Here is a 72,089-nt window from a genome sequence, read left to right as displayed (position 1 = left end):
AATTGTGTGTAGTGTTTTGAAAACACGGGCCCTGTTTTGAAAATCATGCTAAGCAATCCAAAAAAACTGTAAAGAGCGCTTTCTGTCAGTAGCTGTTCCAAGGTAAACATATGCATTATGTTTAAGAAACTAGTGTTTTATCACAACGTATTCCGCTATGAATACTTTTAGCCATTATGATCCACCACTGACTTGAGAATACACTGAAAAAGATGCTGGCAAATTTGGTTATATTTTACCAATGTATTACAGATATCTACTGTATCACAGTACACGCAAACTGTCAGTTTGTTTCATGAGCTACATCTTCAACCTTAAAGAACAAGAGACTGCCAGTAAGCAACTCAAAGAAGCAAAATATAAAACATTAAAGTAAATCACATGGCTGTAGCTTATGTCATTGTCGTTGTTTATATACTTTATGGATTTAAAGATGCAATTTGTATAATCCGCGTCGCTAGAGGGTGCCAGATCAAATCAATAACACTGACGTAGATTAATGATGCTCTGAAGCAGCGTGGACTGATGGGATTTGTTGTCTTTAACTCAAACGCTGATGGCCATCAATCAGACGGGAAGGAGAAATCATGTTACACATGAGGTAAAGTAATCAAGTTTTATAAATGTTGTGTTTGATGACATCGTTTTTTTTTTTCATTATGTAAGGTTTCGTGTAATGTTCAAAACGCAATTGTTAGTCATAGATGTTACAGTCAGTTAGCAATCAGCTGGACAAAATATATAACACCGGACTAGTGGTTTTTGGATATTTTACTGCAAATATCTTACAAATTGTACCTTTAAATTACATTAATTTTATAGGATAATGCAGTTGTTGTGCAAAATGCATTAATGGCACAATTAAACATAAAGTATAAATGACAAAGTTGTTTTTTAAAAAATAAATAAAACATGCCATTTCAGATGTAAATATGATAGCAATATGTCATTATTCCGATTGAACAGTATTTGATATAAAAGTTAGTCAACACTTTTATTTTGGAGGTTTTTGCATGAAGGCAGGGCTGTTCAGATTGTTAGAAATGTAAGTGCCATGGAAAAGACTGAAAGCTCTATAATATTTCGTTTGATGTCTGTGTATGCACAAATTTCTGTGAGCTGTGCACACTGTGCCCCCTAAAAAAAATTGGTGCATGACGCCCCTGCCTACACTCACTCTCTCCCTCCCACCTATCATCTGCGGTTTTATCTACGCTCCCTCCCCCTGACCAGTTCTCATCACTGGATGCCAACACTACTACTGACACACTCTGCTTTACCCTAACATCTTGCTTAGACATTCTTGGGCCCTCTCACAACTAGTCCAGCCAGTACTGCACCATACACTCTAAAAACAAATGGTGCTAAATAGCACTAGAGTGGTTCTTGGCTCGTAATCATAGAGGAACCATTTTTAGTGCTATTTAGCACCGTTTGTTTTTAAATAGTGTGGCTATCCAATGTCCTCCGGAAGCTCCGTTTCCAGGCTTAGGGCTGCTAAGAGAAAATTGCACAAATGACTCGTCTCTTCTCTCTTGTCTCCACAGCTAAGACTTTAACAGTGCCTCTAACTCCCGTTTTAAAGCATTCTCTGCCATTTTCTCTCCATCTCCCCCGCCTTCGTCATCTTTAACACATGATAACTTTGCTTCATTCTTTGTTACCCCGATTATTAAGACAAATAGGCCTTAATATGCTACAATTGCTCTCTCCTACAAAAAGGCATAGTTATAAATACATAAAATATTGTCGTTATTTAAAAAATCCTCACAGTGTTTTGTAGAATTTTAGCTATGAAGGCAGCCATTATTTTCAGGCTCGCAGTGCATTCTGGGTCGATGACATGTATTGGTTGCGTTCAGTACAGGGACAGGTAAGCCAATGGTGCTGTAAACTGTAGCTACATCCTAAACGTGAATATAATGCCGCATTGTGCACAGTTTGGTTGCAATTTCCAATCCAAAGGACGTGAGGGGAGTCATGTATGCCTCCACTTCTTTCCAAAGGAGAAAAAAATACAAAAATAGTGGGAAGTTGCTTTCTATATGTATCACTTCTTTATATGGGCACTTCCCCCGGAAAATCCCGCCCACCCGTCAATCAGCGGGAGACGCTATAACTTGCAAACATCTTATCACGCGACACAGCTTTGTTTAATTTCAAAACTCAACAATGGCACGAAAGAAGAAATGTGTTTTTGGATGTAAGGAGAAGAAAGTCAGCCTTATGAAAACAATGGATATAGTTTATTATCCGAGGTAGTTGCGGAGTTTTGCGTGTGTGTTTGATGCGCTGGATTTTCCCAACCGGGTCATGAGTTGCATGCGGTAAGATTTCTGTCTTATGTTAGAAATAGGCGTGTGCATATTATATAAATGACACAAAAATGTAGTGAATCATAAGTTATAAGTGTTGTATAGTGTTGCATGACTCGTACTCGCTCCTCCTACGATAAGTTTTTAAATGTGCAAGGCAATTCAGTGCAACAGTAATTGTTAATAACAATATCGTAATTGTTAGATTTTAAATGTACATGACGTAGATGAGCAGAACAGTGTTGACTTTGTTCAGTGTAAGGGGTGAAAGGGTATTTTTCTGCGTTTAACATAGTGACTGCTTAGGGAAAATAAAGCAAGACGTCGTTAGGACTTATTAAATTATTTATACTGATAGTACGATTGTCTGATCTAGCCTATACTTAGCCTACCCTGGACAGCACACAAAAAGTGAAGCTCTTTACAGCAAACGTTCTCGCTTGGCATTGGCAAGCAGTTGCCGCACAGACACCATCTGTTTTGCCCCACTCTCGCTTCCTCAACTCTCTGATAATCTTCGGCCTATCATCTTCTGCGCTATTCTCATGATTTAGGCCTACAGTGAGCTCGGGTTCAAACTGAAAATGCTGAATGACAGACTTGTTCATCTCGCTAATCACTACTGCTGCAATCCATTGACAGTATGCAACCGTTACACGTCACTACCCAGAATGCATTGAGACGTAAATAACTATGGCGGCCTACGAGTGAACGGATTTTTGTCTTTTTTTAATAAAAACAAAACCATTTTAAATGTTTTGTATCACCCTTTTATAGCTGACGCCCAAAAGGCCAACATGACGCACTAGTGGGGGTTCCTTTTAACAAAACAACGGCAGCCAATTAACCTATGGCTAAGCCACGCCCCCAAACGCGATGAGCCAATGACAGTGCGCATAGCTAATTCAATACACTCGGACATTCTCTGCTTACACGTCCATTGAAATGCATTGCAGTTAGTCAGTTTCGTTTTTATATGTTTTTTCTTGTCATTTTAAGTTTAAAATGGTCAAACGGTGTGCATGGGGTACATGCAACTCCGACATGAGGTATCCCGAGAGGCTGGGCAACGTTGTGTATTTTTTACCCTTTCCCAAGCCACATCTCATCTCACATCTCCGAGATAACGTTAAGTGTCTTCTCTGGATTAAGTTATGCGGTAACGTAGACCACAACAACAACAACTAAATGTGGAAAAATTAAACAAGGATGTCTACATCTGTTCTAAGCTAAGTCAACAACATATCTGAACGTTATCTTTAAAGTAATGCTAGCTAGCCTAACATTAGAAAACGTTAGCTTCTAGCTGCGTTGTACATCATTTCACTAAGCTTCATTTAACGTATCTGTAAATAACCGAGATAACAGATGTTATTTGTTATTTGTAATAGCAATGTTGTGCTGAATGATTCATCTAAATACTGTAGCACCAAACAAACAAAGAGGTTCTCTTGGTAAAGATGGTAAAAAGGCTTGCAACTTAGTCCAACTTTACACTGTGACCTGTAAATTTTTGCCTGGAGCTGAAGCTTGTCATCGACCTTCTCAACAATAAAATTATTAATACAACCCTCCAATGCATAGTAAGGGCCCTTATGGTGACTTCGAGATGATATAGTCTTTCTGTCAATTGCCTCCTGTCAAATGTCTCCTATTGTGACAGCTGCCATAGCGCCTATCACCAAATGTTGATTGTTTGCCCGAGTGAGTGGTAGGGTTGCCACCCATGTCTGATAGAAAACCTGGACATATCGATGACCCGACCAATTGGTTTGCTCACAAGCCCCCCTCCCCCCATAGCCTAATATTTCTATAGGCCTATGAAATTATTGGCAACACTTAACAATTCTTATTTGTTAACATTAGTTAATGTATTAATGTCACAGGTAGGGGTGGACCCAGATGTTAATGAGGTCACGCCCCTTTTTCCCAAAGCCACCCCAATGACCAGACACACAAGGCAAGAATAATGTTAAAATACACTTTATTTAATTTACTTAAAAGAATAAATTAGGGACGGGGAGGAAAGGGGAAAGGCAATTAAAACTAAAAAACTCCTGCTCTGCCTTCCAGGCAGGCTGTGGCCAAGCGAGTGACAGAAGGGGGGGGGGGGACGGGAGTCCAGGGCACTGTAGACCATAGGGGAGGCGTGGAAAACAGGCTCCTGCCTGTCCCCGCTATCCGTGGCGCCCTCCTTTTCTTTCAATTCTTTGTCGTTTGTTCACTCTCCTTTTCTCCTTCTCCACAGGCAGCGGCTGGGACACAAAGACACAGTTACTGTTTACAGCTCTCGGTAAGTACAGGTTTCACACAGTTCGTTCTCTTGGTGCTCACTCTCGTTCTCTTCCTCCACAGGCAGCGGCTGGGACACAAAGACACAGTTACTCTGACTTGGATGGATCTCACCTCTTCGCTGCTCACTCTCGTTCTCCGTCTCTGTCAATACAGCTTGTAAAGGTTAGTGTATAACTGGGCGAGGTGGGGGACTCATGACCATGGACGTCTACGTTGTGTCAGATGGGCAGCAGTTCCTATATGGCGCCGGGGGCGAAACCCTCTCGGCGAGCTCGATGGTCTGCAGAGGGGCGAAACGTCACACCGTCTCACCCGGGTCGAGCGCTGCCCTCTCCTCGCTGCCCGTTGGCCGATCGAACACTGGACAGGGGCGCCTCTTTGTAGAGACCTCGGGGCGGCGAAACTCCTTCACCTCTCTCTCTGCGACAATAAAATCCACACAGGTAAAGTATCAACACTACTGGCCCGAGGTTGTACTCACACAACTGCCAACTTTTCAGTTCTTCACCGCCACTCTCCAAAATCCGCCCAATGTTCAGACGGGAAATCGTTCCAGGGCACCACACCGTCGCTTTAAACCTGAAGCACACTCACAGCATATAATACAGTGGGGCAAAAAAGCACCTAGTCAACCACCAACCGTGCAAGCTCTCCCACCCAAAAAGACGAGAGAGGCCTGCAACCTTCATCACAGGCACACCTCAACCATGAGAGACAAAATGAGGAAAAAAATCCAGAAAATCACATTGTCCGATCCTCCAAGAATCCATTTGCAATTTATGGTGGAAAATAAGTATTTGGTCAATAACAAAAAAGCAAGATTTCTTTCTCTCACAGACCTGTAACTTCTTCTTTAAGAGGATCCTCTGTCCTCCACTTGTTACCTGTATTAATGGCACCTGTTTGAACTTGTTAGCAGTATAAAAGACACCTGTCCACAACCTAAAACAGTCAGAATGCAAACTCAACTATGGCCAAGACCAAAGAGCTGTCAAAGGACACCAGAAACAAAATTGTAGACCTGCACCAGGCTGGGAAGACTGAATCTGCAATAGGTAAGCAGCTTGGTGTGAAGAAATCAACTGTGAGAGCAATTATTAGAAAATGAAAGACATACAAGAACACTGATAATGTCCCTCGATCTGGGGCTCCACGCAAGATCTCATCCCGTAGGGTAAAAATTATCACCAGAATGGTGAGCAAAAATCCCAGAACCACATGGGGGAACCTAGTGAATGACCTGCAGAGAGCTGGGACCAAAGTAACAAAGGCTACCATCAGTAACACACTATGCAGCCAGGGACTCAATTCCTGCAGTGCCAGATGTGTCTACCTGCTTAAGCCAGTACATGTCCGGACCCGTCTGAAGTTTGCTAGAGAGCATTTGGATGATCCAGAAGAAGATTGGGAGAATGTCATATGGTCAGATGAAACCAAAACATAACTTTTAGGTAGAAACTCAACTTCTTGTGTTTGTAGGAGAAAGATGCTGAGTTGCATCCAAAGAACACCATACCTACCCTCACATACATACATTCGCCCTCCCTCTCCTGGAGGTATCCAGTCAAATCACAAGTCAGTATTCAATTCGTTTCAATAAAAGGTTTTGTTACTCACAACTGTCGCAATTTTCTTCATCCCACAATTCTCCGCTTAGTTCACGTTGCAGACAACCAATACGTTTCCTTCTCCTTTGTTCCTCTCAATGTATGTCGTACTCTGCTCGTTTTTCAACCTATAAGGTTCACAAGATCTTCATCATCATCCACTTTGGTCAAGCACTGTGGTGCAGTGCTCCTTTAACTCTCACAGCTCCGTCCTCTTTTGCCTCTCTTGGCTGCCGTACTCTCTCCTTTCGCTCTAAGCGCTCTATGGATCAACGGCGCCCTCCGGCTCCTCCAAGGACGGAGCGTGTGAATTTCTGCCCTAGGCAACAATGGAGCTCGTGCCCGAAACAACTCTTTTCTCTGTGTGTTGCTACAGCTCTATTTATGTGGCCCGTCCTCATTCCCTCTCCCAATCGGAGCTGCTACATTAATTTGCTGCACCTGTTGCTTGTTTTCTCCTGATTTGGGTTGCTAGGGAGACCGGGAAGTAAAGTGGTGTGTCGTCAAATGCGGCCTGGGCGGAAACCATCTTCGGGCGGAACCAATTTCTGCCGCTTTTGGTTCCGCCCTACAATAGTCACCCTGTGACATTAACTAACATGAACTAACCGTGTGCAGTAAATTGGTACTGTATTTGTTAATCTTTGTTAACGTTAGTTAATAAAAGTACAGCTGTTCATGGTTTATTCACGTTAGTTCACAGTGCATTAACTAATGTTAACAAGATTTAAATAAATGTATTATTAACATTAACAAAGATAAAAAAAATGCTTTATAAGTGTCACGGCTAGGGGCTGGCTGTTAATGGCTAAAGCCACGCCCCTTCTCAACTTCCACCTCGAGGAGGTCCCCAAAGCCAACCCAATGACCAAACAACACGAGAGCAGGTAAGTATTAAAACAAACTTTATTTAAATATTTAAAATAACTTGGGGAATGGGGGAAGGGGCAATTAAAACTAAACTTCCTCTCTGCCTTCCAGGCAGGCCACGGCACAGGGAGGTGGCAAGAAGGGGAAGAGGGCAACGGGGGTTCCAGGGGGTGCTGGGGGCCAAAGGTATAGGGGGGGAAGACGGGAAACACAGGCTCCTGCCAAACTCCGCTATCCGTGGCGCCCTCCTCTTCTTTCCTGGAGGCAAAAGACAAAATAGTGTGACTTAGGGGTTTAACTCTCTCTTCGCCCGTTGTACCTGTATCACGCTAGTCGGATGCTTCACTGCTCACTCTCCTTTCTTCCTCTTCCTACAGGCAGCAACTGGGAACACAAAGACACGTTTAATCTGGACTTGGGTCGTCCTCACCCTGCTGACTACAGCTCTGGGTATGTATGACTGTCCGCAGTTCGTTCTCCTGACGTTCACTCTCGTTCTCTCTTTCTCCACAGGCGGCTTGGACACAACAACACGGTTAGTGCAACTTGGATACTTCTCACCTCTCTGCTGTTTACAGCTCTGGGTATGTATGACTGTCCGCAGTTCGTTCTCCTGGCGTTCACTCTCGTTCTCTCTTTCTCCACAGGCGGCTTGGACACAACAACACGGTTAGTGCAACTTGGATACTTCTCACCTCCCTGCTGTTTACAGCTCTGGGTATGTATGACTGTCCGCAGTTCGTTCTCCTGGCGTTCGCTCTCGTTCTCTCTTTCTCCACAGGCGGCTTGGACACAACAACACGGTTAGTGCAACTTGGATACTTCTCACCTCTCTGCTGTTTACAGCTCTGGGTATGTATGACTGTCCGCAGTTCGTTCTCCTGACGTTCACTCTCGTTCTCTCTTTCTCCACAGGCGGCTTGAACACAACAACACGGTTAGTGCAACTTGGATACTTCTCACCTCTCTGCTGTTTACAGCTCTGGGTATGTATGACTGTCCACAGTTCGTTCTCCTGACGTTCACTCTCGTTCTCTCTTTCTCCACAGGCGGCTTGGACACAACAACACGGTTAGTGCAACTTGGATACTTCTCACCTCTCTGCTGTTTACAGCTCTGGGTATGTATGACTGTCCGCAGTTCGTTCTCCTGACGTTCACTCTCGTTCTCTCTTTCTCCACAGGCGGCTTGAACACAACAACACGGTTAGTGCAACTTGGATACTTCTCACCTCTCTGCTGTTTACAGCTCTGGGTATGTATGACTGTCCGCAGTTCGTTCTACTGACGTTCACTCTCGTTCTCTCTTTCTCCACAGGCGGCTTGGACACAACAACACGGTTAGTGCAACTTGGATACTTCTCACTTCTCTGCTGTTTACAGCTCTGGGTATGTATGACTGTCCGCAGTTCGTTCTCCTGACGTTCACTCTCGTTCTCTCTTTCTCCACAGGCAGCTTGGACACACAACACAGTTAGTGCAACTTGGATACTTCTCACCTCTCTGCCGTTTACAGCTCTGGGTATGTATGGCTTTTCCACAGCTCGCTATACGGTGTTCTGGTCGACAATGCACGGGGGCGGGCGTACGACAGCTGGCCTGCACAGAAGGGCAAACGGCGATGATTTTTCCCAGGGGGCGCCGGGGGCCAAACCCTCTCGGCGAATTCGCTAGTCAGCAGGGGGCGAACTGTCACACCGCCTCACCGGGCCGAGCGCTGCCCTATCCTCAATGCCCGTAGGGCGATCGAATACCGGACAGGGGCGCCCCTTTGTAGAGACCACGGGGCGGCGGAACTCCTTCGCCTCTCACTCTGCCACAAGGGAAAACACACAGGTAAAATAGCAATACACAGGCCCGTAGATGTACTCACACACACACTGCCAGCTTCCAAGTCTTCACCGCCACACTCTGAAAACTGTCGACACACAGACGGGGGCGGCTTCCAAAAGCCCACACCGTCACTTCACACTCAAATCGCACACAGCGTATAATAGATGATGTTACTCACGACCGTCAGCCTCTCCGTCTCTTCCTCAGTAAAAGGGATGATGCGGGGTACGTCTGACAAGACACACAGCACTTGCACAGCAACCCACAGCAAATACACAGCACCACTTCAACGTGAAAGGTTTTCAAATTACATGGACTCACCCACCACACTACAGGTGTACACAAGAGACGCCCGACGTCCTCCACTTCGCTGAGGTCGGATGGGGGCGATGACAATACGGCCGGAGTATTTAGCTCTGCTGCTATGGCTGCTGAGTCCAACTATTCCTGCGGCTCACCTACCGCGCTAAATCAGGGGTAGGGCCGCCCTCCTCTTCCTGGAGGTGTTCGATAATACACAGGCTAGTGGTTGTACTTCATTTAAATCCAGAAGCTAATACTCACAGCGATCCTCTTGGTTAATGTTATGCAAAACTGTTTCGTTTCCTTCTTCCTTGGTTTCTCTAAATGTGTCACATAAACCGATATTTCTTCTACCCACAGGGTTTGCTCTTACTCCGACATCCACTGCGAACTACGAGAGAGAGAGAGAGAGAAAGTACAACCAGCTTCTGATGTGTAACGGACGAGCACAGCTCCGCACCTCAACTCACACACTAAGCACCCAAACTGTGATTTACACTGCTCTTAAATACTCCTCTGTATGCTGTAATCCTCCAATCAACCGGCATTCCTCTTAACCGCGCACAGCTGTGCTTGATTTGGCTGATTACAGCCCTCACGACGCTACCGGATGTCCGGTGTTTTCTCTTCTCGGTCTGGGTGGAAACATCCGGGCGGAACCAAAGTTTCCCGACTTTTGGTTCCGCCCAAAAAGATCGTCACCTTGTGACATCCTCCCCCGCCAATGCATTCTAGTCCCTGGAATGCCTCGGAGTCGTCCACTCACCGTAACGGGCAGGGGGGCGGCCTCGGTTCTCCCGTTGGGAGCGTCTCACGGGTGAATCAGGTTCAGCTGGCTCGTGTGCTAGCTCTGGTTGTCTCGGGGGTTCAGCTGGCTCGGGTGCTAACTCTCGCTGCCTCTGGGCGGCCGGGGGTTCAGCTGGCTCGGGTGCCAACTCTCGCTCTCTCGGGGCAGCCGGGGGCAACGCCAACACGGGTCGGCCTGGTACCACAGCCCATCCTCCCATCCAGGGGGCCGCCGGCACCGGCTCCACAACCCTTTCCTCTGCTGCCTCAGGATAGTTGGGGCAGGGGCGAATCATGTTCCGGTGTACCACTCGCTCAGGGCCGGGCTTTCCTTCCGGCCGGATGGTGTACACTGGCTGTCCCGGTCTCTGCTGCCTACAAATCACATACGGGATGGTCTCCCAGCGGTCACTTAGCTTTCCTTTGCCTTGCCGCCTATTGTCCCTCGCCAAGACCCTCTCTCCTGGTAACAGGGGGGCGTCCCGGGCCGTCCGGTCATACAACCGCTTGTTCCTCTCCCCTGTTGTCTGTATCTTCCTCGATACCTGCTCGTAGGCGAAGTGTAGCCGCTGGTGATGGCGTCCCACCCACTCGGTCACACTCACTTCCTCCTGGCCGGCTGCCACTCTTAAGACCAGGTCCGTGGGCATCCGCACGTGTCTGCCGAACATCAGGTAAGTAGGGGCATACCCCGTCGTACTATGTACACTGTTATTATATGCTTGAAGTAGGTTCGGTAAAGCACTCACCCAGTCGCTCTGCTGCCGTTGATCCAAGGTCCCCAGTAGCCCCAACAGGGTCTGATTGAACCTCTCGCAGCTGCCATTTCCTTGGGGATGGTACGACGTCGTGTGGGTCTTGGTACACCCATACAGCTGGCACAATTCTCGGATCACCTTCGACTCAAAGTTGGCCCCTTGATCCGAGTGCAAGAACTCCGGGCATCCGAATGTCTGGAAGACGTTCCTCCATAGAACAGTCGCGGTGGTATTAGCTGTCTGGTCGAGGGTGGGAACTGCCCATGCGTACTTGGTGAATAGGTCAGTGATCACCAAGATGTTTTGGTAGCGATCTTGTGGCCGGCCCAGTGTCAGGAAGTCCATTGCCATAATGTGGAGGGGGGCTTTGGCATGGATGGGCACCATCGGCGCTCGAGCCTCTCGTCGAGATTTAAACAGCATGCACCTGGGACAAGCCTGGATCAAACTACGTACTGTGGCTTCCAGCCCTGGCCAGTAGAAAAATCTGCGCAGCAGCGACATGGTCCTTTCTTGTCCCTGGTGCCCCAGCTGATCATGGTAGGCTGAGACTAATGCTGTCGTCTGATCAGCGGGCACCACGATCTGGCGCACCTCCTCGCCCAGCTTCGGGTCACTAACCTTTCTGCAAAGCACTCCTTCCTGTAGCTCCAGCTTGTCCCACTGCCCCAGTAGTCTTCTCCCTGTCTCTGTCTGGGCTAGTCGTTCTGGCGACGTTGGCCGTCGGCCCTGCTCCACCCACGTCTTTACCTGACACACATCCTGATCCTGGGCCTGCCTCTCTATCCACCGACGGGGGTCCCACCCCCAGTTCCCAGGCGCGGCCTCCTGTTGACCTCCTGGGGCGTCCACGGCCCCTATCATATAGCCCTCCCTCGGGCTATCCTCTTCTTGGCCCCCCCGGCACCCGGGGTCGTCCACCTCCGGCAGTCTTGAAAGGACGTCGGCGTTTGTGTGCTCTCGCCCAGGTCGATACTGCAGGTGATAATCGAAATTGGCCAGCTGGTCACGTGACGCGATGCGAGAGAAGGCAGCTTAGTAGTGAGCTCCGCTTCACTTTGCTACAATTATCCTGTTAATAATCACGATTCGGTGGAATCAGTATTCGCATTATCATCATAGCAATACTGATATTAAAGAATGTCTAAAACCATGAAATCTTCGGCATGCGGGGATATAAAAAGGCATTTACGCTCCCAAACGCCCGACGCTACACAGCTTCAAGATAGCCGGGAGCTAATGCTAGCTGACTCTGAGACCGAGTCTACAGTTGCGAATCAAGACATTACCAACATTTATACAATTTTGACCAAGATCTCAAGTGATTTGGAGGGAATTGCGGAGATACGCAAAACGACTGCATCGGTGGAGGCTAAATTATCCGCTCTGATTACAAGACTGGATGAGGTTGAAAAACGAGTGGAGTTTCTAGAAGTGGCTGAGAGAGAACTACAGGCCAATCCACCTGCTACCAAAGCCGAGTTGGAATTAATATGGGATAGAATAGAAGACATGGAGAATCAGAACAGACGCAATAATGTTCGTATCGTCGGAATACCGGAAGGAAAAGAAGGCCAGGACATGGTGAGGTTTCTGGAGGATCTTATCCCTCAATTGATTGACTCGCCGAGCCGGCAATTTGGGATTGAACGCGCACAAAGATCTCCGGGACAGCGCCTCAACCTGACGGATAAACCTCGGATAATTCTAGCAAAACTCCTGAGGTCCGCCGACAGGGATTTCGTGTTACGGGCGGCGAGAATTAAAGGCAAGCTTTACTGGGAGAACAATTTTATTATGGTCTTTCCTGACTTCACCAGAGCAACGCAGCAGAAGCGAGAAAGATTTAAGGAATGCAAGAAATTGCTGCACTCGAAGAAGGTGAGCTTCGCATTGCTTTATCCTGCAAAATTACGAATTGAGACCAAGGATGGCCGTAACACTTTTTCTTGTCCACGACAGGCTATGGCATTTATTGAAAAAATGTAATGTCCCTTGATATCCTTTTTTTTCTTTCATTTTTATTATTATTTTTTTCCATTCTCGAAAGGTTTTTTTTCTGCTGTTAAATTTCATCGGCCTTGATTATTTTTGATTTTTTATTCTTTTCCATTTTGAGTAGCGAAATGTCGCGGAACTTCTCTTGAATGAGTCATGGACCATTGGACTATTGTGGGATGGGTTTTTGTTAAAACGTTAATGCGCTATGTTTATATCGAAGCGCAATCTGTTTTTGTTTCTGTGTGGGTTGAATGGGGTCTTGCGGTTACATTATTGCTTGAATATGGTTTAGAGAAGGGGAACTTGGCTACATGTGGTTTTTTTTTTCAATTTAAGAATGCCACTCGTTGACTTAGGTAAATTGTCTTTTTCTACGTGGAATGTTAATGGGTTGGGGCACCCTATTAAAAGAAAGAAGGTGGTGACTTCTCTCAAGCGTAACAAATTGGATATTGTATTTCTTCAAGAGACACATCTTGCTTTGCATGAAGCTGAAAAATTGGGAAGGGCTTTCGGCGGTTATATGTTTTGCAGTGAAGGATCAAGTAATAGTAGGGGAGTTATAATATTAATAAAAAAGCATTTACAATTTAGATATGTTAATCAAATGAAAGACACGTCTGGAAGAGTAATTATGGTTTGGGCCGAAATACAGGGGAAGAATTTATTATTGGCCAATATTTATGCGCCTAATATTGACGACCAAAATTTTTTTATAGAACTAGAAGCGATGTTGCTTTCTGCAAGGAATTATGAGATTGTGCTGGGTGGAGATTTTAACTTGTTAATGGATCCACTTTTAGATCATAATAGCCCAAAAGTGTTTACCACATCAAAAGCGAAATTGTCATTACTTAGGATGTGTCAATCTCTCGGTCTCATAGATATCTGGAGACTTCTGAATCCAGTTGGAAGGGATTATACCTTTTTCTCGCATGCACATAAAATTTTTTCTAGAATTGATTTTTTTCTTTTATCAAAAACACTTATTTCTTCTGTTATTGAATGCAAAATTGGAAATATTTTAATTTCGGACCATGCTTGGGTATTCTTAGACTTGAAGCCTTATATAGAGAGGAAAAAATCATACAGATGGCGTCTTAATACATCTCTTTTACAAAATTCAGAATTTCATTTAATGTTAAAAACAGAAATTAAAGAGTATATAAGAACAAATTGGTTATCAGTATCCTCGGTGGGAGTTGCTTGGGATGCTTTTAAGGCAGTTATTAGGGGACGTATTATTCAATTTGCGGCGTATTTTAAGAAATCAAAAGCACAAGAACTTTTGGGTTTGGAAAATAGCATTAAACGGGTCGAAACAAAAATAAAATGTCAAATGACATCTAGTGGTCTTCGAGAATTAACGCAGCTGAAATATAGATATAACACAATTATTTCGCAAAAGATAGAATTTCTGAGGTTTAGGTCAAGACAGACATATTTTGAGTCAGGAGATAAAGTAGGAAAACTTCTAGCTAATTATATCAAGCATAAGGAGTGTTCTTCTATTATTCCATCTGTTAGGTCTTCTAGGGGAGATATATTGACTTCTGCTACAGATATAAATACTAAATTTAAAGAATTTTATATAGATCTTTATAAGTCATCATCTTCTTCATCCGAGGAAGAAATGAGTAGATTCCTTGAACCGTTAGATCTCCCTAAACTAGCAAATGAGCAGAAGCAATTTCTTGACTCTGATATAACGCTAGAGGAAGTGATTGAGGTGATCAGAGCATTGCCTACAGGAAAAGCTCCCGATCCGGATGGTTTTACCGCAGAATTTTTTAAGGAACATATTAAAGATCTTGCTCCTTTAATGCTAGAAGTTTTTATGGAGGCATTTCAGAGGGAGGAGTTACCACCAACGATGTCACAAGCTTTAATTAGTCTCATACTTAAAAAGGATAAAGACCCAAGTGAATGTAAAAATTACCGTCCAATATCACTGATTCAACTTGATATGAAAATTTTGTCAAAAATTCTGACTAATCGGTTAAATAAAGTTATATCATCACTTATACATGTGGACCAAGTAGGGTTTATTAGCGAACGTAGTTCTTCTGATAATATTCGTCGGTTTATTGACATTATGTGGTCAGTGAGGGAGGAACAGTCCCCAATAGCAGCCATCTCATTAGATGCTGAGAAGGCTTTTGACATGATAGAATGGAGATATTTATTCAAAATTCTAGAAGTCCATGGGTTTGGAAGCACGTTTATAAGATGGCTCAAACTATTGTACAAACAACCAGTAGCAGCGGTACAAACTAATGGATTAATATCAGAGTATTTTTCACTCGGTAGAGGAACACGGCAAGGTTCTCCACTCTCCCCGTTGCTGTTTTGTCTAGCTTTGGAACCTCTAGCTGCTGCAATTAGGAAAAATGAAGACTTTCCTGGCATCGTAGCAGGGGGGCAGATACACAAGCTTATGCTTTATGCAGATGATATTTTATTATTTGTTTCTGATCCTAGTAGGTCCATACCTTGTCTTTTTAGAGTAATTGATTCTTTTTCAAAATTTTCAGGGTATAAGGTGAATTGGTCTAAATCTGAAGCCCTCGCACTGACAGCATTTTGCCCTGCTTCAGCTTTTCATCCTGGCATGTTTCAATGGCCTAAGTTAGGTATTAGATATTTAGGAATTATATTTCCCTCAAATTTAAATGAATTAGTAAGAGTTAATTTTGATCCACTAATGAAGAAAATTTCTTGTGATATGAATAGATGGTCTCGACTCCATATGTCAATGGCTGGAAAAGTCAATGTAATTAAAATGAGTTGCATGCCAAAATTGAACTATCTATTTCAGTCTCTACCAATACAAATACCTCTTAATTACTTTAAACAGTTTGACAGAATGTGTAAGATTTTTATTTGGAATGGTAAGCGCCCTCGGATGCATTTTAACAAGCTGCAGAGACCTGTTGAGAAAGGTGGTTTAGGCCTGCCTAATGTTTTATTTTATTATTATGCTTTCAGTCTTAGACACCTGGCCCATTGGTCACTGCCGCCTGAGCGAGCTCCCCCTTGGTATACAATAGAACAATCTGTCTTCCCTTTGATTTCATTATTGCAGAGTCTGTCCATTAAATTGGATAGCGAGGCAAAAAAACATCCTATTATTTCGCATTTGCATACAGTTTGGATAAGGATTTCCCGTTTGCGTAGTTCTGATCCGTACCTTAATATATGTTCGAGTATATGGTTGAATCCTAAACTGTGTATTAATAAAGTCCCCTTTCTATGGAAGGAATGGATTATGAAAGGAGTGATTATGTTAAGGGACCTCTATGAAAATGATAGTTTGAAGTCATTTGAACATTTACGCCAGCAGTATGGTATATCTAGATCTCAGTTTTTTCGATATTTACAGCTACGGCATTTACTTTGTACTATTTTCGGTTCCAGTACACAGCTTCCTAAGCCAGCAGATATTCATTGTATAGTAATGTCAACATATGGAAAGGGTCATGAAGTATCAACATACTACTCCTGGCTGATTCAAAATCTGGGTGATGGTGCGTTATCAGCTCTTAAGAAAGTATGGGAAAGAGATTTAAATTTAACACTTGATGAGGAGGAGTGGTGTAGAGTTTTAAAAAATGTTAAAACTGCATCTAGGGATGCAAGAATACGTCTCATACAGTTTAAGATACTGCATCGTTTTTATTGGACCCCTTCCAGATTATTTAGGCTTGGGTTAAAAGGCACACCATATTGCTGGAGATGTAAGACCGAGGATGGAGACTTAACTCATGCCCTCTGGACCTGTACAAAAATTCAGGTTTTCTGGAAAAGGGTACATGAATATATTGGCAGGGTTTTGGAGACCCAGGTTTCACTATGTCCTCAGCTGTTTATATTAGGTGTGTGGACAGATAGTGATATAAGAGACAAGCACATAAGAAACTGGGTACAAACCTGTTTAATGATTGGCAGACAAATTATTCTTAGGAGTTGGAAGTCAGAGGAGGCCCCTTCCTTTCAAGAATGGGTAGCAGAACTGGGTAGAGTGGCTGCTCTGGAAAAAATGTCTTACGGACAGATGGGTAATTTACTTTTTTTTTAAAGAAATGGTCTAGATATTTATCTGATTTGGAAAGGGGGCAGTAATTAGTATCATTATTAATATTATTTTATCCTTTATTTGTTTATTTATTTATTTGTTTATTTATTTATTTATTTTTGTTTAGTGGTATTATTGTTGTCTCTTTTTCATTATCATGTAAGTAATTCTTATTATAATGAATTGTATAGCCAAGTTGTGACTTCAAGATCTAGTGGGGACCTCTCCTTGAGTGGGTGGGGATAGGGTTTTGGAAATGTTAATTTGGTACAGATGTGTTATGCTATATTGTGAAAAGTGCCTGAAAATCAATAAAATGTTAATCATAAAAAAAGAAATTGGCCAGCTGGGCTACCCACCGCTGTTCCACAGCCCCCAACTTCGCCGTATGCAAATGTACCAGAGGATTGTTATCCGTAATTACTGTTACCTTGGCACCCCAGAGGTAGTCTTTAAACTTCTCACTCAGGGCCCACTTCAGGGCCAGCAGCTTCAGTTTAAACGAGCTGTAATTTGCATCGTTCCTCTCAACTGGGTGGAGGCTTCGGCTTGCATAAGCGATCACCCGCTCCGTTCCTTCTTGTCGCTGGGCCAATACGGCCCCCAGCCCCAGGTTGCTTGCGTCGGTGTACAAGACAAACGGTTTAGTGAAGTCTGCGTATGCCAAAATGGGTGCCTGTAACAGTTCCTGTTTTAGCCTCTGAAACGCAGCCTCACAAGGGTCGTCCCAGTTGATGGAGGGTGACCCACGTCCCCGGCTTCGCCCTGTACCAACCAGCAACTGGTTGAGAGGTTTAGCAATCTTCGAGAAGTCTTTTATGAATCGTCTGTAATAACCCACGAATCCCAGAAATGATCGTACTTGCCTCACGGTCTTGGGTGCATTCCAGTCACTTACTGCAGAGACTTTTCCGGGATCTACGGACACCCCCGCGGCACTGACCACATGACCCAGGAAATGGACTTCTCGCCTCAGCAGATGGCATTTATCGGGTTGCAGTTTCAGCCCATATTTCTCCATGGCTTGGAAGACCTCTTCGAGGTGCCGAAGGTGGGAGTCAAAATCTGGGGAATACACAATCACATCATCCAAATATACTAAGACTGACTCCATCAACTGACCTCCAAGGCAGCGCTGCATCAGACGCTGGAACGTGGCCGGAGCGTTACAAAGCCCAAAGGGCATCCGTTCCCACTCAAATAGTCCAAACGGGGTCGTCTCTCGATCTGCCTTGGCCACCTGCACCTGCCAATACCCACTGGCCAGATCTAGAGTGGAGTACCATGCGGACCGCGTGAGACTGGCAAGGGAGTCTTCGATCCGCGATAGGGGAAAAGCATCTTTCTTGGTTACCAGGTTGAGCTTACGATAATCCACACAGAACCTCCAAGCCCCTGACTTCTTCTGTACAAGCACGATGGGGGCCGCCCACGGGCTACTGCTCTCCCGGACGATGCCCCGCTCCAACAAGCCCTGCAAGAGTGTGCGTACCTCTGTGTATAGGGTAGGTGGAATCGGCCGATATCTCTCTCTGCTTGGCCCTGCGTCCCCAGTCGGGATGTGATGTTCCACCACTCTGGTGCACCCATAGTCTTCCTCATGACTTGCAAATACATGTTGCCATTTCCGAAGGAGCGCCTGGAGTTTCTGTGTCTGTACCTGTTCTAGATTTTCTCCTTGTAGTGACTCACCCGCCAGATGTTTCGGCACCTCACTCTTCCTGTCGTTTGCAGGGGCATCCATCTGCGTCAGGGCCACCTCGATCACAGAGGGGCACACCTGACGGAAACTGACGTCCCTTTCTTCTCTCACCTGGTGGGGTGCGACCACCGTTAGTCGGGCCAGTCGTTGGTGTCGATGTAAGTGGACTGCGTAAGGATGTTCGTTCCGTACCTTCACGGGGACCCTTCCCCGGCGAACCGCCGCTAGGCCCCGTGCCACTTCTACTTGGGGGCAGTCTGCATGAGGTTCAACCAATACCCACTCCTCCGGGTTGGCTCCTCGAGGGGGCACTCTCACCCACACAATGGCCTCACTTCTAGGAGGAATGGACAAAGCAAATCGACACATCACTCTTCCTACCTCTTCTCGGTCTCTACGGACCTGGGCCATCTGGACTCGACGACAGTCGGCGACTACACGGTCCCATTTGGGCCTCTCGGCAGGTGAGATCCTGGGGCCAGGCTTAGCCTGAAATAACTCTTCCCAGCATTCAGAGAGGACGTTCATGCCCAGTAGGGCTCGATGGGCACCCAAACACCTGTCTTCGACAATGATCACACCTTTTTGGGGGACCAACACCCCATGGACTTCCAAGTCTGTTAGTCGGTAACCGACGTAAGGGATCTCTAGGCCATTTGCACCCCGCAACGTCAGCCAGGGGGCCTCTGCTCCTTGTGTTCCTTGCCTTCCAAATACTTCCTGTGAAAGGCTTTCTGCAAACAACGTTACCTGAGAGCCCGTATCTACCAGGCACTGGACTGTCTTGCCACACACTTTTACCTCCGCTATTGGGCTATGCCCGATCATCTGGTGCCTAGGGTTATCGCTTCTTCTTGGGTCTTCCCGAGGGTTCCCGGCCACACGACCCACTGTGGCCGGTCGATCTAAAAACCCCCTTCCGATGTCCTACGAGGCCCACACTGACGACTGATATGTCCTGGTTCACCACAGCGATTGCAGATGGGCCGCCCCTGGTCATCCCATTCGAAGCGGGGTCGGTTAAAGCGGTTCGGGCGTCCGGATGGCTCTCGGCCTCGCTCTGAGTACGCTCGCTCTCGGGGGGCCGGCCTTGGTTCCTCCCGCGCCCTTCCTTGGCGCAACTCTCCCAGGAGGGCCTTAGACAACTCCGATATCTGTTCCTGGACGTCCTTCAACAGTTCTGCTTTCAGGGCCTGTTTCCAATCCGCCCGCTCAGGTTGTGTGGGTGCAGTTTCGCTCACAGCCGCGCACACTGGGGCCTCACTGACTTCGACCTCATCACCCTCCAAGGCCAGTGCCTCTTTCTTAAGATCTTCGAAGGTGAGCCCGGGGTCCCTCCGAAACTGGACCCTCAGACTCTGCCTTACGGGGCCCTCTTTCATCCCCAGGAGGAACTGGTCGCGTAATAGGTTCTCCCCGTCTCCCAGCCCATGATCACGTCAGGTCTGTAGTCGAGTGAACTGCTCTCGCAGCCTCAGGGCAAACGCTCTAATGGATTGTCGGGGGCCTTGCTTAAAGTTAAAAAACTGGGAGCGGAGGACAGCTACGGGGGTATGGTCACCATATTGTTCGGTGAGAAACTGGAATACGGTCTGGGCGGTGGCTCTAACTGCCTCGGGGGCGGCTTGCACCTCTCGCCGGGCTTCTCCCTCTAGGGAGTTTAGTACAAACTGGAGCCGCTGGGTGGCGCTAAGGCCCTGTAGGTCGGCCAAGTACTCTAATTGGGCCTTCCATTCCGTCAGTCGGACCTCCGACTCTGCTCCTCCATACTTCTGCATCCATGGGCTACCCATGATGATGGACGTGGCACGGGGTGGGGCTGCGGGCCCCGCGTTGTCGGTCATTGGGCGACCCTGGTTACTCAACTCGAGGTGGAACCCTGCCGACTACGCCAAAATCTGTCATGCTAGGGGCTGGCTGTTAATGGCTAAAGCCACGCCCCTTCTCAACTTCCACCTCGAGGAGGTCCCCAAAGCCAACCCAATGACCAGACAACACGAGAGCAGGTAAGTATTAAAACAAACTTTATTTAAATATTTAAAATAACTTGGGGAATGGGGGAAGGGGCAATTAAAACTAAACTTCCTCTCTGCCTTCCAGGCAGGCCACGGCACAGGGAGGTGGCAAGAAGGGGAAGAGGGCAACGGGGGTTCCAGGGGGTGCTGGGGGCCAAAGGTATAGGGGGGGAAGACGGGAAACACAGGCTCCTGCCAAACTCCGCTATCCGTGGCGCCCTCCTCTTCTTTCCTGGAGGCAAAAGACAAAATAGTGTGACTTAGGGGTTTAACTCTCTCTTCGCCCGTTGTACCTGTATTACGCTAGTCGGATGCTTCACTGCTCACTCTCCTTTCTTCCTCTTCCTACAGGCAGCAACTGGGAACACAAAGACACGTTTAATCTGGACTTGGGTCGTCCTCACCCTGCTGACTACAGCTCTGGGTATGTATGACTGTCCGCAGTTCGTTCTCCTGACGTTCACTCTCGTTCTCTCTTTCTCCACAGGCGGCTTGGACACAACAACACGGTTAGTGCAACTTGGATACTTCTCACCTCTCTGCTGTTTACAGCTCTGGGTATGTATGACTGTCCGCAGTTCGTTCTCCTGGCGTTCACTCTCGTTCTCTCTTTCTCCACAGGCGGCTTGGACACAACAACACGGTTAGTGCAACTTGGATACTTCTCACCTCCCTGCTGTTTACAGCTCTGGGTATGTATGACTGTCCGCAGTTCGTTCTCCTGACGTTCGCTCTCGTTCTCTCTTTCTCCACAGGTGGCTTGGACACAACAACACGGTTAGTGCAACTTGGATACTTCTCACCTCTCTGCTGTTTACAGCTCTGGGTATGTATGACTGTCCGCAGTTCGTTCTCCTGACGTTCACTCTCGTTCTCTCTTTCTCCACAGGCGGCTTGAACACAACAACACGGTTAGTGCAACTTGGATACTTCTCACCTCTCTGCTGTTTACAGCTCTGGGTATGTATGACTGTCCGCAGTTCGTTCTACTGACGTTCACTCTCGTTCTCTCTTTCTCCACAGGTGGCTTGGACACAACAACACGGTTAGTGCAATTTGGATACTTCTCACTTCTCTGCTGTTTACAGCTCTGCGTATGTATGACTGTCCGCAGTTCATTCTCCTGACGTTCACTCTCGTTCTCTCTTTCTCCACAGGCAGCTTGGACACACAACACAGTTAGTGCAACTTGGATACTTCTCACCTCTCTGCCGTTTACAGCTCTGGGTATGTATGGCTTTTCCACAGCTCGCTATACGGTGTTCTGGTCGACAATGCACGGGGGCGGGCGTACGACAGCTGGCCTGCACAGAAGGGCAAACGGGGATGATTTTTCCCAGGGGGCGCCGGGGGCCAAACCCTCTCGGCGAATTCGCTAGTCAGCAGGGGGCGAACTGTCACACCGCCTCACCGGGCCGAGCGCTGCCCTATCCTCAATGCCCGTAGGGCGATCGAATACCGGACAGGGGCGCCCCTTTGTAGAGACCACGGGGCGGCGGAACTCCTTCGCCTCTCACTCTGCCACAAGGGAAAACACACAGGTAAAATAGCAATACACAGGCCCGTAGATGTACTCACACACACACTGCCAACTTCCAAGTCTTCACCGCCACACTCTGAAAACTGTCGACACACAGACGGGGGCGGCTTCCAAAAGCCCACACCGTCACTTCACACTCAAATCACACACAGCGTATAATAGATGATGTTACTCACGACCGTCAGCCTCTCCGTCTCTTCCTCAGTAAAAGGGATGATGCGGGATACGTCTGACAAGACACACAGCACTTGCACAGCAACCCACAGCAAATACACAGCACCACTTCAACGTGAAAGGTTTTCAAATTACATGGACTCACCCACCACACTACAGGTGTACACAAGAGACGCCCGACGTCCTCCACTTCGCTGAGGTCGGATGGGGGCGATGACAATACGGCCGGAGTATTTAGCTCTGCTGCTATGGCTGCTGAGTCCAACTATTCCTGCGGCTCACCTACCGCGCTAAATCAGGGGTAGGGCCGCCCTCCTCTTCCTGGAGGTGTTCGATAATACACAGGCTAGTGGTTGTACTTCATTTAAATCCAGAAGCTAATACTCACAGCGATCCTCTTGGTTAATGTTATGCAAAACTGTTTCGTTTCCTTCTTCCTTGGTTTCTCTAAATGTGTCACATAAACCGATATTTCTTCTACCCACAGGGTTTGCTCTTACTCCGACATCCACTGCGAACTACGAGAGAGAGAGAGAGAGAGAGAAAGTACAACCAGCTTCTGATGTGTAACGGACGAGCACAGCTCCGCACCTCAACTCACACACTAAGCACACAAACTGTGATTTACACTGCTCTTAAATACTCCTCTGTATGCTGTAATCCTCCAATCAACCGGCGTTCCTCTTAACCGCGCACAGCTGCGCTTGATTTGGCTGATTACAGCCCTCACGACGCTACCGGATGTCCGGTGTTTCCTCTTCCCGGTCTGGGCGGAAACATCCGGGCGGAACCAAAGTTTCCCGACTTTTGGTTCCGCCCAAAAAGATCGTCACCTTGTGACATAAGTGTCATTCATCATTAGTTCATGTTAACTAATGAACCTTATTGTAAAGTGTTCCCCAATGATTTGTTAATTATAAGTGTAAATCACTTTTACAATTTATATAAGCTGCTTATACTATTTATGTAAACTGTTTTTATTTATATTCCATTGCAACTTTAAACAGGCTTAAATAGCAACTAGCCGGCCTGAAAAATATGCACATGAAATTAAACTTGTTGAACTCACCTCAACATGTATTTTACAATCATTTAACCCCCATGGGCAATGCTGAAGTCACTGTTACAAACAGTACACCGTGCAAGATCAGATGAGTCAGACCTCATCACAACAATTAAAACATTAGCTATTTCTGAATTTTAACAATTGATGCAAAAACCCTGGAAGAAACAAAACAGCATCTTACAGCATATACCAAAAGCCTTGGTATGCTCCCTATACCTATATCTGTCTAGAAACTGATCTTTCAAATATAATGAATGTCTCTCTGCTTTCAGGCACTTTTCTGGAGTCCCTAAAAACTGCAGTTGTCAACGCTCTCTTAAAAAAAGAGCAATGTGGATAAAACCATGCTAAGCAACTACAGACATATTTTAAATCTTCATTTTATAGGCAAGATCATTAAAAAGGGTTGTTATCGATCTGCCAAAAAAAAAAACTCTTCATAGACAATTTTTGATCTTCAATCACTTTTTGGTTTCCGTCAGAGACAGTGCTGTGATGCTCAAGAAAGGGCTTAGAGAAACTTGTTCTTGCTTTCTGTAATGGACTCATAAAAGACCATTAAACAACTGCAGCTCATACAGAACACAGCTGCTGCCAAAATTCTGACCAGAACCAAAAAACCTGGGCACATCACTCCAGTCCTCAGGTCTTTTTTACTGGCTTCCTGTTACATTTACAATAGATTTTAAAGTATTATTACTTGTCTATAAATCCCTCAATGGCTCAAGACCTAAACTGCAGATATGATCATTGTATATAAAAACAAGGTGAGTCAGTATTCATCTATTATGCCACCTGTAGCTGGAATCAGCTTCCAGAAGAGATCTGGGCTGGGTTTCCCGATAACGTTGTCTCTTAGCGCGTTACGAAGACTCTTAAGTTAAACCTTAACTACAGGTTTACCTTTTCTAGGCGTGTTTCCCGAACTGTACCTTAGCGGGATGCTTAAGATATACTTTCTTACGTACGACGTTACCAGGTGCTGTCCATGACGATGGTGCTGAATAGGTTGATATCAATTGCTCGACAATCAATTATTCACTTTATGTAATAGGTTTCGCTGCGTTATGAGAAAGTGGTGTTCTTTATTAAAGAAACATTTCAGAAATAGTTCAAGTTAAATCTATTAGGAATATCTTGTAAAAATATTTCAAATTGCAAACAACTAATTTCAACCTTGTATATTTTATTTTATATCAAACCCATGCAAAACCTGCAACTTAATTTCCAAACGTATCATGCATAAACTGCTCCAATGCATCTGCTATGTCTTCACTTTAAAGGATAATTTATATTAGAGGTTCCCAATAAGTGCGTTGCACAGGGAAATAAAGTGGGTCGTGCAAGTACTTGGCTTGGCTGTGCATTACACTTAAGATATTTAAAAACAAACTGTTGTTGTTTATTAGTTCACGCATTTATTGTGCTTGGATGCATTTCTGGAGCCTGTCTGTCTACCTCAAATATTACATATAAAATATTATATAAATATATAATATGATTGCTTTAGATTTTAGCTTTAATTAGTTTTAATGTGGAAAATTTGTTGAATTTTTTGAATGTATATGAAGAATATGCATTCAGTTGCCTCAAAGTTAGAAAACATAAAAAAACTTTGTAAAGTCGAATTAACATTTAAAATCATGATTAGGGAAATCAACATGGCTTTATGATTTTGAAATAATATATATATATATATATATATACAAAAAAAAGGTGGAATGGATTGAATAGCTGTCTAGGTGGGTCTGAAAATGCTCCCGTGGCATGCGTTTACTTGATTTATTTATATGCAGCTAAAATACTAGCCGGTAGACTAAGAAATCACGGATGAAATGCACATACACGAAATAGTGACACTATTCGCTGTATAGCTGCCATAGTTTCACCCACTTCTCCACCCAAAATCATTTTTGTCTCTTAAGCCTGTATAGTTCACGCAGCTGATGTTCCTTTGGAAAATATAATTTAAGCTAACAACCATCAGTGTAATGTCTAACTTTGAATGTTTATTCTTTAAATATAAGAAATGTCCCTTATTGTAATGCTATTTTTTAATAGATATTTAGACTGCTTTGTACACAAGCTGTTATGAAAGTGATGTCCCCTAGCGGAGTCAAGTGGGATAAGTTATAGCTAAGAGTGCTCCAGACCAACCTTCCGAACAAATGACTTACAGAAGGTATACGTAACTAAGAACGTTTTGGGAAACATGTATTAATGATAAGGTACAGCTTAAGGTACAACTTAAGAATGACGTAAAGCTAAGAAGGTTTTGGGGAACGCAGCCCAGATGTGCTTCAACGGTAGACACTTTTAAATCTAGATTAATACACATCTGTTTAACTCTGCATTTACTGAATGAGCACTGCTCTCACTGACCACACTTTTATTTAAAGGAACAGTATGTAGGATTGTGGCCAAAAGTGGTATTGCAATCACAAAACTTGTGGCTAAAACAGGTACTGCAATCACACAACTGGTGGCCAATACACAAAATGACAGTTGAGGGCTGCAACTCCACTTTTTAAATGACAATATCCTGGCCGGACCACTGTTGTCAGTGATATAAGTATTTGAAATTAAAATGATTTCTTAATGTCTAGTGACATATCAGGGCCATCTTATGATTAATTGATATACATTTCTTACATACTGTTCCTTTAAGTATTTATTTTATTTTATTTTGTCTTATTCTTTTTAAACATTTAAAAATAATAATTGTTTTGTTTTGTTAATTATATTAATTATTTAGAATCTATAGCTCTTTGTGATTTCTTAAGACATTCTCTTTTAAGGATTTTCATTCTGTATTTATCTCTGCTGTTTTTCTCTAACATTTTCTTATATTTCATATATCCAAAATAAACTTGCCTTGCCTAAAAAAATCTAAAAAAGATCTTACCGTTTTCATTTTCCAGTGCTATGTTGTAGAAATAGATCAGCACTGCATTCATAAATAATAATAAAATGAACCACACCAATCTCATGACCAAAGGAGAACCTGAAGTAAAGCATAGTTTATTATCACAAACTGACTTTAAATCAAGATCATCATCTCAAATGTCTACATCAACTAAACACAAATTCTGTTGCTGAAATTACTAAAGAACTGGAAATATTTATCTTTCTATGCATACATATTAAAGAATTATACAGTATATAATTATGCAATGGTTTATTTTGGAATTTAATACAGAGATCATAATTCAACCACTTACAGCCCATCTGATCTCCACAAACAGCATTCCAGTCGTATCTGGTCACTGTTGTTATCACAGGTAAAATTGCAACAATGAAGAAACCTAAGAACAGAATATTTAAGTATTTGCTGGGATTTGACAACAGACTCACAACACATCACACAAATCTCTGAACATCAGTCTCACTGCATTAAATGTTTAATTCATTTTCTCCAGCCTCAAGAAAGACTCGTTTACATTTAATCTATACATTTTATTGCTCCTCATGTTCACTAGGAATCAAACCCACAAACTTACTCTACCAACTGAACTACAGGACTGTTGTCATATAATCATTTCCAAAAAGCAACAAGAGGGTGAATTTCTTGTAATGGATCACAGCCCATTAATCTTGCAAGATTGGGGGTGTAATATTAAAAACATGCACTGATCAGAACAGATTTGTGTAGGTCCTCTTCATACTGCCAAAACAGCACTGATCTGATGCATTGGGGTATGGACTACACAAGACGCTTAAACTCGTGCTGTGGTGCTGTGGTATCTGACATCAAGACAATAGCAGCAGATCATTTACTGTAAATCCTGCAAGTTATGAGGTGGGGCCTCCATGGATCAGATTAACTAAGCGCACTTTAATATAGAGGCTCAGTCGGATTAAACTCTATGGAATCTGGGGGCCAAGGCCAGGGACAGATTAATGCACGGGCATATTGGGTACGTGCCCAGGGCACTGGACCAGCAGGGGGCCCTGGCAAATTTACTGAGTGTACATTCCTCATATACTCATTTTCATTTTATTTAAATAAAATGGCACAGAATACTGTGAAATAACGTGTTTTAATAAATAAATAACAAATACATTTTTAAGATTTTTAAATAAATTATCCTAATGCATTCCATCACTGTTGAGAGCAAGTAAAAAACAACATGTTGTTCAGAGGTTGAAGTAGCTACTCAGACTTTTCTTTTATGACCATATAATCCAAACTTGTGAACTGGATTTTGATAACTGTGTCCCGAAGGAAATCACGAAAGATGCCCATCATCAGCTAAGGTAAAAGCAACATTTTTATAAAGCTGGCACATTAAAGAATCACACTGTTAGTCCTTCCAGACAAGATTTTGAAAGACTGAACTCTAATTCTAATGTCATGTTTAAATGCTGTTTTCATAACTTCTAAGCAACTGAAATAAGTTGTTGTGAAAATTAAACAGGTCTCAGTTCAGAAAAACAAGCAGACATGTCAGACACCGTTCTGTGGTGCACGCGCACTGTTCTGAGTGAGTTCAGTTGAAGATGGGAGGCACGTTCTGTTTTTATTTCCCATGTAAAGAGCAGTCCTCGTGGTGTATTAATCTTGATTTATACCACGGTTCTGTTGAATGCTGAATTCTGATTGGCTGAGAAATGTTCCGTGGGTATGCATTCATTTCTGATAACCGCACACCTAACTTGTAAAATGTCTTAAAAATAGGCACCAAAACAATGTTTGTGGTAACCGTGGTATAAGAGGAATAATTGACTCCGGTCATTTGAATTATTTGTAAATAATGCACACCCGTGGTGTAACGGCACGACACTTTTCTTATAATTCAATGGCCCGTCGTCAATTATTCTTTACTTATCTAGAGAAACAGATTTCCAACGTTGAGATCGAAAATGGTTCTAACAAGTTAAAGGTGCAGTGTGTACTTTTTAGAAGTATCTCTTGACAGAAATGCAAAATAATATATAAAACTATATTATCAGAGGTGTATGAAGACCTTTTTATAATGAGCTTTTATGTTTTTATTACCTTAAAATGAGACGTTTTTATCTACATACAAAAGGGGTCCCCTTTCATGGAAATTGTCATTTTGTGCCACCATGTTTCTACAGAAGCCCTTAACGGACAAACCTTTTTACTAAGTTGTGTCCGACGATGACATGTTTTTCCTGTGGCGGCTACCGTAGCTTCTCTATGCATTTCAAAAGCAAGGGGTGAGCAGTGGACTGAGCCGTTGGTTGCAATTCACAACCTCACCACTAGATGCCGCTAAAATGTACACACTGCACCTTTAAATAGTAGGGGTGTAACAGTTCTCGCTATAGAATCGAATCGTCCCGTTATCCTCCCACGGTTCGGCATGCACGTGCACCATGTTTGATTCGACCACACATTTCTAATATAGTTTGGTAAAAAACAACGCATAAAACCACTAATCTATGGCTCTGAATGCGTGTTTTCAAGTGAGAGTACCTGTCCAATCAACTCATAGTATGCAAATCTGTTCCCAACCTCACAGTTCCTCCTTATGTGTTGGTGCGCGCAGGCGCGTGTATGTGTTGCGGACCGTTTAGCGCGGCAAGCGAAAGAGAAAAGACGCTAATGGAGGCCCCACCAGCTTTATTTAAGTCTACTGCAGCAGCGATGCTCAAGAAAACGTGGACAAAACTGTCAAATTTGCGAGTGCCGTATGCTCAAGGCAATACATCTAATATGATGAGTCGCTTATTGTGCCGTCATCACCAGCGTGTTGTTGATAGCATGCGATCGCAGGTGAGACAGAAAAAGCACAGATTGCCTTCTGTGTTTAAATGTTAACTGATCTTTTTGTGAAAAAAACTTGAAGATAGTGGCATAGAATATAAAAAGTAACCCATTGTTCTAAGCTATTTCATTTTGAAGTGCACTGTATGTTGGTACATGTAGTATAATAATGCAAGTGTTCTTAAGAGAAAACTGGAACGTTCAAAGTCATCAAAGTCATAATCCGTCCCTGGCCGAGGCAACACCTTGAACTCTTTGTCACATTCTCTAAAGCATTCCTACACAATGTTTGCAGTGTGGCAGATGCATTATCCTACTGAAAGCAGCCACTGGCATCAGGCAACACAACTGGCAAGAAGGGATGTACTGTACATGGTCTGCAACAGGCTTTAGGTAGGTGAAGCGTAATCAAAGTTACATCCACAAGAATGCCAGAGCACAAGATTTTCCAGCAGAGTATTTCCCAAAGCATTATACTTCTCCATGTAATGGGGTACTACACCCTGCTGCTATCTTCTCCCCAGGTATACAAAGCACATGTACACGACCATCCACCTAATCTAAAAGATTCATCAGATCAGATAGTCTAGCCTTCTTTCATTTGCTTCATGGTCTTATTCTGAAGCTTATGTGCCCATTGTAGGCAGTCTGGCAGTGGACAGAGGTCTTCATGGGGACTCTTGACAGGTTTGCGTCTGCGCAGCCCCATACACAACAAACTCAGATGCACTGGTGGTTCTGCCATCTTTCCATCATGTCCAACAGAGCCGTCATGCCCATTCAAACATGTGCCCCCTCAGTTTGTTTAGCCAAATGGAAAGAACTCAAAGAAAGTCCTTTAAAGGACAAGTTCGGTATTTTACACTTAAAGCCCTGTTTTCAGATTGTTTATGATGAAATAGAATGGTTTTGACTGAAATTTGGACATATGCGGCTGCCCCGAGAATTTTTTGGTGGTTGTTGTTTCACCTCCCACCTCTACAATGGGTTTAATGGTGCACTGGAACAATCCTCCCTTAAATGCATTAAACTTTCGTTTACAAAGACGTGAAACTCACCGAGTGGTCAGGGGTGTTCACTGGTATGCTCACACAAAAATCGCTGCATAATACGCATTCCAACAGGTTTTATCGTAGTTTTGCTAACTCCATTGACTTGTATTAGATGTGCTGTGAGGTACGGTATTACTCCGCGCCGGGAACTTTGTTTCTATTCTTGCAATTGGCAAAGGCGGATTAGCGCCACCACCTGGGCTGGAGTGTCTGTCACAAGGTGAGAAGTTGGGAATTTTGGTTCCGCCCGGAAGTGTTCCACCCGGACCGGAAAGAGAGAACACCGGAACTTCCGGTAGCGCCGCGAGGAGGAAAATCGGCAAATTGAGTACAGCTGTGTCTAGTTAACAACAGTGGTCGGCGATTGGAGGATACGCCAAACCAAACGGTATTTAAGATCAACTTGAATCACAGTGGGGGCGCTTTTTTTGACTGTTGGGCGTTGTGACTGTTGGCATTGTGTGGGTTCACTCAACGCGCTACTGGTGGCGGTCGGATTCTCTCTCTCTCAAGTTAAAGCAGATTTTGGAAGTAAGTGTAAACCTTAAGGGTCGAAAGACGAACGTAAACAATGCAAATGAAGATACATTAAGAGGAGAAGAAACGGAGTTGTGTGAGTACTACTGTGAAGAAGTTGTGGATGTATCTGGAAGAGACATACTTTTGCAGTATTGATGTTGCTGGTCGAGGGGAATAGAGGAAAAGGAGAGAGAGAAACACTTTAAAGTGACGAGTGAGTAACCGTATTGTTGTACAGACACTGTGTATTTACTAACCTGTATTCTAGCAAATACCTCCGGGAAGAGGAGAGGGGCCCTACCCCTAAGGAAGTGTGGTGGGTGAGCCGAGGAGATTTGTTGTTTGAAGCCAGCCACAGTGACGAGATCACCACTAAGGCCGCGAGCTCCATCGCCAATCGGACTCGGGCAAGGTGGGCGAAGACGGGCGTCCTTCGTGTGTACACGATTGTGGTGGGTGAGTCTTTGTGCTGTGGAAACTTTCACTATAGCGTGGTGCTGTGTATTCTGCTGTGTATTGCTGTGTGTGTCTTGTCAGACAAACCCCCGCCTTCATACACTTTGTCTGGGAGAACGAAGAGGCTGTCGGCCCTGGTGGAACACTATTATACTGTACGTTGTGAGTGTGCTTCTAGCTACGAGTGACGGAGTGGTGCCCTGAAACAAGTCCTGTTGAGACATTTGGGGGTCGTGAAGAGCGGCGGCGAAGAGCTGGGAAACTAGTGGATACGTGAGTACAACTAGGGAATGCTATTGTGGATGTTTTGATTCTACGAAATACTTACTGTTGCAGAGAACGTGGTGTAGGAAATCCCGCCCGTCCCGAGGTCCCTACAAAAGGGCGCCCCTGTCCGGTGGAAGATCGCCTAACGGTGACGTGGGAGGGCAGCGCTCGGCCTTGGTGTGACGGTGCGACGTGTACACCCCTCTGTGACCAACGCGCTCTTGAGAGGGTCCGCCCCCGACGTTACATGGGAAAACTACATGTTGCACCTGACCCATTGAGAGAAATAAAGTACCGTAAGTCCGCCGTGCTTACCTGATTTCACTAAATAACCCCCAGGTCTGTGATTCGAATTTGAACAGGAGGGCACCGCACCCAGCTGCTGTCTGTAGAGAGAGAAGGAGAGAAAGTGAACGCCAGCGAAAACGAACCGAACAAACTTCATACTTACCGTAGGCTGTATGCAGCGAAGAGGTGAGAAAGCCAAGTTGAAATAACTGTGTCTTGTGTCCCAGCTGCTGTCTGTGGAGAGAGAAAGAGAGAAAGTGAACGCCAGAGAAAACGAAACGAACAAACCTCATACTTACCGTAGGCTGTATGCAGCGAAGAGGTGAGAAAGCCAAGTTGAAAGTAACTGTGTCTTGTGTCCCAGCTGCTGTCTGTGGAGAGAGAAAGAGAGAAAGTGAACGCCAGGAAAACGAACAAAGCAAACCTCATACTTACCGTAGGCTGTATGCAGCGAAGAGGTGAGAAAGCAAAGTTGAACTAACTGTGTCTTGTGTCCCAGCTGCTGTCTGTGGAGAGAGAAAGAGAGAAAGTGAACGCCAGAGAAAACGAAACGAACAAACCTCATACTTACCGTAGGCTGTATGCAGCGAAGAGGTGAGAAAGCAAAGTTGAACTAACTGTGTCTTGTGTCCCAGCTGCTGTCTGTGGAGAGAGAAAGAGAGAAAGTGAACGCCAGAGAAAACGAAACGAACAAACCTCATACTTACCGTAGGCTGTATGCAGCGAAGAGGTGAGAAAGCAAAGTTGAACTAACTGTGTCTTGTGTCCCAGCTGCTGTCTGTGGAGAGAGAAAGAGAGAAAGTGAATGCCAGGAAAACGAACAGAGCAAACCTCATACTTACCGTAGGCTGTATGCAGCGAAGAGGTGAGAAAGCAAAGTTGAACTAACTGTGTCTTGTGTCCCAGCTGCTGTCTGTGGAGAGAGAAAGAGAGGAAGTGAACACCAGAGGAAACAAACGGAGAAAGGTACGCAAGCAGTGAAGAGTCCATTCACCAGTCATACAAATATTTATTCTGCCTCCAGGAGGGAAGAAGGAGGGCGCCACGGCTAGCAGGGACCAGGTCGGAGCCTGACGTTCCCTTCCCCTGGCTTGCGGTGGTTTACATCCCCGCTGCCCCTTGCCCCTGCCTGTCCAAGCACTACAGACCCCCTGGAGGGAAGAGTCAGAGGAACACTTAGTTTTAAATTGCCCTTTCCCCAATTCCCCATTCTTTTTAAATATTTAATAAATAAAGATTGTTTTAAATTTTACCTGCTCTCGTTGTTGTCTGGTCATTGGGTTGGCTTTGGGGACCTCCTCGAGGTGGAAGTTGAGAAGGGGCGTGGCTTTAGTCAAAGCACAGCCAGCCCCTGGGCGTGACATGTCTATTATTCAAGCTCTCAGCGGAAGAATGTACGTGTGTGAGGCGTTTGGAAAAATAGGTCCACAAGTTAACAACGAATGCTAAAACACCTGTTGGAAAGCATCTTTTGCAGCGATTTCTGTGCGAGCATATCAGTGAACACCCCCGACCACTAGGTGAGTCCCACGCCTTTGTAAACGAAAGTTCAATGCATTCTAGGAAGGATTGTTCCAGTGCACCTATAAACCCATTGGAGGTGAAACAACAAACACCCGAAAATTCTCGGGGCAGCCGCATATGTTGAAATTACAGTCAAAACCGTTCTATTTCATCATAAACAATCTGAAAACAGGGCTTTAAGTCTAAAATACCAAACTTGTCCTTTAATCTGTTACTTTGTCCTCTTTCAGTACGGTAATGAGCAGTTTACCTCCGCTGTGTAGAAAATGTATGGTTCAAAATGTGACAGTCTAGATTCATCTTAATACAATTTCAGGGTTCGCCAATCAATCATGTGACTGTTGCTTTTGTCATTTTCGTTGTTTATATTCATTATAGATTTAAAATTACATTAATTTTATAACATAACGCAGTTGTTGTGCAAGTGCATTAAAGGCACAATTAAACAAGTCATTAAACAGAACGTAAATAAACAAAAATGCCATTTCAGATGTTATATGATGCCAACAGGTCATTATTCTGATGAAATTCATTGATATACGTATTTGAGATAAAAGTTAGTCAACACATTTATTTTGGTGTTTTTCACATGAAGGCAAGGGGGCTCAGATTGTTAGAAATGTAAGTGGAAGTGCCATGAAAAAGACTGTGAACGCTCTATAATATTTCTTTTAATGTCTGTGTATGCACAAATTTCTGTGAGCTGTGCACACTGTGCCCTCTTAAAAATATTGGTGCATGATGCCCCTGATGTACAGCATTAAGTTTTTCAGCAATCTGAGCTACAGCTCTGTGCGATAGGACCAGAGGGGACAGCCTCTGCTCCCCAGGAGTCCCCACATGCATTAATGGGCAATGGACGCTTATGACCCTGATGCTGGTTCACCTGTTCTCTTTTCTTGCACCACTTTTGGTACAACCACTGCAGTGGAAACACCTCACAAGAACATTTAAAGATGCTCTAACCTAGTTGTCTAGCCATCCCTATTTGGCTCTAGTCACAGTCATTCAGATCGGTTTGCTTGCTCATTTTTTTCTTCTTCCTACATGAAATGTATTGCTCATGCTGAATTATATATCCCACATTTTGGCATGTGCCATTGTATTTCAATCAATGTTATTTACTTCACCTGCCAATGGTGGTTTTACAGTATGTTGTGGGGGATCAGTGTAATTAACATGTTGAAAATATTTTATGAACTTTATAAAACATAAGAGATAAAATAATTTAATGAGCTGTAAATGGAGGACCAGGAGCACTGGATTCCCCTATATCTTTAACAAACTGTCTTAGTAATCTAATAGCACTTATATAACATTGTATAAATGTAGTACCTTTAATAGTAATGCTTATAGTAGAAACTACAGATATAGATGATAATGAATTAGGACAGTAAGCGTTTATGTGTCCTTCAAACATGATAGGCAGAATTAGATCCTCCACATTAGTAAATTATTATTTTTTCATATGTAGCTTTTAGTGATTCATTTACACTGTTCATATAATCCTTCAGTATGTTGATAAACCGTTACATATTTAAGGCTGATTTTGAGTACCATCAATCCCATGGACTTTTACAGTATAAATTTACATAGTTAGGGTGGTGATCGAGTTAAGCAGCTTTTTATATACAGTAGTTTTGCATTACGACTAATAGGAATATTTAAACAATCCTATAGAACATTCATTTACATCATTAACTCAGACATAATCATTAAAATTCAATATATGTTATAAAAATACAATATAAATACAAATATATATATATATATATATATATATATATATATATATATATATATATATATATATATATATATATATACAACCCCAAAACAGAAAAAGTTGGGACATAGTAAAAATTGTGAGTAAAAAAGGAATGGAATAATTTACAAATCTCCTAAACTTATATTTTATTCACAGTAGAATATAGATATGTTGAAAGTAAGATATTTTGAAATGTCATGCCAAATATTGGCTCATTTTGGATTTCATGAGAGCTACACATTCCAAAAAAAGTTGGGACAGATAGCAATAAGAGGCCAGAAAAGGTAAATGTGCATATAAGGAACAGCTGGAGGAGGACCAATGTTTAGGAATAGGAATGTTGTCCTATTCTTGTCTAATACAGACTTCTAGTTGCTCAACTGTCTTAGGTCTTCTTTGTCGCATCTTCCGCTTTATGATGCACCAATTCTTTTCTTTGGGTGAAAGATCTGGACTGCAGGCTGGCCCTTTCTGTACTCAGATCCTTCTTCTATGCAGTCTTGATGTTGTAATTGATGCAGTATGTGGTCTGGCATTGTCATGTTGGAAAATGCAAGGTCTTCCCTGAAAGAGACGACGTCTGAATGGGATCATATGTATCTAGAACTTGGATAAACCTTTCAGCATTGATGGTGCCTTTCCAGATGTGTAAGCTGCCCATACCACACGCACTCATGCAACCCCAAACAATCAGAGATGCAGGCTTCTGAAAAGAGCGCTAATAACAACTTGGGTTGTCATTGTCCTCTTTAGTCCGGATGAAATGGCATCCCAGTTTTTCAAAAAGAACTTCAAATTTTGATTCGTTGGACCACAGAACAGTTTTCCACTTTGCCAAAGTCCATTTTAAATGAGCCTTGCCCAGGGAAAACGCCTGCACTTCTGGGTCATGTTTAGATATGGCTTCTTTTTTGACCTACAGAGTTTTAGCTGGCAACAGCGAATGACACGGTGGATTGTGTTCACTGACAATGTTTTCTGGAAGTATTCCTGAGCCCATGTGTCAGACAATGAAAACAGAAGATCCCAGTGCGGATAACAGAAGACTTTATTTAAATGATAATGAGAGGAAAATGTCAAAAGCACGTCTGGGCTCAAAGCCACACCAAGGCAGACGGCTGGGGTGGAGATCACACACTGGCACCGGACCGATGAACCACACACGTTCGGGCTCCGGCCAGACAGACGAACGGTGGGAGAGAGTATGAAGACCCCGATACGGGGTATGGTGCGTAGACCGCTTCCGTGAGCGCCGCGTCACGGAAGCCACTGGGACAGGGGGGTAAATCCTGCGGCGGGCAGAGGGAGAGAGAGAGAGCGTTAGAGAAACAGATGAGAACAGCTGGACAGCTCCAGTGATGAAGGACCTCTCCGGTGGACAGCGACAATGCCGCGATGAGCTTCTGCAGTTAAGTAATAGACCAGTCTGTAAATCCAACTGAGGTTGAAGACAGTCTGTAACAGACAGCAGTGAAACAGTCCAGAGAGCCGAGGGTATAAACAGAATCCCAGCGATAAATCCTGGACAGCAGATAGCACAAATGACATGAATAAATCCAAACAAGAAATCGACACAAGACAAGACTGGAAACTAGCAATGCTAGTAATGGCGAGAACATATACAGACGAACTTGCAAGGAGCAAACACACACACAGGGATTAAATACTAAACCGATTGGGCATCAAATGAATATCAGGTGAGAGACGCAGGTGCAAGAAATGACACTAATGACACCCGTGACAGAGCCGCGCATGTGTGAAAACAGTCAACACAGAAACATGAACAGAGAAACAAAAATACAGCAGTATCAAAAACCAAAGTCACGACAGGACCCCCCCCCCCACGACCGCCCCCAGGCGGTCCATGGGAGGGCTCACCTTGTCGCCGACGGAAGTCCACAATCAGGTCAGGATCCAAGATGTCCCGGGCCGGTACCCAACACCTCTCCTCCGGACCATAACCCTCCCAATCAACTAAATACTGAAAACCCCTGCCCCGCCGACGCACATCTAAAAGGGATTTAACAGTATAAACTTGGGGCACCGTCCAGAAGCTGCGGGGTGGGAGGGGTGGGAGCAGAAGGGACAGGGTTAAGGGGAGAAAAGAAAACAGGCTTCAGTTTAGACACATGAAAAACTGGGTGAACTCGACCGAGAGCAGGAGGCAATCTGAGCTTAACGTCACCGGGTTAATAACCTTTTCAATAGTGTATGGCCCAAGGAATCAAGGTGCCAGCTTACGAGATGGCCCTCGGAGAGACAGATCCTTGGAAGAAAGCCATACCTTTTGCCCACAGATAAAACGGGGCGCGGGTCTACGGTAACGATCAGCCGCGGCTTTGGTCCGTCTGGAGGTCCTGAGTAATGTATTTCTAGCCCTTCTCCAGGTGCGTCTGCAACGTTGAACAAAGGCTGGCGCAGACGGGACCACCGCATCGAGTTACTGATCTGGGAAAAGAGGGGGCTGAAACCCCATGGAAGCCTCAAACGGAGACATCTTATGGGAAGAAACAGGAAGAGAGTTATGTGCGTATTCTACCCAGGGTAACTGTTGGCACCAAGAGCTCGGATATTGAGATGTCAGACAGCGGAGCGCACGACCAAGATCCTGGTTAGCCCGTTCACATTGCCCGTTGGTCTGTGGGTGATAACCTGAAGACAAGCTGGCTGTGGAGCCGATCTGTCTACAGAATTCTTGCCAAAAACGGGAGATAAATTGAGGATCCCTATCAGAAACTACGTCAGAAGGCAGACCATGTAAGCGAAAGACGTGTTCTATCATAATCTGAGCCGTCTCTTTGGCAGAAGGAAGCTTGGGCAGAGGGACAAAATGCGCTGCCTTAGAGAAGCGATCGACAATGGTCAAAATTACAGTGTTACCTCTAGAACTGGGTAAATTGGTAACAAAATCAATGGCTATATGAGACCAGGGACGGGAAGGGACAGATAAGGGCTTAAGCAGACCTACTGGGGCTTGATGAGAAGCCTTATTGCGGGCACAAACCTGACAGGCTAACACAAACTGTCTGACATCGGAACCCATAGAGGGCCACCAAAATCGCTGACGGACGGCAGCCAACGATCTCCGAACCCCAGGATGACAGACTAATTTGGATTCGTGACCCCACCGGATGACCTCGGAACGGAGCGATTTAGGAACCCAAAGCAGACCCGCTGGGCACCCCTCTGGCACTTCCCCCTCTCGTCCGGCCTCTCTCACCCGCTGTTCGATGCCCCAACGCAGAGCGCCCACCACTCGCCCTTTCGGGAGAATGGTTTCGTCTCTGCCCGAATCGGAAACATCGAACAAGCGAGAGAGCATCGGGTTTAGTGTTCTTTGAACCAGGCCGGTACGAGAGGACGAAGTTAAACCGGTCAAAGAAAAGTGCCCAGCGAGCCTGGCGAGACGTTAACCTTCTGGCTGAACGGATGTACTCTAAATTTTTATGATCCGTCCAGACCAGAAAGGGTTCCGAGGTCCCCTCCAACCAGTGACGCCACTCACCCAAAGCCAATCTGACGGCCAGCAGCTCCCGATTACCTATGTCATAGTTCCGTTCCGCAGGGTTAAGCCGGTGTGAGAAAAAAGCGCAAGGATGCACCTTGCCATCCTTACGAGATCGCTGAGACAGAACAGCACCAACCCCGACATCAGAAGCATCCACCTCAACAATGAACTGGGAGGTAGGATCTGGAATAGAAAGAACAGGAGCAGTGATAAACCGGTACTTTAAATTATCAAAGGCCTCCTGAGCCTCCTTTCCCCAGACAAACCTCTCCTTAGTGGAGGTGAGAGCCGTAAGGGGTTGAGCAATCCGACCAAAGTTTCTAATGAATCGCCGGTAAAAATTGGCGAACCCTAAGAAACGCAGTAATGCCTTACGAGAGTCGGGGACAGGCCACTTAGCCACCGCTCTGACCTTATCTGGATCGGGACGTATCTCACCCTCGGCTATCACAAAACCCAGAAACGAAACTGACCTCTTATGAAACTCGCACTTCTCCGCCTTCACATATAACTTGTTCTCAAGCAAACGGCGTAAGACTCGGCGGACATGCTGAGTGTGTTCCTGCATGGAGGAAGAAAAGATGAGAATATCATCAATGTACACAAAGACAAATTTGTTAATCATGTCTCTCAGCACATCATTAACCAAAGTCTGGAAGACAGACGGAGCGTTACAAAGCCCGAAAGGAAGAACGCAGTACTCAAAGTGACCAGTAGGGGTATTAAATGCTGTCTTCCACTCATCGCCCTCTCTTATGCGCAATAGATGATAAGCGTTGCGCAAATCTAGCTTAGTGAAGAACCGCGCTCCCTGCAAAAGCTCAAAAGCAGAAGACATTAAAGGAAGAGGGTACCTATTCTTAACAGTAATGTCATTCAAACCCCTATAATCAATACAGGGACGTAGGGAGCCGTCCTTCTTTTTAACAAAGAAAAACCCGCCCCTGCGGGAGAGGTGGAGGGACGAATGAGACCTGCACGAAGGGCGTCACTAATATAACGGTCCATAGCCTCTCTCTCCGGACCAGACAAAGAATAAAGTCTACCTTTAGGCGGAGAAGTGTATGGGAGAAGTTCAATAGAACAGTCGTATGGCCGGTGTGGAGGAAGGGAGGTGGCCCGGGCTTTACTGAAAACCTGACCGATATCGGCATATTCCGCCGGAACCCCGGTCAAATCAACCGCCGAAACCTGAGGGAGAGAAGAAACATAACCCGAAACAGCAGAACCAAGACAAGACACATGACAAGACTGAGACCAAGATAAAATGACATTGAGTTGCCAATCAACGTGAGGATTGTGTTGTGCCAACCATGCATGCCCTAAAATAATGGGTGAGAGCGAGGCATGAAGGATGTACAACACAATCTCCTCACGATGATTGCCAGAATAAAAAGACTTACAGAAGGAGTGCAGTGCGTGATTTGTGCCAACTGCTGACCCTTAATGGACCAGACATCCAGTGGAACCTCTAAAGGGACAGCAGGAATGCCGCACTCATGAGCCAAATCCTCACTAATAAAGTTGCCCTCAGCGCCCGAGTCGAGCAACACAGTAGTAGAATGATCGAGGCCAGCATACGACAGGGTGACAGGAAGCTGAGTGCTAGAAGTCGGGGAGGATTTCCTAGAAGTGGCGCCCACCAGGACTCCCCGGTTCACTGATGGGCGGTTCCCTTTTACCGGACAGTCCTTGGCAAAGTGTCCTGGCTTGCCACAATAAAGACACAGAGACTTCTGAAGGCGACGCTCTCTCTCTTTCTGCGAAAGACGCATTCTACCCAACTGCATGGGCTCAGTCTCCGTAGTTAAAGGAACACTGCTCTGACTGGACTGAGAGATCTCACTCTGATGGACACGATGACGCAGTGTGCGACGTTGATCACGAAACAGCATCCGAGCCTCCACCCTCAGTGCTAACTCGATGATACCATCCAGAGTGTGAGGTAAATCGTGAGTTGCAATCTCATCCTGAATGTTGTCGCTGAGACCCTCAAGAAATAGTGCCCGGAGTGCCGGCTCGTTCCAGCTGCAGGCTGCTGCCAGGGTCTTAAACTGGATGGAATAGTCAGTGACGGAGCTGGCTCCCTGCGTGAGACGGACCAACCGGGCAGCAGCGGCATCTCCATGAGCCGAACGGTCAAAAAGTTTCACCATCTCCTCACGGAACTCCTCGAAAGAATGGCAGCAAGGATCCTGGGCGTCCCAAACAGCGGTGCCCCACTGGCGTGCTCTCCCAACCAACAGAGTGATAACATAAGCAATCCGAGTGTGCTCAGTCGCATAGCGGCGAGGCTGGAGGGCAAATACCAGTGAACACTGGGACAGGAAAGCCCGACAGGAGGAGGGATCACCATCGTAAGGTGGAGGGTTGGCGACATGGGGCTCCGAATCTCGGGAATGATGAGTCCGATCAAAACGTGACGAAAGCTCATTAAAACGAGCGGACAAATCCTCCATCTTCCGAGCTGTTGTAGAGAGCTGATCGGTGTGTCTACCCAGCCAAGCCCCTTGCTGAGCGATCGCTGAACGAACGGAATCTGCATCTGCGGGATCCATGATGGCAAGTTCGTTCTGTCAGACAATGAAAACAGAAGATCCCAGTGCGGATAACAGAAGACTTTATTTAAATGATAATGAGAGGAAAATGTCAAAAGCACGTCTGGGCTCAAAGCCACACCAAGGCAGACGGCTGGGGTGGAGATCACACACTGGCACCGGACCGATGAACCACACACGTTCGGGCTCCGGCCAGACAGACGAACGGTGGGAGAGAGTATGAAGACCCCGATACGGGGTATGGTGCGTAGACCGCTTCCGTGAGCGCCGCGTCACGGAAGCCACTGGGACAGGGGGGTAAATCCTGCGGCGGGCAGAGGGAGAGAGAGAGAGCGTTAGAGAAACAGATGAGAACAGCTGGACAGCTCCAGTGATGAAGGACCTCTCCGGTGGACAGCGACAATGCCGCGATGAGCTTCTGCAGTTAAGTAATAGACCAGTCTGTAAATCCAACTGAGGTTGAAGACAGTCTGTAACAGGCAGCAGAGAAATAGTCCAGAGAGCCGAGGGTATAAACAGAATCCCAGCGATAAATCCTGGACAGCAGATAGCACAAATGAATAAATCCAAACAAGAAATCGACACAAGACAAGACTGGAAACTAGCAATGCTAGTAATGGCGAGAACATATACAGACGAACTTGCAAGGAGCAAACACACACACAGGGATTAAATACTAAACCGATTGGGCATCAAATGAATATCAGGTGAGAGACGCAGGTGCAAGAAATGACACTAATGACACCCGTGACAGAGCCGCGCATGTGTGAAAACAGTCAACACAGAAACATGAACAGAGAAACAAAAATACAGCAGTATCAAAAACCAAAGTCACGACACCATGTTGTGATTTCCATTACAGTAGCATTCTTGTATGTGATGCAGTGCCGTCTAAGGGCCCGAAGATCATGGGCATCCGGTATGGTTTTCCGGTCTTGACCCTTACGCACAGAGATTGTTCCAGATTCTCTGAATCTTTGAATGGTATTATGCACTGTAGATGATGATAACTTCAATCTCATTGCAATTTTTCTCTGAGAAGCTCAGAAAACTATTTTTCGCCGCAGCATTGGGGGAATTGGTGATTCTCTGCCCATCTTGACCTCTGAGAGAATGTGTAGCTCTCATGAAATCCAAAATGAGCCAATATTTGGCATAACATTTCAAAATATCTTACTTTCAACATTTGATATGTTCTCTATATTCTACTGTGAATAAAATATAAAAGTTTATGAGATTTGTAAATTATTCCATTCCTTTTTTACTCACAATTTCTACTATGTCCCAACTTTTTCTGTTTTGGGGTTGTATATATATATATATATATATTTCAATAATACACATCTGTTCCAGCCTTTTAACTGCTTATACAACTGTTATAATGAAGCAGTAACATCTCAGACTGTTGGGATTCACCATCAGTCCTGATCCTGAATCTCTAAAATATCAACTTTTTTTAAAAAAAGATCAATTCTGCTTTCTTTTAATATATTTTATGAATAAATCCATAAAGTTTATAAAGCTAATCTCACCTCCTTTGGCTGATCCAAACGTGTAGAACAGAAGGATGAATTGTAATGAAGGCAGAACAGTAATGATTATATTAACCAGAACATCGAATATAGTTCTTATCCGTTCACTTAATTTCCCACTCATTATTGCCAACACTGTATCACAAAAACAGAACAACAATGAAAAAGTAGTTATTTTTATTGTCACAAATGTTTATCAGTCCAGATTTTATTAAAAAGAAGTAAAGGATATCAACAAGAAAAAATACAGAAATCAAAATAAACATTTTATAAACAATATAAGCCTAATTTAAAAAGCAAAACTATTATTTAAAACAGATGTACAGGATTTAACTACACTTATTCATGTTTTAACAGGTAATAAAGACTTTGTTATGATAACTTAGTAATCAAAAAAAACACCTGTTGAACTGTTAAACTACTAAATTATTTAATCTAAACTATAAAATATTTTTGTTGCATTTCCTATGCGACACTTATAGTTTAACATTAATTTCACCCTTTAATGATGTTATGTTTGTCCCAAATCAATGTTAATGTACAAACTGACTTTATACTAGACTGCAAGATGAACAGGAAAGCACTGCATTAATACAGTGAAAAAAGCCTTCACAGGACACATACTACATAACAGATATAAGAAAGCAATAACAGATTTATCTCATACAGAGCGTACCTGTATTTACTGATTAACATTTAAAAGTCACCTATTTTTAAATGAAAATTAAAAGAAAGACAGTAAAAATTGGGCAATCTTGCATTAAGACTTGTAGTAGAGCTTGAGCTGACACCTGCAGAATGTGCATATCCAGTGTGTGATGTCAGTTGTCATATAGACGTGACTTGGTCCTTACAGTGTGCCACCCCCACGGCTGACTGCATTTAGTTCACCGTTTCTCAAACCCGCACCCCAACCACCCCCCAAGACAGAAAGATATGCCACAAAAAGTAAGTCTCTGGTAAACACTGGTAGGCCAATCTACATAGATTCATAGATAGAACCTGCATTTACAGAATTTATGATATTTCATTCAGTTTTGGATTCATGTCATCAAGATCTCTTTCAGAAGGTTAATAGATTTTAACTTCAGATGAATGCAGGATCGTTTTTTATTCCAGTACTGAAAGTGGGCTGACTGAGTATTAATCTTCATGACATCATTGATGTTTAAGGACAAAACCTCAGAGTAGATATCACAGCAGACTGGAGACCTGCAGGTGGGAGTAGGCTGGATTTCACAAATGTGTAGGGTTTGCCTAGTGGGCTTTAATTAAATACATGGTGTTTTGAGTCTGTCAACATGACGATAGCATAGTTTATGTCAACCCCGTAAACTTTAAAACTTCGCTGCGGTATAATATGTTTTGGTAAGATAGAGCAGTGCTGAAATCTACAGACACGTAGCACCACTCAGCCGGGATTGTGAGGCTCTTGATCTTCAAAACAGGCAACAATACGAACCACGTCCTCATGAGGTTGTCAGACTCGAAACACACACTTTAGTGAGAACCTTATCAGCAACACAACAAAACTTCCACATTACCGCCACAACACACATAACACTAAATTAAACAATCAAAATCAACTGCACACGCCATAGAATAAACCAATCAAAATCCTCTGGAGATTTGTACAGCCCACTTGTGACTATTTGCAGCTGGCCCCAACCTCCGTTTATACCATCTCAAAACCTCACTGTCTTGCCCTGAAACTTTACATTAATATACAGTGGGTATGGAAAGTATTCAGACCCCTTTAAATTTTTCACTCTTTGTTTCATTGCAGCCATTTAAAAAATTTCATTTTATTTCTCAGTAATGTACACTCAGCACCCCATCTTGACAGAAAAAAACCGTACATTTGAGTGTACATTAATGAGAAATAAAATGAACTTTTTGATTTTAGCAAATGGCTGCAATGAAACAAAGAGTGAACAATTTAAAGGGGTCTGAATACTTTCGTACCCACTGTATACAGGATTTGTCAATCACCATAGTCTGCTTACATCTAAGATAGAGTAAGAGTTCAATACTAAACAGCTCTGCCTTGTCGTTTTCTATCATGTCCATGCAAAATAATGAATACTGTGTATGAAATCTAAACCTGTCATAAACCTACCTAAGCGATACCAACTTCAGATTTTGTCTGACACAAGCACTTTTCAGCTAATTAAAGCACATCTCAGAGTGGTATTAAAGGATACTCACAAATAAGCACACACAAAAAAACTTACTGTAAAAGATATAGATGAGGCATAACAGAAGCACTATTACAAAGAGAACCAAGATCATGACTCTCTCTGAAGCAGTATAATTCAGACTTTTCTCCCAGGCTGTTTTGAAAAACACTGGAACAAGAAAGACATAAAAATCATCAGCCCAGCTGATATACACTACCATTCAAAATATAAACACTTTATATTTATATTTTTCCATATTATAGAATTATAGTAAACACATCAAAACTACACTGTAAAAAAATCCTTAGAAATTGCAGCTGCTTTGCCAGTAATTTACCGTAGATTTAAATTTATGTTATTTACTGGCAAAAGTTTGTTCAAAGTTAAATAAATTTTAAATATTAACAAGTCTTTATCTTTACAGAATAAAACTACAATAACAGCCTCATTCAAAGCATTCTGGGAACCAAAAATCATCATCAACCTTTTTCTGTTTTTTTGCTTTAGATTTTGTTTCCCAAAATGTTTTGTTTGATGCTGTCTTTTGTGTTCATTATAAAAAGTGATAGTAGTATTGGCATTGGCTTACCTGAATAAACAACAGTTGTGAAAGAAATATAGTTCATTTCAAAACTATATTTTAAAAGTGTTTCGATTTTGCCTGTAAAACAGAAAAGATGTAATACATAAATAATAATATCACATAAACACCAAAACACTGAAACAGAAAAGTAACTTAAACACTAAATCCTTATGTAAACTTGATTTAGCTTTTTGGGGGAAATTCCCTTCCAAATATATGAAGTCTGAATATCTGGGTTTAATTATAGATTTCCTGATCTCTTCTGATAAACTGTCAATCATCAGAAGTGAATCATACCTGTAAACTGATTTAAATATGGAGCAGCAAAAAGTAACATAAGAGGTCTGAGAATATAAAGAGCACAGCAGAAGATCGTCTCATTCACAGATCCTTCAGAAACACAAACATATTAATGATGACAATTTACTGATGTATAAACAGAAGAAACATATGAAAATTACACTTATGACGCAGTAATAAAAAAATAAGTGTAGGCACAATGTTACAACAGTGTGTCCCACTAAATAGAAAACTGACAGATTGAGAGATACAGATACAGTAACTGTCATAAACACTGACCTTCAGAAACACCCCAGAAGACAAAAGCAAAGAACATGATGATGTTTGGACAGAAGACCAAAAACAATTGGAGACGAAGAACTGCATCTAAAAAGTAAATACAAAATTAATTAATTATTTTTTTAAATATATATCTTATACAAATAACAATTTCCAAAAATTGGAAATGCAGATAAAAAACATAAATCGTAGGGATACCTAATTTTGTGGGATGGTCCCAAATCTCACACACTACCCAGTCAAGTACAATGGAATCCACCTATCTGTAGGTGGTGCTATAATAATACGCTAATTTACAATTTGGTCAAACCCTCCACAACCATGTCAAAATGAATGAATCTTAAGGTCATTCCTTACATAATGTATATCTTTGATTCCGCCTATGAAACTTATTCGGCATTTTAAATATTTTTAGAAAAACATCCTTTTTCAAACTCCTATACCATTTGTCCGGTTTGCATGATATTTTGTACATTGCATTTAAGGATGCCCACAACAAAAATTTTACAAAAGCTTTTGGACTGACCAAACCATTCTTGTATACGTGTCATTTACTTCAATTGTGAGCTCATCAAAATGGACTTGAGCTTGTATCTTGGCAACACTTTGGCACACTGACATTAAAGTTTGTGTATGTCATGCAGAGAAGACATGCACAGTGCCAAACTACAAATGGGTTATAAATTTATACACCATCTGTCTGTCTGAATATTTAATTATGAATGGCTCGAAGGTGGGCAACCTTCTCTCTCAATAATGAACTGAAAATAAATGTTATGATTCAATCAACTAAATACAATCCTATTGCTTTAATGTATTTTCGTGTTGAATTAAAAGCGGACAGTGCGCTAGATGCAATCAGCTGTAAATTACAAAATAACTGTAATTTTAAGCCACCCGATCAAAAATTGCATGCAAACATCAATAACAGCTTTAATTTGTTTTTAACCTGGAAAATGAACATTTTAAACAATACATTTAAACTTCTGTCAGGTGGTCTTCACCTCTACATACACTCTACAAAAACGATGCTTAATAGCAGCAAAAGTGGTTCACTGGCACCTGTGTAGAACCGTATTGTGCTATGTTGAATCATAAGTGGGGCTATAGTCATGCTTTAGCACTGCTTATGGTTCTACAGAGGTGCTATATAGATGCACTGTAGCACTAAAAATGGTTCCCTTATGATTATGAGCTTTTAGTACTATTTAGCACAATTTTTTAGAGTGTACTAAAATCCTTTAATGGAGAGCTAGCTATAGATTATCCCTTAACTAATACTTTAGTCAAAAAATATAAGAGAGGTCTCTTTACATTTCTTGGGCTATGCCAAGTTGAAGGCTATCCAATGATCTGTGTTTGGCCATTTAACAATTTTGTTACAATACAGTAGTTTAAAAAGTGTGTGTAATTACAAAACTTGGTATGATTCTGCAGCACCATGTACTTAAGGAACAAAATTTGTAAAAATGCGAATAAGTTGTCATGGATCTGATCTGTATGATCTTGGGCAGTGGCGGCCGGTGACTTCTTTTTCAAGGGCTTACGATGCAAAGCTTGTCACATGTATTTAGCCAGTCAGGTGTGTGGCTCGTCATTTCAAAATATATGTTTGGGGCGTAATATGAATTTATGTGCATTACATGTGATGTCAAAATACGAGCCTGTTGCAGAAGCATAAAAAGGGTTTAAAGGGCCCATATTATGAAAAACTCACTTTTTCTGGGTTTTGGGGTGTTATTTTGTGTCTCTGATGCTCCCACACCCATACAAACTTGGAAAAAATCCATCCATGCTGTTTTGAGTGAGATACAGGATTCTGAATGTCCTCTGCCTTGAGTCTCACATTGCACAAGTTCAAACTCAGCGCCGTTGTGACGTAACTAGCCGTTTCGTCACATTCCGTTTTAATTTTCCCGTCCACCACCAAACTCGCAGGTCTCCACCCACCAGGAGCTAGAGAGCACAGAGCAGTCAGTCACTTCGCTGATACCCTCTATACTGTTATCATGTCTCACTGAAATAACAGCGCTATTTGGATATTATGGATTATACTCCCGCCTACTTTTAAAAACAACGTTTTAACGCTTGTTTATTGGAACCTAAAGAGTAATCTTATATACAGTGTGCTCCGACGCAAATAGTCCTCAGATTGTAGGCATTCATGCGAAATCTGATGTAAGACTATGTATCTATATTTCACGGATTATACGAATTTGTGGACAAAAATGGTCATTGGATTTTTTTGGACTTTCATGGATTATTCACACATCTGAAACAGACATGATTCGATTCGCGATTGTTATGTCAACACAAAAGGTAAGAAGTCACGTTATATTTTGAATGTTGTCATCTGTCACAAAATACTACATTTATGATGCTAGAGCATCTGTATCTCAAAACAGAGACCATACATTGATGCTAATCCAGTAAATGATACCTTTTAAATGTATAGTAATGTGAATAATATTGTTTGTAGACATTAGGCTATATAGGTACTTTTCTGCAGGCTAGATAGTTTACAGCGTGGTTTCGAAAGTTAAAAAAATATTTAACTGCTTTATTTTACAATTCTACATGAACTAAGTAATAGTGCTTTGCCAAAGTAAGTGTTTTGCCAAACTAACCGAGACCGGGCCTTACAGACCCGGCTATTCTGACGAGGCTAACGTTCCCCCGAGTCTCTATCTCTTTCCCAAGATACGGTCCGGACCTCCCGCTAGCTTCTAGCAATTAGCACGCAGCCCACAAGCAGTATAAATCCCCCGCCGGGTCTAAATTTCTGTCATTTGCAAAAATAATGTTTTATAACGGGAATATGTTAGCATTGTCCAGGGAGAACGAGTGTATTGTTGAGACTGCTACATCACAATTTACTCTGGAATCATTGTTTGTCATGAGTTTCTTCTCCTGGAGTTTCCATATTAGTGATACTTTTCTGCTTTATTTGTCTGTTGGCAATAAACCGTTAATAATAATATATAAAAATAACACAGTATGGTCTGTACTGCTCACAATACCACTGAGCACACGCACATGACGTTAGTAGTGGGGTGTGATCAAAGGAGCAGCAGCTCATAAATATGTAATGACTAGCTCAAAACGGCACCCTGAAACAGAGGCTACTAGAGATGGGTAACAATCTTTTCCTACAAGCTATTTCAAGCAAACAACTTTTGAAACATGTTTTATGGAACTCATACACCTATTTAACTTGTGGAAAAGCAATCATAAGATGGGCACTTTAAGAAAAGAGAGACACTGGTGTTTGCCAGATACTCTCTTAATGTAATGTGTAATGAGAGTTTATTGTTAAGGTTCTGTCTTTTGAGTATTTTGTGAACGTAAGCATCACTTTTATCCTAAACTCTTTCGATGCATCTGCAGCAGGCTCGTAACAAACACATATTTTGACATGACAAGCAACACATAACACTCTGAACAGATATTTTGAATTCGCATCCCTCGGAAGAGTAGGCACCGGCCACCACTGGTCTTCGGTAACACAACACGAGTTCAACAATATGTCATAGTCAACAATACTTCTAGTCTGCCATATTAAATTATATTGAACACCTACATTTTTAAACTCCTTCTAGGCCTACCTTTTCATTTGATTCACATGAAATGTGGCATATATCATAGACCGTGCTGACAAAAAGTTATTAAAAGAATTTTGATTTAAGTCATTCTACATTATAATTTTGAGCCAATAATGACAAATTGATCTGTATGTTATGAGCGCAACATCCAAATGTGAGAAATCGTTTTACACACTTACACCAGGACAGCCTGAGCAAGTATGCTGAATTGTTTTTGAGAATTGAAAGGGTGCACTACATACAAAAAGCCTCTGAACTTTACAACTGATTTACGTTTATTTAGCAATTTGTTCTGCAGCATGGAAGTTATCTTACACCAAATACAAAAAGACAAATTCACAACATTAAATAAACATTATAAAACACACATTAAAAAAAAAACATGTATATACAACTTACGCAGTAGTTTCAGTGTCAAGCTTGTGCTGCCTGAAAACACAGATCTCTGTCCAGTGTAAACTTCACATTTGTATTTTCCCTCATCTTGAGTTCTTATGCGGTCCAGTCGGAGGGAGAAGTTTCCATTTTTAATGTTCTCAGTAAGGAAATGAGCTCTATCATGATAATCCTGATGCTGGACGTCTGGTTTAATATCTCCATCTTGATAAAGATGAACAAGAGTCTCTGAGTCTGATCTTTTCCATTCCATCTTAGTTATGAAACGTAGATTAGTGGAACAGGGCAGAAGCACTGAACCTCCCAGAGAAACAACAGTGTCATCCACACGAAACCCTAAAAATAAAAAGACATTACTCTGGATTAAGTTTCACATTTGTAATTTTGACAGGGGGGTTAACACTGCTTTTGCCCTTGAGTTATACAGTAAAGCCAAGCTTCAACATTTTACAAGTGTGAACCTGCAGTGCCATGTTAAACAATTGAGGAGCTCAGATGCAAAAGCCTGCTCAAAGCTACCTTTATCAAAAATGAGATAATGATATTAACCAAATGCTCTTAGCACGTATTATACTGTACAGGTACAGTACGTTCATCAAATACTTTCACTTCAAATCCCCTTAATTTTTGCAGAATCCATTAAGTGTTTGATAAAAAAGCTAATTTACAAGAAAACATTACAGACACAGAGGACTTTTGCATCTGAGCTCTTCATATCCAGTGTCAAGGAATGTAGCAAAACCAACTACATCAGGGGTCTTCAACGTTTTTTGGGTCGCGGACCCCTTAGATGAAAGAGGCATGGAGCAGGGACCCCCTAATACTAAATGTGTAAAACAGAGATATTTAAGTAAGCAGTAAGGTACGAGAGGCTGCCTTTTCGTATTAGGCACAACGCAAAGTGGAGTAAAGTACAACTGATGACCAATCAGAATCAAGGACTGGAACTGTTTTATATATAGAAACAAACATGTCACACAGCCATGATACTATATTAACATGCATCATTTTTTTTGTTAAAGTAGAGTTTGTTTTTATATTAATATAATAATAATAAAAATACAAATAAAATAATATTATTTTAAGGTATTTGCATAAAGATTCCTGATCATGGTGTTTATAAAGATGTTTATAAAAAGCATGTCACACAGCCATGATACTATATTAACATGCATCATTTTTTTGTTAAAGTAGAGTTTGTTTTTATATTAATATAATAATAATAAAAATACAAATAAAATAATATTATTTTAAGGTATTTGCATAAAGATTCCTGATCATGGTGTTTATAAAGATGTTTATAAAGTTTATAAAGATGACTGATCATGGTGAATGGCACAAAGACTCTTTATTCTGCTGGGGATAGACGTTGTGCTACTTCATAATTTTGAGGTCTGCTGCCTTTCTCGTGTATCGTCATTGTCACGAGTTTGAGTAACGCAGGTTTATTTTCTGCATAGCTTAATATCAGACTCAGGAGAACAACAGGCAACGAGTCCGCGCGCATCTCTTTGGGGCAACTTTTTGAGAGGCGGATTTCAACCTGACTATAAATCTTGCACAGAGCACCATCACGGCGCGCGTTTCATTCATTTTTAAATGCGAGCGATAGTTTTGTCACAGTTTAAAATGCAGACGCGGTGTGGTGTAATTTGCCTGTTGAATTAGCGCTTTAAATCTGAACCGCGTGAAAGAGCCGCCCAAGTTCAGAAATATAGAAGAGACAACATGTCGCAATGATTCTAAAATGACATTCTGAAAGAAAGACACACATAAGATTTACCTGTTTTATGATGACATTTCTGTCGCTACTGCTGCTTCCTGAGTGGACATTTATAATCCAGATATTTTATTTTGGTCCGCTGGCTAAACTGAACGCGCGCCTTCAAACCTATGCGGCCATGCACGTGCACAACTTAAAGGGGACATGTAATGTTTTGTACATGTATTTTAAATTTTTTACCAAAAAATTGCTTGTAGTTAAACATCATTTGGCGGACCCCCTGCAGTTCCGTCACGGTTGAAGACCCATGAACTACATATAACCTCAGTGAGTACCTCATTAAATATTTACACACTTTATACTGTACATTCACATAACCTTTAACATACTGTTTAGTTTTAGTATCTGAGAGAAACCTAGGGCCTCATTTATCAACATTGCGTAGAAAATGTTCTATATTTTGACCTACGAACGAAATTTTGTATGTGCGTAAGTACAAAAAAAAATCAGGATTTATCAAATGTGCGCACGTGGTTCATACGCACATTAGTAAGCAATTCTTGATGATAAATCCCATGTGTTCTTAAGCACCATGCTCGTTCACGTTCGTGGTCATTTGCATTCCGAAACGCCTCCAATGAACCATATATGGTGACCGCAATAATGAGAGAGAAAGAGAGTGAAAAAGAGGAACTTTACAGACACAGAAATTGAGTTACTGGTGGATGAGGTTAAATCTTAATAACACATCCTGTTTGGTTTACTTAGTGCAGGAGGAATGACTAACAAAAGAAAACAAATCTGCATGGGAACATGTTACCAGTGCGGTTAATTCCATTGGGTATGAGGAGAGAACACTTCCAGAAATAAAAAAGTCTTTTGAGATGAAATTATCAGCCAAAAAAAAACTTGTTTCAATCGGTACAACTGGAGGAGGACAGACACCTTGGACACCTTGGACAGCCACATATAATCAGCATCATCGGTGTGATCTTTGAAAATGCACTCCAGGAGGAATGGATGATTTGCCAAGTCTAAACGCAAGATAAGCCATTGCACTGTTTGGAGCTTTCATTTATAGGGGTAGACACCAATTTGACGACAAATCACAAATAAATCATTCAACAGTGGTTTGCTGTTTCTATATTAAAACTAATCATTTTTAACACCTGCTTGTGCATAATAAATACACACTTCTTTACACACTGGGGATGATCCTGTGTAGTATTGCTATTCTACCACTAGATGCTCTGCGTACGCATGCTCTGGGGTGTTGTAAGGGTTTTGTCTTGGTTCTGTTTTGTTTTGAACTTTTATTTTGATATCCTGTTCTGTTCTGGCTTTTATTTTGAAATCTTGTCCGTGTCTGTTCTCCATAAAAACGGTCCAAACTGATAATTCCCTGCGAAGTATTGTATGTTTTCAGCTGCATTACCTAGAGTTCATTATTATATCTTGTCTTGTTTCCTGTTACTAGTCTGTTTTGTATTCCTGTTCTGTTTTTGGATATTCTGGATTTTGACCGGTTGCCTTTTATTGGATTAGGTTTTTGGATTGCCCTTGTTGGATTTGTTTGCCTGCCCTTTTGGGATTTTTCTAATAAACCTCCTTGCACATGGATTTGTCTCTCTCACGCTTTGTGTAAGCAGCCCACGTTACATGTGTGTGTATATTTACACACATTTCTACGTATAAGTGCAATTTGATCAATTCCACACTTTGCGTAACACTTCTGTTTGTACGCACGCTTGATAAATGAGGCCCCAGATGTTTTTTGTGACAGCATTTGTGGGCACTTTTTATCCAATCAATCAATCTCATACATTTGCAAATGCAAACCCAAACCTTACTAACCCCTTTAGGAAAAGTTCTGCTTGCTTACAGAACTATCACTGGCTCTGCGACGGCACACCTGGGTGGCGTCTTGTGATAACTTCACAAAACACTTTCCTGCTCATTCTCCTTCACTACTTCTCACTGGTGAAATGATCTTTCAAATGCAGTCTGGTCAACCACATCTCTTACAGCATTAAAAAAAAAAAACATTTAAAAACATATATAAATGATGACTGCTTTTCTATTTAAAAAAAATATATTGTTATGGAATTGTGAAAACTAGTAACGGTATAAGCACTTCTTGTATTATCGCATCCATTTGACAAAAAGTTTTATTGTTTCCTTCCTAACTTTTTTAAAAAGTCACTTTGGATAAAAGCATCTGCTAAATGTCTAAATGTAAAACCTGTTAACAGTGTGAAACACGAAACAACATAATCTAGGATTTAATACGACTTGATCAGATGTGGAGGGTTGTAACACTATAAAGTATTAAAGAGCACCTATTTTGTTGCTAAAAAAAAACATTATTTTGTGCATTTGGTATAAAACAATGTGTTTGCGTGGTTTATGGTTAAAAACACATTACTTTTCACATACCGTACATTTTTGTAGCTCCAGATTTCACCCTCTTCCTGAAACGCATTGATTTTGTACAAAACTCATCGATCTGAAAAGCTCTGTGTCCCTGATTGGCCAGCTGATCTGTATGTTGTGATTGGCCTGAATACCTCTGACGTCTGCCGGAAACATGACGCCCCTTACCATGTTTGAAAGATTCGGTGGCTAACAGGAGTTAACTTTCAGGCTGTGAGACTGAAGCGGGAGGAATTATGATAATGTCAATCTTTACACGTCAACAAGCCCAGGAAGTAAACTGTTGCCTACAATCCGTGTGTTTGTTGTAGTCCAAGAAAAGAGATTTACGTTGGAGACGATAACTCATGTCATGGTTTACTTTGGTGTTTGTACCTTATTTATATCATTAACATATACTAACATACCCTTTACGAAAATGAACCATGGTTTTACTACAGTTAAAACAAAAAAAAACATGGTTACTGTAGTAAAACCATGGTAACCACAAAATAACCATGGTTTTGACAACCATGGTTTTTAAAATCCATAGTTGAACCATGGTTAGTGTAGTAAAACCATGGTTTTGCTGATAGTAATCAATACACCAAAAAACATGGTTACATGGTTACACTTTTACCACAATAAAGCCATGGTTAATTTTTCCTAAGGAACGCTTACACACCAAAGGAAATGTAAAATCGTGAATTGGACAATAAGTGCTCTTTAAGACAATTCTTGTCCACAATGATTGCCTAAAAGTGTATATATTTGTTGAAATATAACAAAATACACAAGCGCATATACACTCACCGGCCACTTTATTACATGTAGGTGCACCTGCCCAACTGCTCGTTAACACAAATTTGTAATCAGCCAATCACATGGCAGCAACTCAAAACAAAACAAGTAGACATGTTACTAATATTTATAAAGTAGAGCGTAGCTATAGGGGAGATGTGTGCTCATGAGCCCTGTATGGGTGTTCCAGAGTTTGTGGTGACATTGCTGCCTGGGCTCTTTTTGTTAATTCAGTGACAAAGGCATGCGCGTAATTTGCACGGGGGTTAAAATTAAATATGAAATATTCCGAATTGTTTGTTTTCTTTATTAATTTCATTTGCCAGCAAGAAAGATAGTATTATATTTTAAATAATCTGTAATATACCACCCCCAACCGTCCACCGTACCTACTACTTGGTATTACCCAACTCGCTTTCTCTCCCAAGTTTGTTCACTATTTTGCGCATGCGAAGTGGCTGGGATGAATGGTTGGAGTAGAAAGCTGACGGGGCATGATGAAAAGGACACTGAAAGGCAGCAAGTCGAGTAGTGATGGAAATTTTCGTTCATTTAAGTGACTTGTTCATTTTTAGTTCGTTCATCAAAATGATTGGTTCAGTGACCATTTCTTTATTTTACATAAATACGCCAATAGGTGGCAAAGATGTGTGTCCTTATGTGTTAACTTATAAGACAATGAAAGACTTTTTACAAAAACTCATTTGTTTTTAATAAAGCTCAAATTGTGAAATACTAAGCATTTGATCAAGCTACAGAATATATTAAGACAAACAGTAATTACCTTGATTATCATTTGTATTAAGGTAAATAGTCCGCTTAAACATGGTTACTATAACTTTACTAAAATAAAACCACACGATTCTTTCACAAGATTGTTTACATTGCACTCGCTTTCTTTACGATCCCTCTCATTTCTTTAGGTTGTAACTTGTAACGTTACCAGTCATTCAGTTTGTTTAAGAACGGGATCTCTCTCTCTCTTCTCGTTCGTTCAGACTCAAAACAGCGGCTCGGTCAGTAAAAGGTGTATTCATTCAGTACGTTGAGCCAATCATATGCTCGGCCACAGCTCATACTCGATTGCCATTGGCTCGTACTTTTGTCAATCTTTGAAGGCAGAAAGAAGGCCATGCTTCATTTGTCCATGCTCCTCAAGAGAGGAGGGAAATTTCAGTGAATGAGAAATATGAGTCAATGGATGGCGTGAACGAGAACGATTCGTTCACCTAAAAGATTCGTTCAAAAAGAACAGAACATCACTACAGTTAAGCCAGACAGCGATTTTTCATTGTTGGTCGACACCAGCCATAAAGAGGAAAAATCCTGACCAAACGGAGGTACCCCTATTGCTAAGTTAGCTATTAAGTTAGCTCAGCGTTTCTCAAAGTCAGTGTGGGGCATAGAGACATGACAAGTGGGGTGCGACAAACAGGTTTTGTGCCCATCTTTTTAATTTCTTTATTTCAGTGGTGCAAACTCATCAGGGGTGAAAAAGGTGACAAGACACAAGCGCTCTTATATAAGCGGATACGCGGCTTGCACGCTCCTCTTAAACAGAAACAGGTATATAGCGCATATAGCACTGTTGTCAACGGCTTAAAATCACTTAACTTAAAACTGCGGTGCGTGAACAAATGTTAAGCTTTATGACCACGCGCACAGCAACGTGACGTGGGCGCGTAACCTCAAATGAGAAAATACTACGAGTTAAGTATGTGCACTCAATCTGCAGACTGCTTAAACTTCGGCAGCAAATGAGGTGGCTATAAATTGTAAAACATAACCCGCCAAACTGGCTAGTAATTTGACATCGTTACCACAATAGCTGGACATGATTTTCATAATTTCATTTACTGCTACCATGTCGCAGACCCCCCTCACCCCTCATTTTCAAAAACTCATCGGATCTAGACGAATCACAAGAATGACCTATTTCGTATCAAAAAACGGCGAATTTCGCCGAAAGGTGACAAGTTTGCACCCCTGTTATTTATTGACCATACACTCAAAACAAAACAAAGACACATTTAAATGTTAGCCTTACTTAAATCCTTTTCACACGTAAAGCAAAAAGTTTTTAAAAAGTTTTTCAAGGCGACCGTTATTGATCGCAGTATCACTTTATGGCATTGAATCCCATGGAGACGTGTCATTCATTGCTTGTCACACCGCGGTGACTGACTGATGATCTGCTTTTATTTCCTTTATTCAAAATGTTACAAATTTGTTATCTATTAGGATATATCTGAAGTTGAAACTTTGATCAGATTACTCCCTGTGGTACCAGTCTCGTCCTCTTAGACGATTAAAGACTTGATAGTACAAAGCACAACGTTTTACGTCTTTTCTGACTTCTGGCGCAAACACACGGTGAACATCGCTATTTTTAGCCTTTCCTTATTGATAAATCTAATGCGGCTGATCTCCGTAGTTTCATTTTGCAAGCGTGTGAAAGTTGCGCTATCATATTTCATCAATTGCGCTGAAAATTCAGAGAAAGCTCTAACATATACACGTAAAAAACACTGTGCAGCATGTTTACTTGCTAAACAAGCAGTGGACTCCGACATAATATTAGTTCACATCCATATAAACTCATAATTACTCCCGCTCCTTTTACACAGAGACGTAAACAGGTGTTTGGTGCTTTTATCTGAATGGCATGTGTGTTAAGTTGCAGCCTAATATGTTGTAACATACCTTAAATGTGATTTACAGATAGGCCTTCTTTTGTATTTACATGCTTTTGTTTAGATTTTGTTAGTGGATGGCAGAGTTGAAGTCCTCTCCAATATTTTGTTCCAATTACCTGGATTTGCTAAATAGCACAGTTTTTCAGCAGGAGGTGACCTCCTGACTCGTAGGTGTTTTAAGCCCTCAACGAAGCCTTCAAGGCAGCACTGCCTGGAAGGCAATCCCCATGCCCCAAGCGTTTCAGCCAATCACAGCACTGGTGCTAGATATCGAGCCTTCCTCGAGCCTTCCTGTGCTAATTAGCAAATCCAGGTGATTGGAACAAAATACTGGAGAAGAGTTTTACTCATAGCACATGGATTACCCACCTCTAGTGGATGGTGAGTTTTGGTGATGCCCACCAATATGTGAAATCTGTTCTGAATAAAGGTGCAAGCTGCACTCCAGTGTATTGTGTAATGTATTGAGAGTTGAATTGTTCATAATACATTTGCTGCATGTAGGTGCCAATACACTGATGAAATTTATTAATCTTTAAGTTCTTGTTTCTTTTTTGATAAAATATTGAACACACCCAAAAAATCTATTAAGTGGAAGCTGCCACTGCTGGCTAGTGTTTAAACACATAATTTAACTACTGTGTCATTATGGCACAAATAGTCAAGTGAACAGCTGCATTTACGTTAAGTAGTCTAAATCAGTAAAGGTATCAATGTATTTCTAATACAGGAACGGCAAATTAGCATGTTACCTTTTACACAAGAATATGATTCAATAAATAAATAAATATGCCGCGAGTTTAACCCCCCCAATGGTAGACCCAAAGTTACACCCTTGGACAAAGGTAAGGAAGATTTATTTAATTTACATCTGAAGAACTGCTGTTCAAGTTGTTTACTTGATGAGCATCAACGTTTAAACATTTAAAATATCTCGAAATAACAGACTACTATTTAAAGTAGATGTATTACAGGGAGCATTTCATGAAAATCTGACTTTTTGTTTAAGTGCTTCTACCAACCCAGAAAATGTGAAAAAGAGCAACCCTGTAACTTTTTTTAAAAAAATACTGTAGGTCTATCAGATTTCACTCCTGTGACATTGTAAGGGGATCAAATAATAATAATTATACCGCCCGTTCATCTGCACTATTTATCCCTTTATTTTTATGTCAGAATACTCACCATCTGCCAATAAACACGTATTTAGTATGCATAGAACAGATGATTAACTTTTTAAACTGTTAAGCGTCGCCGTCCCGAATACGGAGCAGCTAAGTTTGCATCAATATTATTGATGTAAATTTTAATCTATCACTACAAACTATATATCGTTGGAAAGGTCTAAGCCTCTAGAATAGACATTTCAGCAGTGTTTTATAAAATAAATTATGTAGGGAGAGTAATTGATTCATTTATGAAGAGAGTGTGCCTCAAAACATTTATTTTCTGCTAAATGTCATTGCCCCACCAGCAGGACACCTACATTTACTTCAATGTTTTGCATGTGAATTCTTATCTAATCATGACAAACTGTATATTGTTTGAAAGCTCCAAGAGTGTACATTTAACTCAAAAGGGTGGGGTGACGCTTAAGAAATTGGTTAAAAAAATTGCATTATAGGGACGAACAGAGTGTATTTTTGCTCACACCTATAAAGTGTCTATTTTGATCTGCTATAATAAACTATCTATGAGGAATTTTGAGCTAAAACTTCTCATACACACTCTGGGGACACAAAAGAAATCTTGTAAACAGGGGTTTGAAGTTTCTCCTTCACTGGTTGGAGATTCCTGTCAGTAAAGTATGAGAAATTGTATTTTAGACTAATTAATGGCTGAAGAGATAATGTAAACTATCTCTGTCATATACCATTTCATGTGCATCTATTTCGTTGATGTATCAAAGCTCATGATCCAATGCACTTACAATGAACAAACAGACCACGCTGATCAAACTAATTGATTTCAGATTCCAGATCGTTTTGACCAGTATTTCTTATGTTTAAATTAGATATAAAATAATGTACCTTTATTGCTTAATGATGAAGGATCATGAAGAACAGAAAAAAATTAAACAGTATTTGTAACAAGTTTCTACAAGCGACAGTCCAAAGGACACTGGACATCATTATTTAACATTATCATTATTTAACATTATCAAGGGGGTGAAAGTTCCAGTGATTGCTGTGACCTGCTGAATTCAATGTAACTAAACCCCTCTGAATGTGTTGTTGTCCATAATACATAAATATCTCTCTGTTTGTTATTCATAACTAAAGTCAGATTAAACTTTTAATTAATCCACTCATTAATATTAGTGATTTTTACTTAATTTTGTACTAAATTAAAATAATTTCTTTCATTATTTAATAGCATGATAAATAAAAATACATTTTAATACATTTTATTGTGTGCTATTTGCAGATACTCATTTACTTTAGCACTTTGATGTCATAGATTGGTCTGTGCAGCGTTGACTGTATTATTATTGTATTTTATTTTATTTTATTATTCACTTACCCAGTTTTAAAGTGCTGTTGAATGAAATTGTTGAATCATCCTCAGTGTGAACTTTACATGTGTATTCACCTTTATCTTCAGCTCTCACTTTCTTTAACTGGAGGGAGAAGTCTCCATTTTTAATCTTCTCCTTGGAGAAATGAGCTCTTTTATGATAATCCTGATGCTGAGCCTTTGGTTTAATATCTCCATCTTCATACAGATGAACAAGAGTGTCTGGATCTGATCTTCTCCATTCCACCTTCAGCTTCTTCTTTATTAACTCTTTATCAATGGAACACGGCAGAACCACTGAATCTCCCAGAGGAACAAATGAACGCTGATTCACTATAAAAAACCCTGAAAATAAAGAGACATTTTATTTGAGATGTGAAGTAACACGCTTCAGTAAGTGAATGAACATCTACAATTCTGCGCCAGGATTAATAAATCAGATTTTGTTTTAGAGTCTGGTAGAGTTTCTGTTCATCTGACCACAGGACATGACCAGTAAAATATACAAACTGCCATTTGGTTAATTATATAATGATATCTCAAGTTTATCCTGGGGTCAAACTTGATAATATTTTGTACAAAATTCATGTTATATTTAACTAAACAAGTAAATGCAAACCATGCACTGATTAAAGCTACAATAGTCGGTTCAGTTAATTTTCTTGATTATCTGTTTTCTTACCAAGTACTAGCTTTGTGCTGATGTAAAACACAGATCTCTGTCCACTGTAAACTGTACACGTGTAAATCCCTTTATCTTCTTCTCTCAGATTCTTCAACTTGAGGGAGAAGTTTCCATGTTTAATGTCTTCAGTGAAGAAATGAGCTCTATCATGATAATCCTGATGCTGGACATCTGATTTCAGATCTTTTTCCTCTCTATCTTGATATAGATGAACAAGAGTCTGTGAGTCTGATCTTCTCCATTCCACCTTAAGGCTATCAGTCAGTAAACTTGGATCAATAAAACAGGGCAGATCCACTGACTCTCCCAAAGGATAAAATGACCACCAAGAATGATTTGCAACAAACTCTGAAAATGGTTAGACAATTAATTACAAGGTTAAATAAAAGTAAAATTACATTGAAAAGACAACTAAAATAATATCTATTAAGGCAATTCTACTGTCTAATGCAGGAGTGGGGAACCCTGGTCCTGGAGGGCCACTGTCCTGCAGAGTTTAGTTCCAACCCTAATTAAAATCACCTGAAAAATCAAATGAAAGTCTTCAGGATAACTTGGAAATGAAATTTAAGTGTGTTTGATTAGGATTGGAACTAAACTCTGCAGGACAGTGGCCCTCCAGGACCCAGGGTTTCCCACTCTTGGTCTAATGACACATACTGTACGTCAATTTAACACATTCATTTACTTAAAGAACATAATGTGTTAAAAACGTTACACAATTAAAGACACAATGTGCAATTTGTGCAGCTAAAGGTCCCTATATAAAACAATACTGTAGGTGAGTCCCAAATTAAACACGTATGCACTATTCTACGTCGCTTTGTAGTATAGTAGGGGAGACCGGGGCTGGTTGTCTCACGGGTTGGTTGTCACATTGCTTATTCCAGACACACTTGATATCAATCTGTTAGCCTTTGATAGCTTAATCATTTGCACTTGAAATTTTGCTGAGCAGACACAAAACATTGAGGTTAGGAGACAATTTTTTATTTTCATGGGTCAGAGTAAATTTTCATGTTGGTGTTGTTTTTGTGTTGAGAGCGTGTAGGATATTAGTCATTCAAAAACAAAACACTCATTAAAAAGCCAAAAGTAGTAGCTTTATTTTGAGTCATATTTTAGCTATCAAGTTAAAGCCGTGTGGCAGCTAGCTTATCATGTTTGTCAAGAAGTCAGTTGGGGATGGTTGTCTCATAGCTTGCGGGGTTGGTTGTCACATGTGAGTATTGGACATGTAGACCATTTAAGACTGTTTGTCTGTTTGTTTGTTTTTTGTTTGTTTGTTTGTTTTTGTTTGATGTTAGGCAACTTAAATAATGAAAAGATAATAAAGAGGTTTTAGCACTAAACATTTTTTCATTTTATTTCTCAACACAGTAGACAATTCAAGTAACTGATCACCCACTTTAATCCCATTGTTTAAACATTGATGACAACTATCAAAGGGGTGGTATTCATATTAAAACTTATTTGCAGTTTCTAGCTTAAAAAACTAAAAAGTTACACATTATCTTTTCAGATCCCAATTTATCACTCAAATCCTATTGAACTTCTATAGGGACAACCAACCCCATACCCTGTGATGGGGTTGGTTGTCACATTGTGTCAGAGTGTCTTTGATGGTTAATTACTTCCTGTTACAATACATTCTAAAAGTAAAAAGTATACACATTTAAAGCCAAGACTACAAAGTTTCATTTCATGTAGGAATTACTGCTGAAAGATTTTTTGAGGATGAGCAATTCATGCATGAGTAAAAATTGTGACAACCAACCCCGGTCTCCCCTATAATTACTGTGTTAACAGTTCACAATTACACTTCTCATGATCTGCTCACTGCGAGTGTCACAATGTTTTCTTGTCTGTCAAATTTAAATACATTTATCCTAAATAAAGTTTCTCAGATTGAAAGGAAAATCTGGACTATGTTTTGATCTCAACTATGCAAAAAAAATTGTTTCTTTCATCAAAAAAGATTCTAGCCAAAAGAGTTATTAAATACAGATCCAACTTTAAATATGTACATAATTTCAATACATTACACTAGCTAAAAGATAATGTAGTAACTCATCTACATTAAAAACATTTAAAACATTATTAAATTATATATCTAGAGATATTGTTTACGATCACATTGAAAATTACCCAGCCCAAGTAAAGTATGCACACTCACAACATGTTAGTGTAATGTGATACACAAGCATTACCTTCTTTGTCTGATCTACAGTAGATGAGACAGCAGATTATAACAGCAGATCCACATGCAGCTATACAGAGAATCAACACCACTGCATGTAAAGCTGAGAAACCTGTAACACACAAAGATGAATTACAGTTTTGTACAAAATTAGCTGTACATAACTCTATCAAATATCACAAATTATCACAAACATTCTGCATAATTAAGGGCATGGCCACTAGGCTATCATCAGCCTGTGGGATCGCTGATACACGATAGCATCGGGAGGCAGGGCAATAGTTTACTCATTTATTTATTTGGGCCCCAAAACGTTCTAATCGCTAAGTAGTTCTTAACCTATTCCTTAACCTCTCTCTTAACTCTTATATCTTCTGTAAGTCACACTTTCTAAGGTTGGTCTGGACCATTCGTAAGCTCTCTCTTAGCTTGGCTATGAATAAAGGAAAACAACTGATATACTTATTGACTTTGTGTAAAACTAACTCTAACTGAATAATTACAATTAAACTACTATTAGTTTAGGCCGATTGCTGTGGGTTTTCTATTTTGACTCACCCGTTTGTTCCAGTTTAACAGTTGTGTTTGCTGATAGTTCTCCATTAAACACTTGACAGATGTAAACTCCTTTATCTTCAGTTCTGACTCTCTTCAGTCTGAGAGAGAAGTTTCCTCTGTGGATTTCATCAGTGAAGAACTCAACTCTGTCTCTGTATCGCTCATCTGATGCGTCTGATAAAGTTTCATTGTATTGATAGAGAAGAACCAGGATGGGTTCGCCTTTATTTGTTTTCTTCCATGAAACCTCTTCAATCTCTTCAGGTTTGATGTGAGAGTTCACAGAGCAGTTTAAAGTGACGTCACCACCCACAGATGCAGATATTGACTGACTTGATCCTGATACTATCAAACGCTCTAAAACAATTTATTAATTCAAGAGTTAAATATTTTTCAAATTATAAAATATATTGTGAGTAAATAATGCCATAAAACTCACCAACATGTTTAATTTCCACCACAGTTTCTCCAGACTCTTGTCCAGTGTAAACTTTACATGTGTATTGTCCCTCATCTTCAGCTGTCAGATTGTTCAACAGGAGTGAGAAGTTTCCATGTTTAATGTCTTCAGTGAAGAAATGAGCTCTATCATGATAATCCTGATGTTGAGACTCTGGTCTGATTTCTCCAGCTTGATACAGATGAATGAGAGTCTGTGAGTCTGATCTTCTCCATTCCACCTCCAGATCCTCCAGTGATAAGGGTCTCTCCACAGAACAGTGCAGAACCACTGAACCTCCCAGAGGAACAACCAGAGGACCTGAAGAACCCTTCACTGTGAACCCTTAACAATAAACATTAACATATTTATTAAATAATAGTTATAACATAAGTACTAACAGAAAGCACACATTCATCACTGATCTGAAAACAGATTTTCTTATCCTCTTTGATTGTAAGTAAAATTTTTCTTTTGTTTCCACTTTTAGAAAAAGAAACAAAAACTGTCACTGGGACGATAAAGTTACCCTTTAAAAAAGTCCTACTGTATGTAACATTTAGGTACAGATATGTATACATATAGTAGGTACAGTACTAATATGCAATCTTTAGTTACAAATGTGCACCACCATAGTGACAGCTTTTGGACATGCAAATCAGCCACTTATTTTTTATATGAAATATTCTGCTGTGTCATTTGTCTTATGGCTTACACATCTCAACAATCGTAGATATTATTAAAATATTATTAAAATAAGAAAATAGATTCAGAGATAGAGAGAGAGATTGTTATTATTGTGCTATTGTGTGTTTCTTGTTTTTATGTATATGCTTTGGCCGGGGGCGTTTCTAGACATAAAGCTTTACTGGGGCCCCCCAATTTATTTTTTATTTTTTGGGGGGACTTTTTCTTGAAAGTCTGCTGTGTAAAAGAAGAAATGTGCAACACATATAAAATGCCCTTTGCTTAACCCACCATTCCTACACTGCAAGTACTGGGAAAGAAAACATGTATTTAAAAATATTTTAGTATCACCTTCATCATACTTTACATGAATGAACATAACAATACAGTGTGTGGAAATAATGACAGCAGAGAAAATATTTTCTTGCACATTTGCAGTTTACATTACACAATGATAGCAATGAATAATACAGTCTATTTTCAATAACAATATTTCAAGAAACCAGGCATTTTATGACTGTTATACAAAAATAATATTAGTCAATATACTGCCAACTGTTTAAGTAGTGTCCTAGAGAAAGTGAATTAAATATTAATTTTATATCTAAAAATACAGAGCTGTATAACACATACATGTGTTGATTTTCTCAGCAACAATGCAATTAGACTTGACATAGGTTTTTCTGAGATTTTTTCTCTAATGTTTGAGACCTAACTGAGGATTTGTGTTACATCATTTAAACATTATTTCTGCTTAAAACATTTCTGATGTTCATCTACAAGAACCAATAGTGATTAAGTCAAAAGAAGATTATCATTGTTTAGAGGCTTACTTTTGGCTGCAGAAAGGAAAAGCACAGACTGGGGCACGTGCCCCGTAGTAGCCTAAACGGGGTCTAGCGACGCCCCTGGATTTGGCAATATTGCAAGTAGGCATATACACAATCATGCCAATAAAGTTTATTTAAATAGAAAAAATAGAACATTTAGAGAAAGAGAGAGAGAGGAGGGAGAGAGAGATCGCATTAAAGCAAATGTCTCTAAATAAGCAGACTCACCATCAGCGACCATCAGCAATACTGAGAGTAAAAGACAGTTAAACAGGAACATCTTTAAATATAGACAATTAATCATGTCTACTATAAATTTTCGTAAAAATAATGTGGTGCTGACGGACGATCATGTTCGTAAAATGGCGGCAGAAGAACATTTACTTTCAGTTTGATCTGTCCTTTCACTTTTAAATTATAGTTAGGGCTGGGTCAATGTGATAAGGAAATTATCATCGTTTAAAGAAAAACGCGCACTAGAATAAACACATATTGAGCACAGTACGTAACTTCACCAAGATCAAACTAAGCAACACGAGTTATATTCTACTGTATAATAAAAGTTATTCATTATTGTTAAAGGAACTGAGCATTTACGCTATCGTATCTTAATTCTTAAGCGTAGTCATGCAAACCTCACTAATATAAAATATTGTACATGATCGCAACACATAGTTCGTTTTAAGAACTATATCAAAGCACTGCATTTTTAATACTGTATAATCCAGCGTTGTGGTGTGTTTACCATTACTTTTAATAGTTTTCATTTTAAAAATAGAGAAAGGCTGCCATCTAGTGATTGAAATAGGCCTATTCAATCTTTCAGTGTAAATTCATATGTAATTAATTTGTATATGTGCTTAATCATAATAACTGATCTAGATAAATGATGTAAAAAAGAAGGTGTGCGATCATTAAACTACAGTAATGTAGAATGACCCGTACTGTGTGTGTTTTGCAGAATTTTTATTATGTATATTAATGTGTCTGTCCTGTAGGGGCGCTGTTGTTCGCCGCTGTGAGAATCACTACTTTGTTTCCATTTAATAATATTCCTATATTATTAAATGAACACAGAGCTGAGATCAGACTGTACAACAGTACTCTGATGAACCTAAACATCATATGAACCAAAATAAACGATTTAATATTTATAATTTCGATGTTTAAATTGTATTATAAAATATTTAATATGTCAGCCATAAAAAATATCAAGCTCCAAGTGTAAACATAATATGTAAATTGAGAAAAGAAATATATTATCGCAATAAGGTTGTATTTGTTAAAATTGTTACGTACATTAGCGAACATAAACTAACAATGAGCAATACCATTTTCAGCCTTTATTAATCTTAGTCAATGCCAATACAATTGTTCATGTTAGCTCATTGCGCATTAACTTATGTTAACAGTTACAACTTTTGATTTAAAAAAAATGTATTAGTGTAAATGCTCAAGTTAACATGAAGCAAGGTGAATAAATATACTGTAGAAGTATTGTTCATTATTAGTTCATGTAAGATAATGGATTAATGTTAAATACAACCTGATTGTAAAGCATTACCATAATATAACTCTAAAATGTTCAGTATGGGTAAAGGTGACCCATGAACTGAATAATTACTGACATGAGAATACGCTACTGACACCACTGTAAACTTGAGACATTAACTCTAATGTATTTATTTATCTATGCATTCTTAATGCTATTCTGGCATCTGGCTAAATTCATGGCGAGAACCCTTGAATCCATACACAAGTTAATCCATACACAAGTTTATCTATACATGTTTGGGCAGGAGAAATTTGATATCTGCAATTCACTTAACCTGCATGTTTTTGGTCTGTGGGAGTTCAAGTAAACCCACACTGACACAGGAAGAACATGCAAACTCCCTTAACTCTAATGATATATAATTACATTTAAATTTAATAACTATACAGATGTTTGTCTGTTGAAATTAAAGAAATATATAGATCCAACATATTAATTTATGAAAAGTATGAAATCTGCATTATTACTTAAGTAAAATTCACAAGAAGCATTTAATCTATTAACAGCTGTAGTATGATAGTGTTGTTACTGATGTAATAAAACTGTAAACACTAACAAAAAGTAAATATCTTTTATCTATATACTGTACACTGTAGCATTATATGAGAAACCTAGCAAGCATTTACATTGGTGCATTTGTCAGACGCTTTTATCCAAAGCGACTTACAGTGCATATCAATGCATACATTTTATCAGTATCTGTATTCCCTGGGTTCAAACCCATGACCTTTTGCGCTGCTAACTCTATGTGCTCCACCAATGAGCTTACAGGACTTTATTTATATAGCACATTTTTAACAGACATTGGCAATGGAAACTCTGCGTTTTTCAAATAAGCAAGCCGCTAGCGGGGTTTTTCCGCGCTGAGACCCGACGCTCGGGGTTCAAAAATATTAGGGACTTTAAGCAACAGCTGCGAATGGAACGGCTACGGCGACCGGAAGTATGCTGTCACACCGCCGTAGCCAAGAACGTAAAAATCACTAAGCAACCGTAAACAGGACAGCGCAACACGGCATTATTCATTAATTGAGATACAAAAAAATGTACAAAACAATCTTTTGTCAGAAGAGGAATTTTTACTGTTGTATAATGTAAATAAATCTAAAAACCTAGATTTACCGTGTAAGCAATAGTTGCCTTTTAACCTTGATTACATGGAGGAAGACGAATGCTTAAATGAATTTCGTGTCAGAAAATGTGACCTACCAATTCTGGTAGATGTTCTCGGGATTCCCAATGAGATAGTTTGTGATCAGAGAAGTGTGGTGGGAGGAGTCGAGGCGCTGTGTATGCTCCTTAAGAGGCTGGCATACCCTTGCCGGTACAGTGATATGATGCAAAGGTTTGGTCACCGACAAGTCCCAGTCCTGTGCATGGCCACAAACTCTGTGCTGGACTATATATATTCTTCACATCATCACAGGATAACACAGTGGAATGAAAACATACTGAACCCTGTAGCATTGAGAACATATGCTGACTGCATCCTCCAAATGGGAGCCCCTCTGGATAATTGCTTTGGGTTTATTGATGGCACTGTACGACCCATTGCTAGACCAGGTGTAATACAGAGGATCCTATATAATGGACACAAACGCATTCACAGTCTAAAATACCAGGCAGTAGCCATTCCTAATGGTTTGATTGCCCATCTGTACGGCCCTGTAGGTAGGCTATGTCTGAATAATTTACCATCTATGGAAACATTGTCATTCCCTTTAAAATTTATAAAATATTTTTTATATATTTAAAAATATATTTTAACAGAGGGAAAGAAGCATGACTCTGGAATGCTGGCAGAATCAGGGCTGTTGGCACTGCTGCAACGTCATGCCGTCTCTGTAGATGGCCATCCAATGTGTGTGTATGGGGACCCAGCATACCCACTGCGTGTGCATCTACAAGCCCCATTTCGACATGTTCATCTTACCCCTCAAATGATGGAATACAACAAAAGAATGAGTGAAGTCAGAGTGTCTGTGGAGTGGTTGTTTGGGGACATAGCAAACTACTTCAAGTTCATGGACTTCAAAAAGAATTTAAAAATTGGTTTGAGTAGTGTTGGAAAATTGTATGTTGTATCTGCTTTGTTAAGAAATGCACTAACTTGTCTGTATGGTAATCAGACATCACAGTTTTTTAACTTGGATCCTCCACACATTCGTGACTATTTTTCATGAGGTAGCACATACATTAACAACTACACTGTGCTATGTCGGCCTATATATACATAAATACATAAAAAATAAAAATAAATAAATATAACATAGTATAAAAACACATAATATAAAAACAGAATTGTATTTAAAAAGAATGAGACATTTTATAATAATAATCCATTTTTATTTTATTATTAACAAAAATAAAGTATACATACAGTATGTAATTAGTTTACACCAACACACAGTATACATAAACTATAGGCTATATACTAACAACATGTTATTGAAATATATTTTATGTTAACAGATTTTATATTTTATTATTAATAGAAGGATTTATACATTGAAATGTTTTATGAATGAAATAAATTAATGGATTTAAATGGCAAAAGAATAACAATCATTTATTTGACAAATTTTCAATGAGGCCAAGTAATGCTTGCCCTTGCTGTTGCTGTTGCTGAAGGAGCATAGTCTGCATTGCCTGCATTTGCTGTTGCTGTTGTTGCATTAGTTGCATCATGTCACTTATCTGCTTTTGTGTTTGTTGTGCTGCTTTTGCTTGCTCTTCAACCTGTATTTTTTTCAATTCCAATTCCTTTTCTCTTAGAACCCTCTCAGCCTGGCTTCTCTCCCTCAAAAACTCAATGGTGTCATTCCCACTCCTTCTCCTACGTTTGTTGTTTGTCCAGTCCTCTCCCTCTTCACTAAGCCTTCTGTTGGTCTGGCTAACCCTCTCCATGGCCTTCTTCCTTGCCTCTTCTGCTTTGGCCCGGTCCATTTCTAACTTCCTTGTACTCTCATCACTCGTTTTATTTTCCTCAGCTGCTCTTTCCTTCTCTGTTATTTCTTCAGTTAGTTCATCAAGTTCTGTTATTTCTGCAGATGTTCCACTGCTCTTCTCGTCTTTATTGTTTTTGGTCTTGTATTTCGTCTGAATCAAGCTAAATCTCTCCCTCACTGACCTCTGTGTAACTCTGAATTTATGATCTTGAGAGCAATTCAGTGTGTCTGCTATAGTTGACCAGGCCTTACCCTTGTCAACACTGCCCTTTTTGTACCTGTATGGTTCTGTAAGCAGGATTTCTCTACAGAGAAGTACATCATGTTGCTCTTTCCACTCCATAGGGACTCTAATCAACAAGAAACATGAAGTATACTAGCTAATTTTTGAAAAGTAAGTATAATTAACGGTCTTGATAGATAACTAATAATAATAACCCCATTAATCTATTTATAATCTGTTAATCTACTTTACCCAATGAAAAATATTTTAAAAGCATAGTAATACATTTAACATGGATTATGAAAAGGATGTTTATGCAATACTTACATTGTTCGCTTCACATCAACTCTAATCTCAATGCTGCCTGAGGTGGTGTTGCTAACAACAGACATATCTTTATACAAACGGAAAAAAATCATTAAAATTAGCTTAAATGTAAAACTTTTAAACACATATTATATACAAGACTGGTGGTACAATCATAAACTAATGCAATTACAATGTCATATGCAATAAAACATAACATTTATTTACCTAATTTCTCACGTTGCAGCGACTCCGGCAAATCAGCTGTTCTCCCGTAGTAGACCGTTACAGTAGAACGTCGTACAGTAGCAGTTAAATTCGCGCATGCGCAATACAACGCCAGAATGCCGTTGCCGTTCCACCAGAGGCTGTTGCTTAAAGTCCCTATTAAACTTTGAGTGAAACGCTCCGCTCGTCACTAATAAATGTCAGTTCTCACAGGGCTGTCCAATTACAGTGGAGGAGGGGCGGGACATTACCACACCAACCAACCGGCTCACAGCTGAAGTATCACAGCTACCAAAGCGCTCGGTTGAAAAACAGCTGGCATTCAGCGTACTCAAGGCTTTTTCAGCCGCGTTTAAAAGTTTTGGTGTGTCCAGCTCCAAGACAATATGACCTTTTTGTTTTATAGAGTAGATTAAGAGAGCGAAAGTTGCAGCAGCCGCGAGGACAGTTGAAAGTGCTGGCAGTGACAGTCAGTCGCGTGAAGGAGTCAGGTTGGTGGCGAGGCACTCACTGTGTTAAAAAAAATTCTTCTTTACGTATTATATAAATGTATGTACTTATATTAATAAAAATATGATTGGTTCAGTAACTTCAGTTTAAAATTCATTATCTTTTATTATTAAGTAAAATAAAGAAAACGATGACGTATAAAATAGTTCTATACATACTATATCAATTTATTTATGCATAGGTACTTATAATAATATGATTGGTTCTGTTTGAAATTAATTATCTTTTATTATTAAATAAAATAAAATAAATAAATTAAACTATTATTGGATGAACCCCCCCCCCCCCCCCCCCCCCGTAACGTCAGACCCCCGTCCCGAATTTTAGACAATCTCATCTGGTCACCCTAGGCGTTACAGAGACGCAGGAAGTATGGCAAGGGAGACGCAGCGTCTCGTTCCCTTCTCAGGGAACAACAGTTGCATACATAACCCGAGATGTTTTCATGTGTCAAACACAACAAAAAAGCATTTTGGTATGAATCAACATTCACATACAGAAGATAAGCATTTAAAGCGAACAGTTTAGCATGAATTTTTATGATATTATCCTACACTACACAGGGAATAATATTTCCCAGAAAACTTCTTGCTTAAAATAGATTCAAGCACTTTCAATGACCTGTATCTATGTATGTATATTTTCAAAAACTTCCCAGGGCCTTGAATTTTTTTACCCAGATTCACAAATTTTCAAGGATTTCAAGTAGCCGTGGGAACCCTGGTATTACACCTTATCATTAAATAACATACATCTATTTTTCTGTACAAATTTAAAATAGGTCATTTTTTCACTGATGAGAGTTTTGGCTAAAACAGCACTTCTGTAATCGCTTTATTTGTCTCAAAAATTATTCACATTTTTATATTCAGGTCTATTGCATAAA

The 72,089-nt window shown here is 41.1% G+C and overlaps 1 protein-coding gene and 1 long non-coding RNA gene across 2 annotated transcripts; both read right to left on the bottom strand.

Annotated features, from left to right (window-relative positions):
• Positions 1-49,829: 49,829 nt before the first annotated feature.
• LOC129436705 (immunoglobulin superfamily member 3) lies at positions 49,830-65,899 on the bottom strand. Its single transcript, XM_073856770.1, has 7 exons — positions 65,662-65,899; positions 63,917-64,261; positions 63,478-63,834; positions 62,930-63,031; positions 60,717-61,067; positions 60,041-60,379; positions 49,830-50,221 (listed from the first exon to the last, which is right to left on the bottom strand). The coding sequence occupies exons 1-7, from the start codon at positions 65,735-65,737 to the stop codon at positions 49,845-49,847; spliced, it is 1,947 nt and encodes a 648-aa protein (XP_073712871.1). The 5' UTR covers positions 65,738-65,899; the 3' UTR covers positions 49,830-49,844.
• A 4,127-nt stretch (positions 65,900-70,026) lies between these two features.
• LOC141350930 (uncharacterized) lies at positions 70,027-70,849 on the bottom strand. The gene is made up of 3 exons (XR_012359019.1): positions 70,694-70,849; positions 70,487-70,553; positions 70,027-70,286 (listed from the first exon to the last, which is right to left on the bottom strand). It is a non-coding gene; the product is annotated as an uncharacterized lncRNA (long non-coding RNA).
• Between the last annotated feature and the right edge of the window lie 1,240 nt (positions 70,850-72,089).

This window comes from Misgurnus anguillicaudatus, chromosome 19, assembly GCF_027580225.2.
Source record: "Misgurnus anguillicaudatus chromosome 19, ASM2758022v2, whole genome shotgun sequence".
Lineage (NCBI taxonomy): Eukaryota > Metazoa > Chordata > Actinopteri > Cypriniformes > Cobitidae > Misgurnus > Misgurnus anguillicaudatus.
Note: the sequence above shows the minus strand (reverse complement) of the source record. Positions and strands in the feature narration are given on the sequence as shown.

Coding starts and splice junctions, on each gene's coding strand:
- LOC129436705 (XM_073856770.1), bottom strand. CDS start 65,737: ATGATTAATTGTCTATATTTAAAGATGTTCCTGTTTAACTGTCTTTTA. Junction 63,835..63,916: donor GGTGGAAATTAAACATGTTG/GTGAGTTTTATG, acceptor AAATTGTTTTAG/AGCGTTTGATAGTATCAGGA. Junction 50,222..60,040: donor CAACAGCACTTTAAAACTGG/GTAAGTGAATAA, acceptor TTTTATTTTTAG/GGTTTCGTGTGGATGACACT.